Source organism: Danio rerio, chromosome 14 (genome assembly GCF_052040795.2).
Source record: "Danio rerio strain M-AB ecotype USA chromosome 14, GRCz13ab, whole genome shotgun sequence".
Classification (NCBI taxonomy): Eukaryota; Metazoa; Chordata; class Actinopteri; order Cypriniformes; family Danionidae; genus Danio; species Danio rerio.
The window spans coordinates 15,249,185-15,321,273 of NC_141034.1; positions in this window are offsets into that span (position 1 = coordinate 15,249,185).

Genomic DNA, 72,089 nt, shown 5'->3' on the forward strand with positions numbered 1-72,089 from the left:
TTCAATTCAGAATGTGATAAAACCAGATCCAGCCACTAAAATGCATCATTCTTTTTGTTTTAGACAACATTTCATGCACTGTTAAATATGTTTAAGAAAGTTGCAAGTGAAAATCTATGTCTCTGACTGAGTTTGCATTACTGCTTATTTTGACCTCTGCTGGCTCTGAAAAGCTCATTTTTAAAGTTCAATTCAGAATGTGATAAAACCAGATCCAGCCACTAAAATGCATCATTCTTTTTGTTTTAGACAACATTTCTTGCACTGTTAAATATGTTTAAGAAAGTTGCAAGTGAAAATCTATGTCTATGACTGTGTTTGCATTACTGCTTATTTTGACCTCTGCTGGCTCTGAAAAGCTCATTTTCAACGTTTAATTCAGAATGTGATAAAACCAGATCCAGCCACTAAAATGCATCATTCTTTTTGTTTTAGACAACATTTCATGCACTGTTAAATATGTTTAAGAAAGTTGCAAGTGAAAATCTATGTCTATGACTGAGTTTGCATTACTGCTTATTTTGACCTCTGCTGGCTCTGAAAAGCTCATTTTCAACGTTTAATTCAGAATGTGATAAAACCAGATCCAGCCACTAAAATGCATCATTCTTTTTGTTTTAGACAACATTTTTTGCACTGTTAAATATGTTTAAGAAAGTTGCAAGTGAAAATCTATGTCTATGACTGAGTTTGCATTACTGCTTATTTTGACCTCTGCTTGCTCTGAAAAGCTCATTTTCAACGTTCAATTCAGAATGTGATAAAACCAGATCCAGCCACTAAAATGCATCATTCTTTTTGTTTTAGACAACATTTCATGCACTGTTAAATATGTTTAAGAAAGTTGCAAGTGAAAATCTATGTCTATGACTGAGTTTGCATTACTGCTTATTTTGACCTCTGCTGGCTCTGAAAAGCTCATTTTCAACGTTCAATTCAGAATGTGATAAAACCAGATCCAGCCACTAAAAAGCATTTTATTTTTGTTTTAGACAACATTCCATGCACTGTTAAACATGTTAAAGCAAGTTGCAAGTGAAAATCTATGTCTATGACTGAGTTTGCATTACTGCTTATTTTGACCTCTGCTGGCTCTGAAAAGCTAATTTTCAACGTTCAATTCAGAATGTGATAAAACCAGATCCAGCTACTAAAATGCATCATTCTTTTTGATTTAGACAACATTTCATGCACTGTTAAACATGTTAAAGCAAGTTGCAAGTGAAAATCTATGTCTATGACTGAGTTTGCATTACTGCTTATTTTGACCTCTGCTGGCTCTGAAAAGCTCATTTTCAACGTTCAATTCAGAATTTGATAAAACCAGATCCAGCCACAAAAAAGCATTTTATTTTTGTTTTAGACAACATTCCATGCACTGTTAAACATGTTAAAGCAAGTTGCAAGTGAAAATCTATGTCTATGACTGAGTTTGCACTACTGCTTATTTTGACCTCTGCTGGCTCTGAAAAGCTCATTTTCAACGTTCAATTCAGAATGTGATAAAACCAGATACAGCCACTAAAATGCATCATTCTTTTTGTTTTAGACAACATTTCATGCACTGTTAAATATGTTTAAGAAAGTTGCAAGTGAAAATCTATGTCTATGACTGAGTTTGCATTACTGCTTATTTTGACCTCTGCTGGCTCTGAAAAGCTCATTTTCAACGTTCAATTCAGAATGTGATAAAACCAGATCCAGCTACTAAAATGCATCATTATTTTTGTTTTAGACAACATTTCATGCACTGTTAAACATGTTAAAGCAAGTTGCAAGTGAAAATCTATGTCTCTGACTGAGTTTGCATTACTGCTTATTTTGACCTCTGCTGGCTCTGAAAAGCTCATTTTCAACGTTCAATTCAGAATGTGATAAAACCAGATCCAGCCACTAAAATGCATCATTCTTTTTGTTTTAGACAACATTTCATGCACTGTTAAATATGTTTAAGAAAGTTGCAAGTGAAAATCTATGTCTATGACTGAGTTTGCATTACTGCTTATTTTGACCTCTGCTGGGGCTCTGAAAAGCTCATTTTCAACGTTCAATTCAGAACGTGATAAAACCAGATCCAGCCACTAAAATGCATCATTCTTTTTGTTTTAGACAACATTTCATGCACTGTTAAATATGTTTAAGAAAGTTGCAAGTGAAAATCTATGTCTATGACTGAGTTTGCATTACTGCTTATTTTGACCTCTGCTGGCTCTAAAAAGCTCATTTTCAACGTTCAATTCAGAATGTGATAAAACCAGATCCAGCCACTAAAATGCATCATTCTTTTTGTTTTAGACAACATTTCATGCACTGTTAAATATGTTTAAGAAAGTTGTAAGTGAAAATCTATGTCTCTGACTGAGTTTGCATTACTGCTTATTTTGACCTCTGCTGGCTCTGAAAAGCTCATTTTTAAAGTTCAATTCAGAATGTGATAAAACCAGATCCAGCCACTAAAATGCATCATTCTTTTTGTTTTAGACAACATTTCTTGCACTGTTAAATATGTTTAAGAAAGTTGCAAGTGAAAATCTATGTCTATGACTGTGTTTGCATTACTGCTTATTTTGACCTCTGCTGGCTCTGAAAAGCTCATTTTCAACGTTCAATTCAGAATTTGATAAAACCAGATCCAGCCACAAAAAAGCATTTTATTTTTGTTGTAGACAACATTCCATGCACTGTTAAACATGTTAAAGCAAGTTGCAAGTGAAAATCTATGTCTATGACTGAGTTTGCATTACTGCTTATTTTGACCTCTGCTGGCTCTGAAAAGCTCATTTTCAACGTTCAATTCAGAATGTGATAAAACCAGATCCAGCTACTAAAATGCATCATTCTTTTTGTTTTAGACAACATTTCATGCACTGTTAAATATGTTTAAGAAAGTTGCAAGTGAAAATCTATGTCTATGACTGAGTTTGCATTACTGCTTATTTTGACCTCTGCTGGCTCTGAAAAGCTCATTTTCAACGTTCAATTCAGAATGTGATAAAACCAGATCCAGCCACTAAAATGCATCATTCGTTTTGTTTTAGACAACATTTCATGCACTGTTAAATATGTTTAAGAAAGTTGCAAGTGAAAATCTATGTCTATGACTGAGTTTGCATTACTGCTTATTTTGACCTCTGCTGGCTCTGAAAAGCTCATTTTCAACGTTCAATTCAGAATGTGATAAAACCAGATCCAGCTACTAAAATGCATCATTCTTTTTGTTTTAGACAACATTTCATGCACTGTTAAATATGTTTAAGAAAGTTGCAAGTGAAAATCTATGTCTATGACTGTGTTTGCATTACTGCTTATTTTGACCTCTGCTGGCTCTGAAAAGCTCATTTTCAACGTTCAATTCAGAATTTGATAAAACCAGATCCAGCCACAAAAAAGCATTTTATTTTTGTTGTAGACAACATTCCATGCACTGTTAAACATGTTAAAGCAAGTTGCAAGTGAAAATCTATGTCTATGACTGAGTTTGCATTACTGCTTATTTTGACCTCTGCTGGCTCTGAAAAGCTCATTTTCAACGTTCAATTCAGAATGTGATAAAACCAGATCCAGCTACTAAAATGCATCATTCTTTTTGTTTTAGACAACATTTCATGCACTGTTAAACATGTTAAAGCAAGTTGCAAGTGAAAATCTATGTCTATGACTGAGTTTGCATTACTGCTTATTTTGACCTCTGCTGGCTCTGAAAAGCTAATTTTCAACGTTCAATTCAGAATTTGATAAAACCAGATCCAGCCACAAAAAAGCATTTTATTTTTGTTTTAGACAACATTCCATGCACTGTTAAACATGTTAAAGCAAGTTGCAAGTGAAAATCTATGTCTATGACTGAGTTTGCATTACTGCTTATTTTGACCTCTGCTGGCTCTGAAAAGCTCATTTTCAACGTTCAATTCAGAATGTGATAAAACCAGATCCAGCCACTAAAATGCATCATTCTTTTTGTTTTAGACAACATTTCATGCACTGTTAAATATGTTTAAGAAAGTTGCAAGTGAAAATCTATGTCTGTGACTGAGTTTGCATTACTGCTTATTTTGACCTCTGCTGGCTCTGAAAAGCTCATTTTCAACGTTCAATTCAGAATGTGATAAAACCAGATCCAGCCACTAAAAAGCATTTTCTTTTTGTTTTAGACAACATTTCATGCACTGTTAAACATGTTAAAGAAAGTTGCAAGTGAAAATCTATGTCTCTGACTGAGTTTGCATTACTGCTTATTTTGACCTCTGCTGGCTCTGAAAAGCTCATTTTCAACGTTCAATTCAGAATGTGATAAAACCAGATCCAGCCACTAAAATGCATCATTCTTTTTGTTTTAGACAACATTTCATGCACTGTTAAGTATGTTTAAGAAAGTTGCAAGTGAAAATCTATGTCTATGACTGAGTTTGCATTACTGCTTATTTTGACCTCTGCTGGCTCTGAAAAGCTCATTTTCAACGTTCAATTCAGAATGTGATAAAACCAGATCCAGCCACTAAAATGCATTATTCTTTTTGTTTTAGACAACATTTCATGCACTGTTAAATATGTTTAAGAAAGTTGCAAGTGAAAATCTATGTCTATGACTGAGTTTGCATTACTGCTTATTTTGACCTCTGCTGGCTCTGAAAAGCTCAATTTCAACGTTCAATTCAGAATGTGATAAAACCAGATCCAGCCACTAAAAAGCATTTTCTTTTTGTTTTAGACAACATTTCATGCACTGTTAAACATGTTAAAGAAAGTTGCAAGTGAAAATCTATGTCTCTGACTGAGTTTGCATTACTGCTTATTTTGACCTCTGCTGGCTCTGAAAAGCTCATTTTCAACGTTCAATTCAGAATGTGATAAAACCAGATCCAGCCACTAAAATGCATCATTCTTTTTGTTTTAGACAAGATTTCATGCACTGTTAAATATGTTTAAGAAAGTTGCAAGTGAAAATCTATGTCTATGACTGAGTTTGCATTACTGCTTATTTTGACCTCTGCTGGCTCTGAAAAGCTCATTTTCAACGTTCAATTCAGAATGTGATAAAACCAGATCCAGCCACTAAAATGCATCATTCTTTTTGTTTTAGACAACATTTCATGCACTGTTAAATATGTTTAAGAAAGTTGCAAGTGAAAATCTATGTCTATGACTGAGTTTGCATTACTGCTTATTTTGACCTCTGCTGGCTCTGAAAAGCTAATTTTCAACGTTTAATTCAGAATGTGATAAAACCAGATCCAGCCACTAAAATGCATCATTCGTTTTGTTTTAGACAACATTTCATGCACTGTTAAGTATGTTTAAGAAAGTTGCAAGTGAAAATCTATGTCTATGACTGAGTTTGCATTACTGCTTATTTTGACCTCTGCTGGCTCTGAAAAGCTCATTTTCAACGTTCAATTCAGAATGTGATAAAACCAGATCCAGCCACTAAAATGCATCATTCTTTTCGTTTTAGACAACATTTCATGCACTGTTAAATATGTTTAAGAAAGTTGCAAGTGAAAATCTATGTCTATGACTGAGTTTGCATTACTGCTTATTTTGACCTCTGCTGGCTCTGAAAAGCTCAATTTCAACGTTCAATTCAGAATGTGATAAAACCAGATCCAGCCACTAAAAAGCATTTTCTTTTTGTTTTAGACAACATTTCATGCACTGTTAAACATGTTAAAGAAAGTTGCAAGTGAAAATCTATGTCTCTGACTGAGTTTGCATTACTGCTTATTTTGACCTCTGCTGGCTCTGAAAAGCTCATTTTCAACGTTCAATTCAGAATGTGATAAAACCAGATCCAGCCACTAAAATGCATCATTCTTTTTGTTTTAGACAACATTTCATGCACTGTTAAATATGTTTAAGAAAGTTGCAAGTGAAAATCTATGTCTATGACTGAGTTTGCATTACTGCTTATTTTGACCTCTGCTGGCTCTGAAAAGCTCATTTTCAACGTTCAATTCAGAATGTGATAAAACCAGATCCAGCCACTAAAATGCATCATTCTTTTTGTTTTAGACAACATTTCATGCACTGTTAAATATGTTTAAGAAAGTTGCAAGTGAAAATCTATGTCTATGACTGAGTTTGCATTACTGCTTATTTTGACCTCTGCTGGCTCTGAAAAGCTCATTTTCAACGTTCAATTCAGAATGTGATAAAACCAGATCCAGCCACTAAAATGCATCATTCTTTTTGTTTTAGACAACATTTCATGCACTGTTAAATATGTTTAAGAAAGTTGCAAGTGAAAATCTATGTCTATGACTGAGTTTGCATTACTGCTTATTTTGACCTCTGCTGGCTCTGAAAAGCTCATTTTCAACGTTCAATTCAGAATGTGATAAAACCAGATCCAGCCACTAAAATGCATCATTCTTTTTGTTTTAGACAACATTTCATGCACTGTTAAATATGTTTAAGAAAGTTGCAAGTGAAAATCTATGTCTATGACTGAGTTTGCATTACTGCTTATTTTGACCTCTGCTGGCTCTGAAAAGCTCATTTTCAACGTTCAATTCAGAATGTGATAAAACCAGATCCAGCCACTAAAATGCATCATTCGTTTTGTTTTAAACAACATTTCATGCACTGTTAAGTATGTTTAAGAAAGTTGCAAGTGAAAATCTATGTCTATGACTGAGTTTGCATTACTGCTTATTTTGACCTCTGCTGGCTCTGAAAAGCTCATTTTCAACGTTCAATTCAGAATGTGATAAAACCAGATCCAGCCACTAAAATGCATCATTCTTTTTGTTTTAGACAACATTTCATGCACTGTTAAATATGTTTAGGAAAGTTGCAAGTGAAAATCTATGTCTATGACTGAGTTTGCATTACTGCTTATTTTGACCTCTGCTGGCTCTGAAAAGCTCAATTTCAACGTTCAATTCAGAATGTGATAAAACCAGATCCAGCCACTAAAAAGCATTTTCTTTTTGTTTTAGACAACATTTCATGCACTGTTAAACATGTTAAAGAAAGTTGCAAGTGAAAATCTATGTCTCTGACTGAGTTTGCATTACTGCTTATTTTGACCTCTGCTGGCTCTGAAAAGCTCATTTTCAACGTTCAATTCAGAATGTGATAAAACCAGATCCAGCCACTAAAATGCATCATTCTTTTTGTTTTAGACAACATTTCATGCACTGTTAAATATGTTTAAGAAAGTTGCAAGTGAAAATCTATGTCTATGACTGAGTTTGCATTACTGCTTATTTTGACCTCTGCTGGCTCTGAAAAGCTCATTTTCAACGTTCAATTCAGAATGTGATAAAACCAGATCCAGCCACTAAAATGCATCATTCTTTTTGTTTTAGACAACATTTCATGCACTGTTAAATATGTTTAAGAAAGTTGCAAGTGAAAATCTATGTCTATGACTGAGTTTGCATTACTGCTTATTTTGACCTCTGCTGGCTCTGAAAAGCTCATTTTCAACGTTCAATTCAGAATGTGATAAAACCAGATCCAGCCACTAAAAAGCATTTTCTTTTTGTTTTAGACAACATTTCATGCACTGTTAAATATGTTAAAGCAAGTTGCAAGTGAAAATCTATGTCTATGACTGAGTTTGCATTACTGCTTATTTTGACCTCTGCTGGCTCTGAAAAGCTCATTTTCAACGTTCAATTCAGAATGTGATAAAACCAGATCCAGCCACTAAAATGCATCATTCTTTTTGTTTTAGACAACATTTCATGCACTGTTAAATATGTTTAAGAAAGTTGCAAGTGAAAATCTATGTCTATGACTGAGTTTGCATTACTGCTTATTTTGACCTCTGCTGGCTCTGAAAAGCTCATTTTCAACGTTCAATTCAGAATGTGATAAAACCAGATCCAGCCACTAAAATGCATCATTCTTTTTGTTTTAGACAACATTTCATGCACTGTTAAATATGTTTAAGAAAGTTGCAAGTGAAAATCTATGTCTATGACTGAGTTTGCATTACTGCTTATTTTGACCTCTGCTGGCTCTGAAAAGCTCATTTTCAACGTTCAATTCAGAATGTGATAAAACCAGATCCAGCCACTAAAATGCATCATTCTTTTTGTTTTAGACAACATTTCATGCACTGTTAAATATGTTTAAGAAAGTTGCAAGTGAAAATCTATGTCTATGACTGAGTTTGCATTACTGCTTATTTTGACCTCTGCTGGCTTTGAAAAGCTCATTTTCAACGTTCAATTCAGAATGTGATAAAACCAGATCCAGCCACTAAAATGCATCATTCGTTTTGTTTTAGACAACATTTCATGCACTGTTAAGTATGTTTAAGAAAGTTGCAAGTGAAAATCTATGTCTATGACTGAGTTTGCATTACTGCTTATTTTGACCTCTGCTGGCTCTGAAAAGCTCATTTTCAACGTTCAATTCAGAATGTGATAAAACCAGATCCAGCCACTAAAATGCATCATTCTTTTTGTTTTAGACAACATTTCATGCACTGTTAAATATGTTTAAGAAAGTTGCAAGTGAAAATCTATGTCTATGACTGAGTTTGCATTACTGCTTATTTTGACCTCTGCTGGCTCTGAAAAGCTCAATTTCAACGTTCAATTCAGAATGTGATAAAACCAGATCCAGCCACTAAAAAGCATTTTCTTTTTGTTTTAGACAACATTTCATGCACTGTTAAACATGTTAAAGAAAGTTGCAAGTGAAAATCTATGTCTATGACTGAGTTTGCATTACTGCTTATTTTGACCTCTGCTGGCTCTGAAAAGCTCATTTTCAACGTTCAATTCAGAATGTGATAAAACCAGATCCAGCTACTAAAATGCATCATTCTTTTTGTTTTAGACAACATTTCATGCACTGTTAAATATGTTTAAGAAAGTTGCAAGTGAAAATCTATGTCTATGACTGAGTTTGCATTACTGCTTATTTTGACCTCTGCTGGCTCTGAAAAGCTCATTTTCAACGTTCAATTCAGAATGTGATAAAACCAGATCCAGCCACTAAAATGCATCATTCGTTTTGTTTTAGACAACATTTCATGCACTGTTAAATATGTTTAAGAAAGTTGCAAGTGAAAATCTATGTCTATGACTGAGTTTGCATTACTGCTTATTTTGACCTCTGCTGGCTCTGAAAAGCTCATTTTCAACGTTCAATTCAGAATGTGATAAAACCAGATCCAGCTACTAAAATGCATCATTCTTTTTGTTTTAGACAACATTTCATGCACTGTTAAATATGTTTAAGAAAGTTGCAAGTGAAAATCTATGTCTATGACTGTGTTTGCATTACTGCTTATTTTGACCTCTGCTGGCTCTGAAAAGCTCATTTTCAACGTTCAATTCAGAATTTGATAAAACCAGATCCAGCCACTAAAATGCATCATTCGTTTTGTTTTAGACAACATTTCATGCACTGTTAAACATGTTAAAGAAAGTTGCAAGTGAAAATCTATGTCTCTGACTGAGTTTGCATTACTGCTTATTTTGACCTCTGCTGGCTCTGAAAAGCTCATTTTCAACGTTCAATTCAGAATGTGATAAAACCAGATCCAGCCACTAAAATGCATCATTCTTTTTGTTTTAGACAACATTTCATGCACTGTTAAATATGTTTAAGAAAGTTGCAAGTGAAAATCTATGTCTATGACTGAGTTTGCATTACTGCTTATTTTGACCTCTGCTGGCTCTGAAAAGCTCATTTTCAACGTTCAATTCAGAATGTGATAAAACCAGATCCAGCCACTAAAATGCATCATTCTTTTTGTTTTAGACAACATTTCATGCACTGTTAAATATGTTTAAGAAAGTTGCAAGTGAAAATCTATGTCTATGACTGAGTTTGCATTACTGCTTATTTTGACCTCTGCTGGCTCTGAAAAGCTCATTTTCAACGTTCAATTCAGAATGTGATAAAACCAGATCCAGCCACTAAAAAGCATTTTCTTTTTGTTTTAGACAACATTTCATGCACTGTTAAATATGTTAAAGCAAGTTGCAAGTGAAAATCTATGTCTATGACTGAGTTTGCATTACTGCTTATTTTGACCTCTGCTGGCTCTGAAAAGCTCATTTTCAACGTTCAATTCAGAATGTGATAAAACCAGATCCAGCCACTAAAATGCATCATTCTTTTTGTTTTAGACAACATTTCATGCACTGTTAAATATGTTTAAGAAAGTTGCAAGTGAAAATCTATGTCTATGACTGAGTTTGCATTACTGCTTATTTTGACCTCTGCTGGCTCTGAAAAGCTCATTTTCAACGTTCAATTCAGAATGTGATAAAACCAGATCCAGCCACTAAAATGCATCATTCTTTTTGTTTTAGACAACATTTCATGCACTGTTAAATATGTTTAAGAAAGTTGCAAGTGAAAATCTATGTCTATGACTGAGTTTGCATTACTGCTTATTTTGACCTCTGCTGGCTCTGAAAAGCTCATTTTCAACGTTCAATTCAGAATGTGATAAAACCAGATCCAGCCACTAAAATGCATCATTCTTTTTGTTTTAGACAACATTTCATGCACTGTTAAATATGTTTAAGAAAGTTGCAAGTGAAAATCTATGTCTATGACTGAGTTTGCATTACTGCTTATTTTGACCTCTGCTGGCTTTGAAAAGCTCATTTTCAACGTTCAATTCAGAATGTGATAAAACCAGATCCAGCCACTAAAATGCATCATTCGTTTTGTTTTAGACAACATTTCATGCACTGTTAAGTATGTTTAAGAAAGTTGCAAGTGAAAATCTATGTCTATGACTGAGTTTGCATTACTGCTTATTTTGACCTCTGCTGGCTCTGAAAAGCTCATTTTCAACGTTCAATTCAGAATGTGATAAAACCAGATCCAGCCACTAAAATGCATCATTCTTTTTGTTTTAGACAACATTTCATGCACTGTTAAATATGTTTAAGAAAGTTGCAAGTGAAAATCTATGTCTATGACTGAGTTTGCATTACTGCTTATTTTGACCTCTGCTGGCTCTGAAAAGCTCAATTTCAACGTTCAATTCAGAATGTGATAAAACCAGATCCAGCCACTAAAAAGCATTTTCTTTTTGTTTTAGACAACATTTCATGCACTGTTAAACATGTTAAAGAAAGTTGCAAGTGAAAATCTATGTCTCTGACTGAGTTTGCATTACTGCTTATTTTGACCTCTGCTGGCTCTGAAAAGCTCATTTTCAACGTTCAATTCAGAATTTGATAAAACCAGATCCAGCCACAAAAAAGCATTTTATTTTTGTTGTAGACAACATTCCATGCACTGTTAAACATGTTAAAGCAAGTTGCAAGTGAAAATCTATGTCTATGACTGAGTTTGCATTACTGCTTATTTTGACCTCTGCTGGCTCTGAAAAGCTCATTTTCAACGTTCAATTCAGAATGTGATAAAACCAGATCCAGCTACTAAAATGCATCATTCTTTTTGTTTTAGACAACATTTCATGCACTGTTAAATATGTTTAAGAAAGTTGCAAGTGAAAATCTATGTCTATGACTGAGTTTGCATTACTGCTTATTTTGACCTCTGCTGGCTCTGAAAAGCTCATTTTCAACGTTCAATTCAGAATGTGATAAAACCAGATCCAGCCACTAAAATGCATCATTCGTTTTGTTTTAGACAACATTTCATGCACTGTTAAATATGTTTAAGAAAGTTGCAAGTGAAAATCTATGTCTATGACTGAGTTTGCATTACTGCTTATTTTGACCTCTGCTGGCTCTGAAAAGCTCATTTTCAACGTTCAATTCAGAATGTGATAAAACCAGATCCAGCTACTAAAATGCATCATTCTTTTTGTTTTAGACAACATTTCATGCACTGTTAAATATGTTTAAGAAAGTTGCAAGTGAAAATCTATGTCTATGACTGTGTTTGCATTACTGCTTATTTTGACCTCTGCTGGCTCTGAAAAGCTCATTTTCAACGTTCAATTCAGAATTTGATAAAACCAGATCCAGCCACAAAAAAGCATTTTATTTTTGTTGTAGACAACATTCCATGCACTGTTAAACATGTTAAAGCAAGTTGCAAGTGAAAATCTATGTCTATGACTGAGTTTGCATTACTGCTTATTTTGACCTCTGCTGGCTCTGAAAAGCTCATTTTCAACGTTCAATTCAGAATGTGATAAAACCAGATCCAGCTACTAAAATGCATCATTCTTTTTGTTTTAGACAACATTTCATGCACTGTTAAACATGTTAAAGCAAGTTGCAAGTGAAAATCTATGTCTATGACTGAGTTTGCATTACTGCTTATTTTGACCTCTGCTGGCTCTGAAAAGCTAATTTTCAACGTTCAATTCAGAATTTGATAAAACCAGATCCAGCCACAAAAAAGCATTTTATTTTTGTTTTAGACAACATTCCATGCACTGTTAAGTATGTTTAAGAAAGTTGCAAGTGAAAATCTATGTCTATGACTGAGTTTGCATTACTGCTTATTTTGACCTCTGCTGGCTCTGAAAAGCTCATTTTCAACGTTCAATTCAGAATGTGATAAAACCAGATCCAGCCACTAAAATGCATCATTCTTTTTGTTTTAGACAACATTTCATGCACTGTTAAATATGTTTAAGAAAGTTGCAAGTGAAAATCTATGTCTATGACTGAGTTTGCATTACTGCTTATTTTGACCTCTGCTGGCTCTGAAAAGCTCAATTTCAACGTTCAATTCAGAATGTGATAAAACCAGATCCAGCCACTAAAAAGCATTTTCTTTTTGTTTTAGACAACATTTCATGCACTGTTAAACATGTTAAAGAAAGTTGCAAGTGAAAATCTATGTCTCTGACTGAGTTTGCATTACTGCTTATTTTGACCTCTGCTGGCTCTGAAAAGCTCATTTTCAACGTTCAATTCAGAATTTGATAAAACCAGATCCAGCCACAAAAAAGCATTTTATTTTTGTTGTAGACAACATTCCATGCACTGTTAAACATGTTAAAGCAAGTTGCAAGTGAAAATCTATGTCTATGACTGAGTTTGCATTACTGCTTATTTTGACCTCTGCTGGCTCTGAAAAGCTCATTTTCAACGTTCAATTCAGAATGTGATAAAACCAGATCCAGCTACTAAAATGCATCATTCTTTTTGTTTTAGACAACATTTCATGCACTGTTAAATATGTTTAAGAAAGTTGCAAGTGAAAATCTATGTCTATGACTGAGTTTGCATTACTGCTTATTTTGACCTCTGCTGGCTCTGAAAAGCTCATTTTCAACGTTCAATTCAGAATGTGATAAAACCAGATCCAGCCACTAAAATGCATCATTCGTTTTGTTTTAGACAACATTTCATGCACTGTTAAATATGTTTAAGAAAGTTGCAAGTGAAAATCTATGTCTATGACTGAGTTTGCATTACTGCTTATTTTGACCTCTGCTGGCTCTGAAAAGCTCATTTTCAACGTTCAATTCAGAATGTGATAAAACCAGATCCAGCTACTAAAATGCATCATTCTTTTTGTTTTAGACAACATTTCATGCACTGTTAAATATGTTTAAGAAAGTTGCAAGTGAAAATCTATGTCTATGACTGTGTTTGCATTACTGCTTATTTTGACCTCTGCTGGCTCTGAAAAGCTCATTTTCAACGTTCAATTCAGAATTTGATAAAACCAGATCCAGCCACAAAAAAGCATTTTATTTTTGTTGTAGACAACATTCCATGCACTGTTAAACATGTTAAAGCAAGTTGCAAGTGAAAATCTATGTCTATGACTGAGTTTGCATTACTGCTTATTTTGACCTCTGCTGGCTCTGAAAAGCTCATTTTCAACGTTCAATTCAGAATGTGATAAAACCAGATCCAGCTACTAAAATGCATCATTCTTTTTGTTTTAGACAACATTTCATGCACTGTTAAACATGTTAAAGCAAGTTGCAAGTGAAAATCTATGTCTATGACTGAGTTTGCATTACTGCTTATTTTGACCTCTGCTGGCTCTGAAAAGCTAATTTTCAACGTTCAATTCAGAATTTGATAAAACCAGATCCAGCCACAAAAAAGCATTTTATTTTTGTTTTAGACAACATTCCATGCACTGTTAAACATGTTAAAGCAAGTTGCAAGTGAAAATCTATGTCTATGACTGAGTTTGCATTACTGCTTATTTTGACCTCTGCTGGCTCTGAAAAGCTCATTTTCAACGTTCAATTCAGAATGTGATAAAACCAGATCCAGCCACTAAAATGCATCATTCTTTTTGTTTTAGACAACATTTCATGCACTGTTAAATATGTTTAAGAAAGTTGCAAGTGAAAATCTATGTCTGTGACTGAGTTTGCATTACTGCTTATTTTGACCTCTGCTGGCTCTGAAAAGCTCATTTTCAACGTTCAATTCAGAATGTGATAAAACCAGATCCAGCCACTAAAAAGCATTTTCTTTTTGTTTTAGACAACATTTCATGCACTGTTAAACATGTTAAAGAAAGTTGCAAGTGAAAATCTATGTCTCTGACTGAGTTTGCATTACTGCTTATTTTGACCTCTGCTGGCTCTGAAAAGCTCATTTTCAACGTTCAATTCAGAATGTGATAAAACCAGATCCAGCCACTAAAAAGCATTTTCTTTTTGTTTTAGACAACATTTCATGCACTGTTAAACATGTTAAAGAAAGTTGCAAGTGAAAATCTATGTCTCTGACTGAGTTTGCATTACTGCTTATTTTGACCTCTGCTGGCTCTGAAAAGCTCATTTTCAACGTTCAATTCAGAATTTGATAAAACCAGATCCAGCCACAAAAAAGCATTTTATTTTTGTTGTAGACAACATTCCATGCACTGTTAAACATGTTAAAGCAAGTTGCAAGTGAAAATCTATGTCTATGACTGAGTTTGCATTACTGCTTATTTTGACCTCTGCTGGCTCTGAAAAGCTCATTTTCAACGTTCAATTCAGAATTTGATAAAACCAGATCCAGCCACAAAAAAGCATTTTATTTTTGTTGTAGACAACATTCCATGCACTGTTAAACATGTTAAAGCAAGTTGCAAGTGAAAATCTATGTCTATGACTGAGTTTGCATTACTGCTTATTTTGACCTCTGCTGGCTCTGAAAAGCTCATTTTCAACGTTCAATTCAGAATGTGATAAAACCAGATCCAGCTACTAAAATGCATCATTCTTTTTGTTTTAGACAACATTTCATGCACTGTTAAATATGTTTAAGAAAGTTGCAAGTGAAAATCTATGTCTATGACTGAGTTTGCATTACTGCTTATTTTGACCTCTGCTGGCTCTGAAAAGCTCATTTTCAACGTTCAATTCAGAATGTGATAAAACCAGATCCAGCCACTAAAATGCATCATTCGTTTTGTTTTAGACAACATTTCATGCACTGTTAAATATGTTTAAGAAAGTTGCAAGTGAAAATCTATGTCTATGACTGAGTTTGCATTACTGCTTATTTTGACCTCTGCTGGCTCTGAAAAGCTCATTTTCAACGTTCAATTCAGAATGTGATAAAACCAGATCCAGCTACTAAAATGCATCATTCTTTTTGTTTTAGACAACATTTCATGCACTGTTAAATATGTTTAAGAAAGTTGCAAGTGAAAATCTATGTCTATGACTGTGTTTGCATTACTGCTTATTTTGACCTCTGCTGGCTCTGAAAAGCTCATTTTCAACGTTCAATTCAGAATTTGATAAAACCAGATCCAGCCACAAAAAAGCATTTTATTTTTGTTGTAGACAACATTCCATGCACTGTTAAACATGTTAAAGCAAGTTGCAAGTGAAAATCTATGTCTATGACTGAGTTTGCATTACTGCTTATTTTGACCTCTGCTGGCTCTGAAAAGCTCATTTTCAACGTTCAATTCAGAATGTGATAAAACCAGATCCAGCTACTAAAATGCATCATTCTTTTTGTTTTAGACAACATTTCATGCACTGTTAAACATGTTAAAGCAAGTTGCAAGTGAAAATCTATGTCTATGACTGAGTTTGCATTACTGCTTATTTTGACCTCTGCTGGCTCTGAAAAGCTAATTTTCAACGTTCAATTCAGAATTTGATAAAACCAGATCCAGCCACAAAAAAGCATTTTATTTTTGTTTTAGACAACATTCCATGCACTGTTAAACATGTTAAAGCAAGTTGCAAGTGAAAATCTATGTCTATGACTGAGTTTGCATTACTGCTTATTTTGACCTCTGCTGGCTCTGAAAAGCTCATTTTCAACGTTCAATTCAGAATGTGATAAAACCAGATCCAGCCACTAAAATGCATCATTCTTTTTGTTTTAGACAACATTTCATGCACTGTTAAATATGTTTAAGAAAGTTGCAAGTGAAAATCTATGTCTATGACTGAGTTTGCATTACTGCTTATTTTGACCTCTGCTGGCTCTGAAAAGCTCATTTTCAACGTTCAATTCAGAATGTGATAAAACCAGATCCAGCCACTAAAATGCATCATTCTTTTTGTTTTAGACAACATTTCATGCACTGTTAAATATGTTTAAGAAAGTTGCAAGTGAAAATCTATGTCTATGACTGAGTTTGCATTACTGCTTATTTTGACCTCTGCTGGCTCTGAAAAGCTCATTTTCAACGTTCAATTCAGAATGTGATAAAACCAGATCCAGCCACTAAAAAGCATTTTCTTTTTGTTTTAGACAACATTTCATGCACTGTTAAATATGTTAAAGCAAGTTGCAAGTGAAAATCTATGTCTATGACTGAGTTTGCATTACTGCTTATTTTGACCTCTGCTGGCTCTGAAAAGCTCATTTTCAACGTTCAATTCAGAATGTGATAAAACCAGATCCAGCCACTAAAATGCATCATTCTTTTTGTTTTAGACAACATTTCATGCACTGTTAAATATGTTTAAGAAAGTTGCAAGTGAAAATCTATGTCTATGACTGAGTTTGCATTACTGCTTATTTTGACCTCTGCTGGCTCTGAAAAGCTCATTTTCAACGTTCAATTCAGAATGTGATAAAACCAGATCCAGCCACTAAAATGCATCATTCTTTTTGTTTTAGACAACATTTCATGCACTGTTAAATATGTTTAAGAAAGTTGCAAGTGAAAATCTATGTCTATGACTGAGTTTGCATTACTGCTTATTTTGACCTCTGCTGGCTCTGAAAAGCTCATTTTCAACGTTCAATTCAGAATGTGATAAAACCAGATCCAGCCACTAAAATGCATCATTCTTTTTGTTTTAGACAACATTTCATGCACTGTTAAATATGTTTAAGAAAGTTGCAAGTGAAAATCTATGTCTATGACTGAGTTTGCATTACTGCTTATTTTGACCTCTGCTGGCTTTGAAAAGCTCATTTTCAACGTTCAATTCAGAATGTGATAAAACCAGATCCAGCCACTAAAATGCATCATTCGTTTTGTTTTAGACAACATTTCATGCACTGTTAAGTATGTTTAAGAAAGTTGCAAGTGAAAATCTATGTCTATGACTGAGTTTGCATTACTGCTTATTTTGACCTCTGCTGGCTCTGAAAAGCTCATTTTCAACGTTCAATTCAGAATGTGATAAAACCAGATCCAGCCACTAAAATGCATCATTCTTTTTGTTTTAGACAACATTTCATGCACTGTTAAATATGTTTAAGAAAGTTGCAAGTGAAAATCTATGTCTATGACTGAGTTTGCATTACTGCTTATTTTGACCTCTGCTGGCTCTGAAAAGCTCAATTTCAACGTTCAATTCAGAATGTGATAAAACCAGATCCAGCCACTAAAAAGCATTTTCTTTTTGTTTTAGACAACATTTCATGCACTGTTAAACATGTTAAAGAAAGTTGCAAGTGAAAATCTATGTCTCTGACTGAGTTTGCATTACTGCTTATTTTGACCTCTGCTGGCTCTGAAAAGCTCATTTTCAACGTTCAATTCAGAATTTGATAAAACCAGATCCAGCCACAAAAAAGCATTTTATTTTTGTTGTAGACAACATTCCATGCACTGTTAAACATGTTAAAGCAAGTTGCAAGTGAAAATCTATGTCTATGACTGAGTTTGCATTACTGCTTATTTTGACCTCTGCTGGCTCTGAAAAGCTCATTTTCAACGTTCAATTCAGAATGTGATAAAACCAGATCCAGCTACTAAAATGCATCATTCTTTTTGTTTTAGACAACATTTCATGCACTGTTAAATATGTTTAAGAAAGTTGCAAGTGAAAATCTATGTCTATGACTGAGTTTGCATTACTGCTTATTTTGACCTCTGCTGGCTCTGAAAAGCTCATTTTCAACGTTCAATTCAGAATGTGATAAAACCAGATCCAGCCACTAAAATGCATCATTCGTTTTGTTTTAGACAACATTTCATGCACTGTTAAATATGTTTAAGAAAGTTGCAAGTGAAAATCTATGTCTATGACTGAGTTTGCATTACTGCTTATTTTGACCTCTGCTGGCTCTGAAAAGCTCATTTTCAACGTTCAATTCAGAATGTGATAAAACCAGATCCAGCTACTAAAATGCATCATTCTTTTTGTTTTAGACAACATTTCATGCACTGTTAAATATGTTTAAGAAAGTTGCAAGTGAAAATCTATGTCTATGACTGTGTTTGCATTACTGCTTATTTTGACCTCTGCTGGCTCTGAAAAGCTCATTTTCAACGTTCAATTCAGAATTTGATAAAACCAGATCCAGCCACAAAAAAGCATTTTATTTTTGTTGTAGACAACATTCCATGCACTGTTAAACATGTTAAAGCAAGTTGCAAGTGAAAATCTATGTCTATGACTGAGTTTGCATTACTGCTTATTTTGACCTCTGCTGGCTCTGAAAAGCTCATTTTCAACGTTCAATTCAGAATGTGATAAAACCAGATCCAGCTACTAAAATGCATCATTCTTTTTGTTTTAGACAACATTTCATGCACTGTTAAACATGTTAAAGCAAGTTGCAAGTGAAAATCTATGTCTATGACTGAGTTTGCATTACTGCTTATTTTGACCTCTGCTGGCTCTGAAAAGCTAATTTTCAACGTTCAATTCAGAATTTGATAAAACCAGATCCAGCCACAAAAAAGCATTTTATTTTTGTTTTAGACAACATTCCATGCACTGTTAAGTATGTTTAAGAAAGTTGCAAGTGAAAATCTATGTCTATGACTGAGTTTGCATTACTGCTTATTTTGACCTCTGCTGGCTCTGAAAAGCTCATTTTCAACGTTCAATTCAGAATGTGATAAAACCAGATCCAGCCACTAAAATGCATCATTCTTTTTGTTTTAGACAACATTTCATGCACTGTTAAATATGTTTAAGAAAGTTGCAAGTGAAAATCTATGTCTATGACTGAGTTTGCATTACTGCTTATTTTGACCTCTGCTGGCTCTGAAAAGCTCAATTTCAACGTTCAATTCAGAATGTGATAAAACCAGATCCAGCCACTAAAAAGCATTTTCTTTTTGTTTTAGACAACATTTCATGCACTGTTAAACATGTTAAAGAAAGTTGCAAGTGAAAATCTATGTCTCTGACTGAGTTTGCATTACTGCTTATTTTGACCTCTGCTGGCTCTGAAAAGCTCATTTTCAACGTTCAATTCAGAATTTGATAAAACCAGATCCAGCCACAAAAAAGCATTTTATTTTTGTTGTAGACAACATTCCATGCACTGTTAAACATGTTAAAGCAAGTTGCAAGTGAAAATCTATGTCTATGACTGAGTTTGCATTACTGCTTATTTTGACCTCTGCTGGCTCTGAAAAGCTCATTTTCAACGTTCAATTCAGAATGTGATAAAACCAGATCCAGCTACTAAAATGCATCATTCTTTTTGTTTTAGACAACATTTCATGCACTGTTAAATATGTTTAAGAAAGTTGCAAGTGAAAATCTATGTCTATGACTGAGTTTGCATTACTGCTTATTTTGACCTCTGCTGGCTCTGAAAAGCTCATTTTCAACGTTCAATTCAGAATGTGATAAAACCAGATCCAGCCACTAAAATGCATCATTCGTTTTGTTTTAGACAACATTTCATGCACTGTTAAATATGTTTAAGAAAGTTGCAAGTGAAAATCTATGTCTATGACTGAGTTTGCATTACTGCTTATTTTGACCTCTGCTGGCTCTGAAAAGCTCATTTTCAACGTTCAATTCAGAATGTGATAAAACCAGATCCAGCCACTAAAATGCATCATTCTTTTTGTTTTAGACAACATTTCATGCACTGTTAAATATGTTTAAGAAAGTTGCAAGTGAAAATCTATGTCTATGACTGTGTTTGCATTACTGCTTATTTTGACCTCTGCTGGCTCTGAAAAGCTCATTTTCAACGTTCAATTCAGAATTTGATAAAACCAGATCCAGCCACTAAAAAGCATTTTATTTTTGTTGTAGACAACATTTCATGCACTGTTAAACATGTTAAAGCAAGTTGCAAGTGAAAATCTATGTCTATGACTGAGTTTGCATTACTGCTTATTTTGACCTCTGCTGGCTCTGAAAAGCTCATTTTCAACGTTCAATTCAGAATGTGATAAAACCAGATCCAGCTACTAAAATGCATCATTCTTTTTGTTTTAGACAACATTTCATGCACTGTTAAACATGTTTAAGCAAGTTGCAAGTGAAAATCTATGTCTATGACTGAGTTTGCATTACTGCTTATTTTGACCTCTGCTGGCTCTGAAAAGCTAATTTTCAACGTTCAATTCAGAATTTGATAAAACCAGATCCAGCCACAAAAAAGCATTTTATTTTTGTTTTAGACAACATTTCATGCACTGTTAAACATGTTTAAGAAAGTTGCAAGTGAAAATCTATGTCTATGACTGAGTTTGCATTACTGCTTATTTTGACCTCTGCTGGCTCTGAAAAGCTCAATTTCAACGTTCAATTCAGAATGTGATAAAACCAGATCCAGCCACTAAAAAGCATCATTCTTTTTGTTTTAGACAACATTTCATGCACTGTTAAACATGTTAAAGAAAGTTGCAAGTGAAAATCTATGTCTCTGACTGAGTTTGCATTACTGCTTATTTTGACCTCTGCTGGCTCTGAAAAGCTCATTTTCAACGTTCAATTCAGAATGTGATAAAACCAGATCCAGCCACTAAAATGCATCATTCTTTTTGTTTTAGACAACATTTCATGCACTGTTAAATATGTTTAAGAAAGTTGCAAGTGAAAATCTATGTCTATGACTGAGTTTGCATTACTGCTTATTTTGACCTCTGCTGGCTCTGAAAAGCTCATTTTCAACGTTCAATTCAGAATGTGATAAAACCAGATCCAGCCACTAAAATGCATCATTCTTTTTGTTTTAGACAACATTTCATGCACTGTTAAATATGTTTAAGAAAGTTGCAAGTGAAAATCTATGTCTATGACTGAGTTTGCATTACTGCTTATTTTGACCTCTGCTGGCTCTGAAAAGCTCATTTTCAACGTTCAATTCAGAATGTGATAAAACCAGATCCAGCCACTAAAATGCATCATTCTTTTTGTTTTAGACAACATTTCATGCACTGTTAAATATGTTTAAGAAAGTTGCAAGTGAAAATCTATGTCTATGACTGAGTTTGCATTACTGCTTATTTTGACCTCTGCTGGCTCTGAAAAGCTCATTTTCAACGTTCAATTCAGAATGTGATAAAACCAGATCCAGCCACTAAAATGCATCATTCTTTTTGTTTTAGACAACATTTCATGCACTGTTAAATATGTTTAAGAAAGTTGCAAGTGAAAATCTATGTCTATGACTGAGTTTGCATTACTGCTTATTTTGACCTCTGCTGGCTCTGAAAAGCTCATTTTCAACGTTCAATTCAGAATGTGATAAAACCAGATCCAGCCACTAAAATGCATCATTCTTTTTGTTTTAGACAACATTTCATGCACTGTTAAATATGTTTAAGAAAGTTGCAAGTGAAAATCTATGTCTATGACTGAGTTTGCATTACTGCTTATTTTGACCTCTGCTGGCTCTGAAAAGCTCATTTTCAACGTTCAATTCAGAATGTGATAAAACCAGATCCAGCCACTAAAATGCATCATTCTTTTTGTTTTAGACAACATTTCATGCACTGTTAAATATGTTTAAGAAAGTTGCAAGTGAAAATCTATGTCTATGACTGAGTTTGCATTACTGCTTATTTTGACCTCTGCTGGCTCTGAAAAGCTCAATTTCAACGTTCAATTCAGAATGTGATAAAACCAGATCCAGCCACTAAAATGCATCATTCTTTTTGTTTTAGACAACATTTCATGCACTGTTAAATATGTTAAAGAAAGTTGCAAGTGAAAATCTATGTCTCTGACTGAGTTTGCATTACTGCTTATTTTGACCTCTGCTGGCTCTGAAAAGCTCATTTTCAACGTTCAATTCAGAATGTGATAAAACCAGATCCAGCCACTAAAATGCATCATTCTTTTTGTTTTAGACAACATTTCATGCACTGTTAAATATGTTTAAGAAAGTTGCAAGTGAAAATCTATGTCTATGACTGAGTTTGCATTACTGCTTATTTTGACCTCTGCTGGCTCTGAAAAGCTCATTTTCAACGTTCAATTCAGAATGTGATAAAACCAGATCCAGCCACTAAAATGCATCATTCTTTTTGTTTTAGACAACATTTCATGCACTGTTAAATATGTTTAAGAAAGTTGCAAGTGAAAATCTATGTCTATGACTGAGTTTGCATTACTGCTTATTTTGACCTCTGCTGGCTCTGAAAAGCTCATTTTCAACGTTCAATTCAGAATGTGATAAAACCAGATCCAGCCACTAAAAAGCATTTTCTTTTTGTTTTAGACAACATTTCATGCACTGTTAAATATGTTAAAGCAAGTTGCAAGTGAAAATCTATGTCTATGACTGAGTTTGCATTACTGCTTATTTTGACCTCTGCTGGCTCTGAAAAGCTCATTTTCAACGTTCAATTCAGAATGTGATAAAACCAGATCCAGCCACTAAAATGCATCATTCTTTTTGTTTTAGACAACATTTCATGCACTGTTAAATATGTTTAAGAAAGTTGCAAGTGAAAATCTATGTCTATGACTGAGTTTGCATTACTGCTTATTTTGACCTCTGCTGGCTCTGAAAAGCTCATTTTCAACGTTCAATTCAGAATGTGATAAAACCAGATCCAGCCACTAAAATGCATCATTCTTTTTGTTTTAGACAACATTTCATGCACTGTTAAATATGTTTAAGAAAGTTGCAAGTGAAAATCTATGTCTATGACTGAGTTTGCATTACTGCTTATTTTGACCTCTGCTGGCTCTGAAAAGCTCATTTTCAACGTTCAATTCAGAATGTGATAAAACCAGATCCAGCCACTAAAATGCATCATTCTTTTTGTTTTAGACAACATTTCATGCACTGTTAAATATGTTTAAGAAAGTTGCAAGTGAAAATCTATGTCTATGACTGAGTTTGCATTACTGCTTATTTTGACCTCTGCTGGCTCTGAAAAGCTCATTTTCAACGTTCAATTCAGAATGTGATAAAACCAGATCCAGCCACTAAAATGCATCATTCGTTTTGTTTTAGACAACATTTCATGCACTGTTAAGTATGTTTAAGAAAGTTGCAAGTGAAAATCTATGTCTATGACTGAGTTTGCATTACTGCTTATTTTGACCTCTGCTGGCTCTGAAAAGCTCATTTTCAACGTTCAATTCAGAATGTGATAAAACCAGATCCAGCCACTAAAATGCATCATTCTTTTTGTTTTAGACAACATTTCATGCACTGTTAAATATGTTTAAGAAAGTTGCAAGTGAAAATCTATGTCTATGACTGAGTTTGCATTACTGCTTATTTTGACCTCTGCTGGCTCTGAAAAGCTCAATTTCAACGTTCAATTCAGAATGTGATAAAACCAGATCCAGCCACTAAAAAGCATTTTCTTTTTGTTTTAGACAACATTTCTTGCACTGTTAAACATGTTAAAGAAAGTTGCAAGTGAAAATCTATGTCTCTGACTGAGTTTGCATTACTGCTTATTTTGACCTCTGCTGGCTCTGAAAAGCTCATTTTCAACGTTCAATTCAGAATGTGATAAAACCAGATCCAGCCACTAAAATGCATCATTCTTTTTGTTTTAGACAACATTTCATGCACTGTTAAATATGTTTAAGAAAGTTGCAAGTGAAAATCTATGTCTATGACTGAGTTTGCATTACTGCTTATTTTGACCTCTGCTGGGGCTCTGAAAAGCTCATTTTCAACGTTCAATTCAGAATGTGATAAAACCAGATCCAGCCACTAAAATGCATCATTCTTTTTGTTTTAGACAACATTTCATGCACTGTTAAATATGTTTAAGAAAGTTGCAAGTGAAAATCTATGTCTATGACTGAGTTTGCATTACTGCTTATTTTGACCTCTGCTGGCTCTAAAAAGCTCATTTTCAACGTTCAATTCAGAATGTGATAAAACCAGATCCAGCCACTAAAATGCATCATTCTTTTTGTTTTAGACAACATTTCATGCACTGTTAAATATGTTTAAGAAAGTTGTAAGTGAAAATCTATGTCTCTGACTGAGTTTGCATTACTGCTTATTTTGACCTCTGCTGGCTCTGAAAAGCTCATTTTTAAAGTTCAATTCAGAATGTGATAAAACCAGATCCAGCCACTAAAATGCATCATTCTTTTTGTTTTAGACAACATTTCTTGCACTGTTAAATATGTTTAAGAAAGTTGCAAGTGAAAATCTATGTCTATGACTGTGTTTGCATTACTGCTTATTTTGACCTCTGCTGGCTCTGAAAAGCTCATTTTCAACGTTCAATTCAGAATTTGATAAAACCAGATCCAGCCACAAAAAAGCATTTTATTTTTGTTGTAGACAACATTCCATGCACTGTTAAACATGTTAAAGCAAGTTGCAAGTGAAAATCTATGTCTATGACTGAGTTTGCATTACTGCTTATTTTGACCTCTGCTGGCTCTGAAAAGCTCATTTTCAACGTTCAATTCAGAATGTGATAAAACCAGATCCAGCTACTAAAATGCATCATTCTTTTTGTTTTAGACAACATTTCATGCACTGTTAAATATGTTTAAGAAAGTTGCAAGTGAAAATCTATGTCTATGACTGAGTTTGCATTACTGCTTATTTTGACCTCTGCTGGCTCTGAAAAGCTCATTTTCAACGTTCAATTCAGAATGTGATAAAACCAGATCCAGCCACTAAAATGCATCATTCGTTTTGTTTTAGACAACATTTCATGCACTGTTAAATATGTTTAAGAAAGTTGCAAGTAAAAATCTATGTCTATGACTGAGTTTGCATTACTGCTTATTTTGACCTCTGCTGGCTCTGAAAAGCTCATTTTCAACGTTCAATTCAGAATGTGATAAAACCAGATCCAGCCACTAAAATGCATCATTCTTTTTGTTTTAGACAACATTTCATGCACTGTTAAATATGTTTAAGAAAGTTGCAAGTGAAAATCTATGTCTATGACTGAGTTTGCATTACTGCTTATTTTGACCTCTGCTGGCTCTGAAAAGCTCAATTTCAACGTTCAACTCAGAATGTGATAAAACCAGATCCAGCCACTAAAAAGCATTTTCTTTTTGTTTTAGACAACATTTCATGCACTGTTAAACATGTTAAAGAAAGTTGCAAGTGAAAATCTATGTCTCTGACTGAGTTTGCATTACTGCTTATTTTGACCTCTGCTGGCTCTGAAAAGCTCATTTTCAACGTTCAATTCAGAATGTGATAAAACCAGATCCAGCCACTAAAATGCATCATTCTTTTTGTTTTAGACAACATTTCATGCACTGTTAAATATGTTTAAGAAAGTTGCAAGTGAAAATCTATGTCTATGACTGAGTTTGCATTACTGCTTATTTTGACCTCTGCTGGCTCTGAAAAGCTCATTTTCAACGTTCAATTCAGAATGTGATAAAACCAGATCCAGCCACTAAAAAGCATTTTCTTTTTGTTTTAGACAACATTTCATGCACTGTTAAATATGTTAAAGCAAGTTGCAAGTGAAAATCTATGTCTATGACTGAGTTTGCATTACTGCTTATTTTGACCTCTGCTGGCTCTGAAAAGCTCATTTTCAACGTTCAATTCAGAATGTGATAAAACCAGATCCAGCCACTAAAATGCATCATTCTTTTTGTTTTAGACAACATTTCATGCACTGTTAAATATGTTTAAGAAAGTTGCAAGTGAAAATCTATGTCTATGACTGAGTTTGCATTACTGCTTATTTTGACCTCTGCTGGCTCTGAAAAGCTCATTTTCAACGTTCAATTCAGAATGTGATAAAACCAGATCCAGCTACTAAAATGCATCATTCTTTTTGTTTTAGACAACATTTCATGCACTGTTAAACATGTTAAAGCAAGTTGCAAGTGAAAATCTATGTCTCTGACTGAGTTTGCATTACTGCTTATTTTGACCTCTGCTGGCTCTGAAAAGCTCATTTTCAACGTTCAATTCAGAATGTGATAAAACCAGATCCAGCCACTAAAATGCATCATTCTTTTTGTTTTAGACAACATTTCATGCACTGTTAAATATGTTTAAGAAAGTTGCAAGTGAAAATCTATGTCTATGACTGAGTTTGCATTACTGCTTATTTTGACCTCTGCTGGGGCTCTGAAAAGCTCATTTTCAACGTTCAATTCAGAATGTGATAAAACCAGATCCAGCCACTAAAATGCATCATTCTTTTTGTTTTAGACAACATTTCATGCACTGTTAAATATGTTTAAGAAAGTTGCAAGTGAAAATCTATGTCTATGACTGAGTTTGCATTACTGCTTATTTTGACCTCTGCTGGCTCTAAAAAGCTCATTTTCAACGTTCAATTCAGAATGTGATAAAACCAGATCCAGCCACTAAAATGCATCATTCTTTTTGTTTTAGACAACATTTCATGCACTGTTAAATATGTTTAAGAAAGTTGCAAGTGAAAATCTATGTCTCTGACTGAGTTTGCATTACTGCTTATTTTGACCTCTGCTGGCTCTGAAAAGCTCATTTTTAAAGTTCAATTCAGAATGTGATAAAACCAGATCCAGCCACTAAAATGCATCATTCTTTTTGTTTTAGACAACATTTCTTGCACTGTTAAATATGTTTAAGAAAGTTGCAAGTGAAAATCTATGTCTATGACTGTGTTTGCATTACTGCTTATTTTGACCTCTGCTGGCTCTGAAAAGCTCATTTTCAACGTTCAATTCAGAATTTGATAAAACCAGATCCAGCCACAAAAAAGCATTTTATTTTTGTTGTAGACAACATTCCATGCACTGTTAAACATGTTAAAGCAAGTTGCAAGTGAAAATCTATGTCTATGACTGAGTTTGCATTACTGCTTATTTTGACCTCTGCTGGCTCTGAAAAGCTCATTTTTAACGTTCAATTCAGAATGTGATAAAACCAGATCCAGCTACTAAAATGCATCATTCTTTTTGTTTTAGACAACATTTCATGCACTGTTAAATATGTTTAAGAAAGTTGCAAGTGAAAATCTATGTCTATGACTGAGTTTGCATTACTGCTTATTTTGACCTCTGCTGGCTCTGAAAAGCTCATTTTCAACGTTCAATTCAGAATGTGATAAAACCAGATCCAGCCACTAAAATGCATCATTCGTTTTGTTTTAGACAACATTTCATGCACTGTTAAATATGTTTAAGAAAGTTGCAAGTAAAAATCTATGTCTATGACTGAGTTTGCATTACTGCTTATTTTGACCTCTGCTGGCTCTGAAAAGCTCATTTTCAACGTTCAATTCAGAATGTGATAAAACCAGATCCAGCCACTAAAATGCATCATTCTTTTTGTTTTAGACAACATTTCATGCACTGTTAAATATGTTTAAGAAAGTTGCAAGTGAAAATCTATGTCTATGACTGAGTTTGCATTACTGCTTATTTTGACCTCTGCTGGCTCTGAAAAGCTCAATTTCAACGTTCAACTCAGAATGTGATAAAACCAGATCCAGCCACTAAAAAGCATTTTCTTTTTGTTTTAGACAACATTTCATGCACTGTTAAACATGTTAAAGAAAGTTGCAAGTGAAAATCTATGTCTCTGACTGAGTTTGCATTACTGCTTATTTTGACCTCTGCTGGCTCTGAAAAGCTCATTTTCAACGTTCAATTCAGAATGTGATAAAACCAGATCCAGCCACTAAAATGCATCATTCTTTTTGTTTTAGACAACATTTCATGCACTGTTAAATATGTTTAAGAAAGTTGCAAGTGAAAATCTATGTCTATGACTGAGTTTGCATTACTGCTTATTTTGACCTCTGCTGGCTCTGAAAAGCTCATTTTCAACGTTCAATTCAGAATGTGATAAAACCAGATCCAGCCACTAAAATGCATCATTCTTTTTGTTTTAGACAACATTTCATGCACTGTTAAATATGTTTAAGAAAGTTGCAAGTGAAAATCTATGTCTATGACTGAGTTTGCATTACTGCTTATTTTGACCTCTGCTGGCTCTGAAAAGCTCATTTTCAACGTTCAATTCAGAATGTGATAAAACCAGATCCAGCCACTAAAATGCATCATTCTTTTTGTTTTAGACAACATTTCATGCACTGTTAAATATGTTTAAGAAAGTTGCAAGTGAAAATCTATGTCTATGACTGAGTTTGCATTACTGCTTATTTTGACCTCTGCTGGCTCTGAAAAGCTCATTTTCAACGTTCAATTCAGAATGTGATAAAACCAGATCCAGCCACTAAAAAGCATTTTCTTTTTGTTTTAGACAACATTTCATGCACTGTTAAATATGTTAAAGCAAGTTGCAAGTGAAAATCTATGTCTATGACTGAGTTTGCATTACTGCTTATTTTGACCTCTGCTGGCTCTGAAAAGCTCATTTTCAACGTTCAATTCAGAATGTGATAAAACCAGATCCAGCCACTAAAATGCATCATTCTTTTTGTTTTAGACAACATTTCATGCACTGTTAAATATGTTTAAGAAAGTTGCAAGTGAAAATCTATGTCTATGACTGAGTTTGCATTACTGCTTATTTTGACCTCTGCTGGCTCTGAAAAGCTCATTTTCAACGTTCAATTCAGAATGTGATAAAACCAGATCCAGCTACTAAAATGCATCATTCTTTTTGTTTTAGACAACATTTCATGCACTGTTAAACATGTTAAAGCAAGTTGCAAGTGAAAATCTATGTCTCTGACTGAGTTTGCATTACTGCTTATTTTGACCTCTGCTGGCTCTGAAAAGCTCATTTTCAACGTTCAATTCAGAATGTGATAAAACCAGATCCAGCCACTAAAATGCATCATTCTTTTTGTTTTAGACAACATTTCATGCACTGTTAAATATGTTTAAGAAAGTTGCAAGTGAAAATCTATGTCTATGACTGAGTTTGCATTACTGCTTATTTTGACCTCTCCTGGGGCTCTGAAAAGCTCATTTTCAACGTTCAATTCAGAATGTGATAAAACCAGATCCAGCCACTAAAATGCATCATTCTTTTTGTTTTAGACAACATTTCATGCACTGTTAAATATGTTTAAGAAAGTTGCAAGTGAAAATCTATGTCTATGACTGAGTTTGCATTACTGCTTATTTTGACCTCTGCTGGCTCTGAAAAGCTCATTTTCAACGTTCAATTCAGAATGTGATAAAACCAGATCCAGCCACTAAAATGCATCATTCTTTTTGTTTTAGACAACATTTCATGCACTGTTAAATATGTTTAAGAAAGTTGCAAGTGAAAATCTATGTCTCTGACTGAGTTTGCATTACTGCTTATTTTGACCTCTGCTGGCTCTGAAAAGCTCATTTTTAAAGTTCAATTCAGAATGTGATAAAACCAGATCCAGCCACTAAAATGCATCATTCTTTTTGTTTTAGACAACATTTCTTGCACTGTTAAATATGTTTAAGAAAGTTGCAAGTGAAAATCTATGTCTATGACTGTGTTTGCATTACTGCTTATTTTGACCTCTGCTGGCTCTGAAAAGCTCATTTTCAACGTTCAATTCAGAATTTGATAAAACCAGATCCAGCCACAAAAAAGCATTTTATTTTTGTTGTAGACAACATTCCATGCACTGTTAAACATGTTAAAGCAAGTTGCAAGTGAAAATCTATGTCTATGACTGAGTTTGCATTACTGCTTATTTTGACCTCTGCTGGCTCTGAAAAGCTCATTTTCAACGTTCAATTCAGAATGTGATAAAACCAGATCCAGCTACTAAAATGCATCATTCTTTTTGTTTTAGACAACATTTCATGCACTGTTAAACATGTTAAAGCAAGTTGCAAGTGAAAATCTATGTCTATGACTGAGTTTGCATTACTGCTTATTTTGACCTCTGCTGGCTCTGAAAAGCTAATTTTCAACGTTCAATTCAGAATTTGATAAAACCAGATCCAGCCACAAAAAAGCATTTTATTTTTGTTTTAGACAACATTCCATGCACTGTTAAACATGTTAAAGCAAGTTGCAAGTGAAAATCTATGTCTATGACTGAGTTTGCATTACTGCTTATTTTGACCTCTGCTGGCTCTGAAAAGCTCATTTTCAACGTTCAATTCAGAATGTGATAAAACCAGATCCAGCCACTAAAATGCATCATTCTTTTTGTTTTAGACAACATTTCATGCACTGTTAAATATGTTTAAGAAAGTTGCAAGTGAAAATCTATGTCTGTGACTGAGTTTGCATTACTGCTTATTTTGACCTCTGCTGGCTCTGAAAAGCTCATTTTCAACGTTCAATTCAGAATGTGATAAAACCAGATCCAGCCACTAAAAAGCATTTTCTTTTTGTTTTAGACAACATTTCATGCACTGTTAAACATGTTAAAGAAAGTTGCAAGTGAAAATCTATGTCTCTGACTGAGTTTGCATTACTGCTTATTTTGACCTCTGCTGGCTCTGAAAAGCTCATTTTCAACGTTCAATTCAGAATGTGATAAAACCAGATCCAGCCACTAAAATGCATCATTCTTTTTGTTTTAGACAACATTTCATGCACTGTTAAATATGTTTAAGAAAGTTGCAAGTGAAAATCTATGTCTATGACTGAGTTTGCATTACTGCTTATTTTGACCTCTGCTGGCTCTGAAAAGCTCATTTTCAACGTTCAATTCAGAATGTGATAAAACCAGATCCAGCCACTAAAATGCATCATTCTTTTTGTTTTAGACAACATTTCATGCACTGTTAAATATGTTTAAGAAAGTTGCAAGTGAAAATCTATGTCTATGACTGAGTTTGCATTACTGCTTATTTTGACCTCTGCTGGCTCTGAAAAGCTCATTTTCAACGTTCAATTCAGAATGTGATAAAACCAGATCCAGCCACTAAAATGCATCATTCTTTTTGTTTTAGACAACATTTCATGCACTGTTAAATATGTTTAAGAAAGTTGCAAGTGAAAATCTATGTCTATGACTGAGTTTGCATTACTGCTTATTTTGACCTCTGCTGGCTCTGAAAAGCTCAATTTCAACGTTCAATTCAGAATGTGATAAAACCAGATCCAGCCACTAAAAAGCATTTTCTTTTTGTTTTAGACAACATTTCATGCACTGTTAAACATGTTAAAGAAAGTTGCAAGTGAAAATCTATGTCTCTGACTGAGTTTGCATTACTGCTTATTTTGACCTCTGCTGGCTCTGAAAAGCTCATTTTCAACGTTCAATTCAGAATGTGATAAAACCAGATCCAGCCACTAAAATGCATCATTCTTTTTGTTTTAGACAACATTTCATGCACTGTTAAATATGTTTAAGAAAGTTGCAAGTGAAAATCTATGTCTATGACTGAGTTTGCATTACTGCTTATTTTGACCTCTGCTGGCTCTGAAAAGCTCATTTTCAACGTTCAATTCAGAATGTGATAAAACCAGATCCAGCCACTAAAATGCATCATTCTTTTTGTTTTAGACAACATTTCATGCACTGTTAAATATGTTTAAGAAAGTTGCAAGTGAAAATCTATGTCTATGACTGAGTTTGCATTACTGCTTATTTTGACCTCTGCTGGCTCTGAAAAGCTCATTTTCAACGTTCAATTCAGAATGTGATAAAACCAGATCCAGCCACTAAAATGCATCATTCTTTTTGTTTTAGACAACATTTCATGCACTGTTAAATATGTTTAAGAAAGTTGCAAGTGAAAATCTATGTCTATGACTGAGTTTGCATTACTGCTTATTTTGACCTCTGCTGGCTCTGAAAAGCTCATTTTCAACGTTCAATTCAGAATGTGATAAAACCAGATCCAGCCACTAAAAAGCATTTTCTTTTTGTTTTAGACAACATTTCATGCACTGTTAAATATGTTAAAGCAAGTTGCAAGTGAAAATCTATGTCTATGACTGAGTTTGCATTACTGCTTATTTTGACCTCTGCTGGCTCTGAAAAGCTCATTTTCAACGTTCAATTCAGAATGTGATAAAACCAGATCCAGCCACTAAAATGCATCATTCTTTTTGTTTTAGACAACATTTCATGCACTGTTAAATATGTTTAAGAAAGTTGCAAGTGAAAATCTATGTCTATGACTGAGTTTGCATTACTGCTTATTTTGACCTCTGCTGGCTCTGAAAAGCTCATTTTCAACGTTCAATTCAGAATGTGATAAAACCAGATCCAGCTACTAAAATGCATCATTCTTTTTGTTTTAGACAACATTTCATGCACTGTTAAACATGTTAAAGCAAGTTGCAAGTGAAAATCTATGTCTCTGACTGAGTTTGCATTACTGCTTATTTTGACCTCTGCTGGCTCTGAAAAGCTCATTTTCAACGTTCAATTCAGAATGTGATAAAACCAGATCCAGCCACTAAAATGCATCATTCTTTTTGTTTTAGACAACATTTCATGCACTGTTAAATATGTTTAAGAAAGTTGCAAGTGAAAATCTATGTCTATGACTGAGTTTGCATTACTGCTTATTTTGACCTCTGCTGGGGCTCTGAAAAGCTCATTTTCAACGTTCAATTCAGAATGTGATAAAACCAGATCCAGCCACTAAAATGCATCATTTTTTTTTGTTTTAGACAACATTTCATGCACTGTTAAATATGTTTAAGAAAGTTGCAAGTGAAAATCTATGTCTCTGACTGAAGTTGCATTACTGCTTATTTTGACCTCTGCTGGCTCTGAAAAGCTCATTTTTAAAGTTCAATTTAGAATGTGATAAAACCAGATCCAGCCACTAAAATGCATCATTCTTTTTGTTTTAGACAACATTTCTTGCACTGTTAAATTTGTTTAAGAAAGTTGCAAGTGAAAATCTATGTCTATGACTGTGTTTGCATTACTGCTTATTTTGACCTCTGCTGGCTCTGAAAAGCTCATTTTCAACGTTTAATTCAGAATGTGATAAAACCAGATCCAGCCACTAAAATGCATCATTCTTTTTGTTTTAGACAACATTTCATGCACTGTTAAATATGTTTAAGAAAGTTGCAAGTGAAAATCTATGTCTATGACTGAGTTTGCATTACTGCTTATTTTGACCTCTGCTGGCTCTGAAAAGCTCATTTTCAACGTTCAATTCAGAATGTGATAAAACCAGATCCAGCCACTAAAATGCATCATTCTTTTTGTTTTAGACAACATTTTTTGCACTGTTAAATATGTTTAAGAAAGTTGCAAGTGAAAATCTATGTCTATGACTGAGTTTGCATTACTGCTTATTTTGACCTCTGCTTGCTCTGAAAAGCTCATTTTCAACGTTCAATTCAGAATGTGATAAAACCAGATCCAGCCACTAAAATGCATCATTCTTTTTGTTTTAGACAACATTTCATGCACTGTTAAATATGTTTAAGAAAGTTGCAAGTGAAAATCTATGTCTATGACTGAGTTTGCATTACTGCTTATTTTGACCTCTGCTGGCTCTGAAAAGCTCATTTTCAACGTTCAATTCAGAATGTGATAAAACCAGATCCAGCCACTAAAAAGCATTTGGTCTCACTTTATATTAAGTGTCCTTAACTACTATGTACTTGCATCAAAAAATAAATACAATGTACTTACTGTGTTCATAATGTATTTGAAGACACTTGTGGTCCTCTTGAGTTGGGATAAGGGTTGGGTTATGGACAGGTTTGGTGGTATGGGTAGGTTTAAGAGGGGGTTAAAGTGTAAGGGATGGTCAGCAGTGTATTTACTAATGTAAATACAGAAGTTAATTACAGATGTAATTACATTCAGGTATTTAATCAAGCATAAGTACACAATAAAAACATGTATTTACACAATAAGTCCATTGTAACAAACTATTAATTCCTGTGTAAGTACAAATTAGTAAAGGCCACTTAATATAAAGTGGGACCAAGCATTTTATTTTTGTTTTAGACAACATTCCATGCACTGTTAAACATGTTAAAGCAAGTTGCAAGTGAAAATCTATGTCTATGACTGAGTTTTCATTACTGCTTATTTTGACCTCTGCTGGCTCTGAAAAGCTAATTTTCAACGTTCAATTCAGAATGTGATAAAACCAGATCCAGCTACTAAAATGCATCATTCTTTTTGATTTAGACAACATTTCATGCACTGTTAAACATGTTAAAGCAAGTTGCAAGTGAAAATCTATGTCTATGACTGAGTTTGCATTACTGCTTATTTTGACCTCTGCTGGCTCTGAAAAGCTCATTTTCAACGTTCAAATCAGAATTTGATAAAACCAGATCCAGCCACAAAAAAGCATTTTATTTTTGTTTTAGACAACATTCCATGCACTGTTAAACATGTTAAAGCAAGTTGCAAGTGAAAATCTATGTCTATGACTGAGTTTGCACTACTGCTTATTTTGACCTCTGCTGGCTCTGAAAAGCTCATTTTCAACGTTCAATTCAGAATGTGATAAAACCAGATACAGCCACTAAAATGCATCATTCTTTTTGTTTTAGACAACATTTCATGCACTGTTAAATATGTTTAAGAAAGTTGCAAGTGAAAATCTATGTCTATGACTGAGTTTGCATTACTGCTTATTTTGACCTCTGCTGGCTCTGAAAAGCTCATTTTCAACGTTCAATTCAGAATGTGATAAAACCAGATCCAGCTACTAAAATGCATCATTCTTTTTGTTTTAGACAACATTTCATGCACTGTTAAACATGTTAAAGCAAGTTGCAAGTGAAAATCTATGTCTCTGACTGAGTTTGCATTACTGCTTATTTTGACCTCTGCTGGCTCTGAAAAGCTCATTTTCAACGTTCAATTCAGAATGTGATAAAACCAGATCCAGCCACTAAAATGCATCATTCTTTTTGTTTTAGACAACATTTCATGCACTGTTAAATATGTTTAAGAAAGTTGCAAGTGAAAATCTATGTCTATGACTGAGTTTGCATTACTGCTTATTTTGACCTCTGCTGGGGCTCTGAAAAGCTCATTTTCAACGTTCAATTCAGAACGTGATAAAACCAGATCCAGCCACTAAAATGCATCATTCTTTTTGTTTTAGACAACATTTCATGCACTGTTAAATATGTTTAAGAAAGTTGCAAGTGAAAATCTATGTCTATGACTGAGTTTGCATTACTGCTTATTTTGACCTCTGCTGGCTCTAAAAAGCTCATTTTCAACGTTCAATTCAGAATGTGATAAAACCAGATCCAGCCACTAAAATGCATCATTCTTTTTGTTTTAGACAACATTTCATGCACTGTTAAATATGTTTAAGAAAGTTGTAAGTGAAAATCTATGTCTCTGACTGAGTTTGCATTACTGCTTATTTTGACCTCTGCTGGCTCTGAAAAGCTCATTTTTAAAGTTCAATTCAGAATGTGATAAAACCAGATCCAGCCACTAAAATGCATCATTCTTTTTGTTTTAGACAACATTTCTTGCACTGTTAAATATGTTTAAGAAAGTTGCAAGTGAAAATCTATGTCTATGACTGTGTTTGCATTACTGCTTATTTTGACCTCTGCTGGCTCTGAAAAGCTCATTTTCAACGTTCAATTCAGAATTTGATAAAACCAGATCCAGCCACAAAAAAGCATTTTATTTTTGTTGTAGACAACATTCCATGCACTGTTAAACATGTTAAAGCAAGTTGCAAGTGAAAATCTATGTCTATGACTGAGTTTGCATTACTGCTTATTTTGACCTCTGCTGGCTCTGAAAAGCTCATTTTCAACGTTCAATTCAGAATGTGATAAAACCAGATCCAGCTACTAAAATGCATCATTCTTTTTGTTTTAGACAACATTTCATGCACTGTTAAATATGTTTAAGAAAGTTGCAAGTGAAAATCTATGTCTATGACTGAGTTTGCATTACTGCTTATTTTGACCTCTGCTGGCTCTGAAAAGCTCATTTTCAACGTTCAATTCAGAATGTGATAAAACCAGATCCAGCCACTAAAATGCATCATTCGTTTTGTTTTAGACAACATTTCATGCACTGTTAAATATGTTTAAGAAAGTTGCAAGTGAAAATCTATGTCTATGACTGAGTTTGCATTACTGCTTATTTTGACCTCTGCTGGCTCTGAAAAGCTCATTTTCAACGTTCAATTCAGAATGTGATAAAACCAGATCCAGCTACTAAAATGCATCATTCTTTTTGTTTTAGACAACATTTCATGCACTGTTAAATATGTTTAAGAAAGTTGCAAGTGAAAATCTATGTCTATGACTGTGTTTGCATTACTGCTTATTTTGACCTCTGCTGGCTCTGAAAAGCTCATTTTCAACGTTCAATTCAGAATTTGATAAAACCAGATCCAGCCACAAAAAAGCATTTTATTTTTGTTGTAGACAACATTCCATGCACTGTTAAACATGTTAAAGCAAGTTGCAAGTGAAAATCTATGTCTATGACTGAGTTTGCATTACTGCTTATTTTGACCTCTGCTGGCTCTGAAAAGCTCATTTTCAACGTTCAATTCAGAATGTGATAAAACCAGATCCAGCTACTAAAATGCATCATTCTTTTTGTTTTAGACAACATTCCATGCACTGTTAAACATGTTAAAGCAAGTTGCAAGTGAAAATCTATGTCTATGACTGAGTTTGCATTACTGCTTATTTTGACCTCTGCTGGCTCTGAAAAGCTAATTTTCAACGTTCAATTCAGAATTTGATAAAACCAGATCCAGCCACAAAAAAGCATTTTATTTTTGTTTTAGACAACATTCCATGCACTGTTAAACATGTTAAAGCAAGTTGCAAGTGAAAATCTATGTCTATGACTGAGTTTGCATTACTGCTTATTTTGACCTCTGCTGGCTCTGAAAAGCTCATTTTCAACGTTCAATTCAGAATGTGATAAAACCAGATCCAGCCACTAAAATGCATCATTCTTTTTGTTTTAGACAACATTTCATGCACTGTTAAATATGTTTAAGAAAGTTGCAAGTGAAAATCTATGTCTGTGACTGAGTTTGCATTACTGCTTAGTTTGACCTCTGCTGGCTCTGAAAAGCTCATTTTCAACGTTCAATTCAGAATGTGATAAAACCAGATCCAGCCACTAAAAAGCATTTTCTTTTTGTTTTAGACAACATTTCATGCACTGTTAAACATGTTAAAGAAAGTTGCAAGTGAAAATCTATGTCTCTGACTGAGTTTGCATTACTGCTTATTTTGACCTCTGCTGGCTCTGAAAAGCTCATTTTCAACGTTCAATTCAGAATGTGATAAAACCAGATCCAGCCACTAAAATGCATCATTCTTTTTGTTTTAGACAACATTTCATGCACTGTTAAATATGTTTAAGAAAGTTGCAAGTGAAAATCTATGTCTATGACTGAGTTTGCATTACTGCTTATTTTGACCTCTGCTGGCTCTGAAAAGCTCATTTTCAACGTTCAATTCAGAATGTGATAAAACCAGATCCAGCCACTAAAATGCATCATTCTTTTTGTTTTAGACAACATTTCATGCACTGTTAAATATGTTTAAGAAAGTTGCAAGTGAAAATCTATGTCTATGACTGAGTTTGCATTACTGCTTATTTTGACCTCTGCTGGCTCTGAAAAGCTCATTTTCAACGTTCAATTCAGAATGTGATAAAACCAGATCCAGCCACTAAAATGCATCATTCTTTTTGTTTTAGACAACATTTCATGCACTGTTAAATATGTTTAAGAAAGTTGCAAGTGAAAATCTATGTCTATGACTGAGTTTGCATTACTGCTTATTTTGACCTCTGCTGGCTCTGAAAAGCTCATTTTCAACGTTCAATTCAGAATGTGATAAAACCAGATCCAGCCACTAAAAAGCATTTTCTTTTTGTTTTAGACAACATTTCATGCACTGTTAAATATGTTAAAGCAAGTTGCAAGTGAAAATCTATGTCTATGACTGAGTTTGCATTACTGCTTATTTTGACCTCTGCTGGCTCTGAAAAGCTCATTTTCAACGTTCAATTCAGAATGTGATAAAACCAGATCCAGCCACTAAAATGCATCATTCTTTTTGTTTTAGACAACATTTCATGCACTGTTAAATATGTTTAAGAAAGTTGCAAGTGAAAATCTATGTCTATGACTGAGTTTGCATTACTGCTTATTTTGACCTCTGCTGGCTCTGAAAAGCTCATTTTCAACGTTCAATTCAGAATGTGATAAAACCAGATCCAGCTACTAAAATGCATCATTCTTTTTGTTTTAGACAACATTTCATGCACTGTTAAACATGTTAAAGCAAGTTGCAAGTGAAAATCTATGTCTCTGACTGAGTTTGCATTACTGCTTATTTTGACCTCTGCTGGCTCTGAAAAGCTCATTTTCAACGTTCAATTCAGAATGTGATAAAACCAGATCCAGCCACTAAAATGCATCATTCTTTTTGTTTTAGACAACATTTCATGCACTGTTAAATATGTTTAAGAAAGTTGCAAGTGAAAATCTATGTCTATGACTGAGTTTGCATTACTGCTTATTTTGACCTCTGCTGGGGCTCTGAAAAGCTCATTTTCAACGTTCAATTCAGAATGTGATAAAACCAGATCCAGCCACTAAAATGCATCATTCTTTTTGTTTTAGACAACATTTCATGCACTGTTAAATATGTTTAAGAAAGTTGCAAGTGAAAATCTATGTCTATGACTGAGTTTGCATTACTGCTTATTTTGACCTCTGCTGGCTCTGAAAAGCTCATTTTCAACGTTCAATTCAGAATGTGATAAAACCAGATCCAGCCACTAAAATGCATCATTCTTTTTGTTTTAGACAACATTTCATGCACTGTTAAATATGTTTAAGAAAGTTGCAAGTGAAAATCTATGTCTCTGACTGAGTTTGCATTACTGCTTATTTTGACCTCTGCTGGCTCTGAAAAGCTCATTTTTAAAGTTCAATTCAGAATGTGATAAAACCAGATCCAGCCACTAAAATGCATCATTCTTTTTGTTTTAGACAACATTTCTTGCACTGTTAAATATGTTTAAGAAAGTTGCAAGTGAAAATCTATGTCTATGACTGTGTTTGCATTACTGCTTATTTTGACCTCTGCTGGCTCTGAAAAGCTCATTTTCAACGTTTAATTCAGAATGTGATAAAACCAGATCCAGCCACTAAAATGCATCATTCTTTTTGTTTTAGACAACATTTCATGCACTGTTAAATATGTTTAAGAAAGTTGTAAGTGAAAATCTATGTCTCTGACTGAGTTTGCATTACTGCTTATTTTGACCTCTGCTGGCTCTGAAAAGCTCATTTTTAAAGTTCAATTCAGAATGTGATAAAACCAGATCCAGCCACTAAAATGCATCATTCTTTTTGTTTTAGACAACATTTCTTGCACTGTTAAATATGTTTAAGAAAGTTGCAAGTGAAAATCTATGTCTATGACTGTGTTTGCATTACTGCTTATTTTGACCTCTGCTGGCTCTGAAAAGCTCATTTTCAACGTTCAATTCAGAATTTGATAAAACCAGATCCAGCCACAAAAAAGCATTTTATTTTTGTTGTAGACAACATTCCATGCACTGTTAAACATGTTAAAGCAAGTTGCAAGTGAAAATCTATGTCTATGACTGAGTTTGCATTACTGCTTATTTTGACCTCTGCTGGCTCTGAAAAGCTCATTTTCAACGTTCAATTCAGAATGTGATAAAACCAGATCCAGCTACTAAAATGCATCATTCTTTTTGTTTTAGACAACATTTCATGCACTGTTAAATATGTTTAAGAAAGTTGCAAGTGAAAATCTATGTCTATGACTGAGTTTGCATTACTGCTTATTTTGACCTCTGCTGGCTCTGAAAAGCTCATTTTCAACGTTCAATTCAGAATGTGATAAAACCAGATCCAGCCACTAAAATGCATCATTCGTTTTGTTTTAGACAACATTTCATGCACTGTTAAATATGTTTAAGAAAGTTGCAAGTGAAAATCTATGTCTATGACTGAGTTTGCATTACTGCTTATTTTGACCTCTGCTGGCTCTGAAAAGCTCATTTTCAACGTTCAATTCAGAATGTGATAAAACCAGATCCAGCTACTAAAATGCATCATTCTTTTTGTTTTAGACAACATTTCATGCACTGTTAAATATGTTTAAGAAAGTTGCAAGTGAAAATCTATGTCTATGACTGTGTTTGCATTACTGCTTATTTTGACCTCTGCTGGCTCTGAAAAGCTCATTTTCAACGTTCAATTCAGAATTTGATAAAACCAGATCCAGCCACAAAAAAGCATTTTATTTTTGTTGTAGACAACATTCCATGCACTGTTAAACATGTTAAAGCAAGTTGCAAGTGAAAATCTATGTCTATGACTGAGTTTGCATTACTGCTTATTTTGACCTCTGCTGGCTCTGAAAAGCTCATTTTCAACGTTCAATTCAGAATGTGATAAAACCAGATCCAGCTACTAAAATGCATCAATCTTTTTGTTTTAGACAACATTTCATGCACTGTTAAACATGTTAAAGCAAGTTGCAAGTGAAAATCTATGTCTATGACTGAGTTTGCATTACTGCTTATTTTGACCTCTGCTGGCTCTGAAAAGCTAATTTTCAACGTTCAATTCAGAATTTGATAAAACCAGATCCAGCCACAAAAAAGCATTTTATTTTTGTTTTAGACAACATTCCATGCACTGTTAAACATGTTAAAGCAAGTTGCAAGTGAAAATCTATGTCTATGACTGAGTTTGCATTACTGCTTATTTTGACCTCTGCTGGCTCTGAAAAGCTCATTTTCAACGTTCAATTCAGAATGTGATAAAACCAGATCCAGCCACTAAAATGCATCATTCTTTTTGTTTTAGACAACATTTCATGCACTGTTAAATATGTTTAAGAAAGTTGCAAGTGAAAATCTATGTCTGTGACTGAGTTTGCATTACTGCTTAGTTTGACCTCTGCTGGCTCTGAAAAGCTCATTTTCAACGTTCAATTCAGAATGTGATAAAACCAGATCCAGCCACTAAAAAGCATTTTCTTTTTGTTTTAGACAACATTTCATGCACTGTTAAACATGTTAAAGAAAGTTGCAAGTGAAAATCTATGTCTCTGACTGAGTTTGCATTACTGCTTATTTTGACCTCTGCTGGCTCTGAAAAGCTCATTTTCAACGTTCAATTCAGAATGTGATAAAACCAGATCCAGCCACTAAAATGCATCATTCTTTTTGTTTTAGACAACATTTCATGCACTGTTAAATATGTTTAAGAAAGTTGCAAGTGAAAATCTATGTCTATGACTGAGTTTGCATTACTGCTTATTTTGACCTCTGCTGGCTCTGAAAAGCTCATTTTCAACGTTCAATTCAGAATGTGATAAAACCAGATCCAGCCACTAAAATGCATCATTCTTTTTGTTTTAGACAACATTTCATGCACTGTTAAATATGTTTAAGAAAGTTGCAAGTGAAAATCTATGTCTATGACTGAGTTTGCATTACTGCTTATTTTGACCTCTGCTGGCTCTGAAAAGCTCATTTTCAACGTTCAATTCAGAATGTGATAAAACCAGATCCAGCCACTAAAATGCATCATTCTTTTTGTTTTAGACAACATTTCATGCACTGTTAAATATGTTTAAGAAAGTTGCAAGTGAAAATCTATGTCTATGACTGAGTTTGCATTACTGCTTATTTTGACCTCTGCTGGCTCTGAAAAGCTCATTTTCAACGTTCAATTCAGAATGTGATAAAACCAGATCCAGCCACTAAAAAGCATTTTCTTTTTGTTTTAGACAACATTTCATGCACTGTTAAATATGTTAAAGCAAGTTGCAAGTGAAAATCTATGTCTATGACTGAGTTTGCATTACTGCTTATTTTGACCTCTGCTGGCTCTGAAAAGCTCATTTTCAACGTTCAATTCAGAATGTGATAAAACCAGATCCAGCCACTAAAATGCATCATTCTTTTTGTTTTAGACAACATTTCATGCACTGTTAAATATGTTTAAGAAAGTTGCAAGTGAAAATCTATGTCTATGACTGAGTTTGCATTACTGCTTATTTTGACCTCTGCTGGCTCTGAAAAGCTCATTTTCAACGTTCAATTCAGAATGTGATAAAACCAGATCCAGCTACTAAAATGCATCATTCTTTTTGTTTTAGACAACATTTCATGCACTGTTAAACATGTTAAAGCAAGTTGCAAGTGAAAATCTATGTCTCTGACTGAGTTTGCATTACTGCTTATTTTGACCTCTGCTGGCTCTGAAAAGCTCATTTTCAACGTTCAATTCAGAATGTGATAAAACCAGATCCAGCCACTAAAATGCATCATTCTTTTTGTTTTAGACAACATTTCATGCACTGTTAAATATGTTTAAGAAAGTTGCAAGTGAAAATCTATGTCTATGACTGAGTTTGCATTACTGCTTATTTTGACCTCTGCTGGGGCTCTGAAAAGCTCATTTTCAACGTTCAATTCAGAATGTGATAAAACCAGATCCAGCCACTAAAATGCATCATTCTTTTTGTTTTAGACAACATTTCATGCACTGTTAAATATGTTTAAGAAAGTTGCAAGTGAAAATCTATGTCTATGACTGAGTTTGCATTACTGCTTATTTTGACCTCTGCTGGCTCTGAAAAGCTCATTTTCAACGTTCAATTCAGAATGTGATAAAACCAGATCCAGCCACTAAAATGCATCATTCTTTTTGTTTTAGACAACATTTCATGCACTGTTAAATATGTTTAAGAAAGTTGCAAGTGAAAATCTATGTCTCTGACTGAGTTTGCATTACTGCTTATTTTGACCTCTGCTGGCTCTGAAAAGCTCATTTTTAAAGTTCAATTCAGAATGTGATAAAACCAGATCCAGCCACTAAAATGCATCATTCTTTTTGTTTTAGACAACATTTCTTGCACTGTTAAATATGTTTAAGAAAGTTGCAAGTGAAAATCTATGTCTATGACTGTGTTTGCATTACTGCTTATTTTGACCTCTGCTGGCTCTGAAAAGCTCATTTTCAACGTTTAATTCAGAATGTGATAAAACCAGATCCAGCCACTAAAATGCATCATTCTTTTTGTTTTAGACAACATTTCATGCACTGTTAAATATGTTTAAGAAAGTTGTAAGTGAAAATCTATGTCTCTGACTGAGTTTGCATTACTGCTTATTTTGACCTCTGCTGGCTCTGAAAAGCTCATTTTTAAAGTTCAATTCAGAATGTGATAAAACCAGATCCAGCCACTAAAATGCATCATTCTTTTTGTTTTAGACAACATTTCTTGCACTGTTAAATATGTTTAAGAAAGTTGCAAGTGAAAATCTATGTCTATGACTGTGTTTGCATTACTGCTTATTTTGACCTCTGCTGGCTCTGAAAAGCTCATTTTCAACGTTCAATTCAGAATTTGATAAAACCAGATCCAGCCACAAAAAAGCATTTTATTTTTGTTGTAGACAACATTCCATGCACTGTTAAACATGTTAAAGCAAGTTGCAAGTGAAAATCTATGTCTATGACTGAGTTTGCATTACTGCTTATTTTGACCTCTGCTGGCTCTGAAAAGCTCATTTTCAACGTTCAATTCAGAATGTGATAAAACCAGATCCAGCTACTAAAATGCATCATTCTTTTTGTTTTAGACAACATTTCATGCACTGTTAAATATGTTTAAGAAAGTTGCAAGTGAAAATCTATGTCTATGACTGAGTTTGCATTACTGCTTATTTTGACCTCTGCTGGCTCTGAAAAGCTCATTTTCAACGTTCAATTCAGAATGTGATAAAACCAGATCCAGCCACTAAAATGCATCATTCGTTTTGTTTTAGACAACATTTCATGCACTGTTAAATATGTTTAAGAAAGTTGCAAGTGAAAATCTATGTCTATGACTGAGTTTGCATTACTGCTTATTTTGACCTCTGCTGGCTCTGAAAAGCTCATTTTCAACGTTCAATTCAGAATGTGATAAAACCAGATCCAGCTACTAAAATGCATCATTCTTTTTGTTTTAGACAACATTTCATGCACTGTTAAATATGTTTAAGAAAGTTGCAAGTGAAAATCTATGTCTATGACTGTGTTTGCATTACTGCTTATTTTGACCTCTGCTGGCTCTGAAAAGCTCATTTTCAACGTTCAATTCAGAATTTGATAAAACCAGATCCAGCCACAAAAAAGCATTTTATTTTTGTTGTAGACAACATTCCATGCACTGTTAAACATGTTAAAGCAAGTTGCAAGTGAAAATCTATGTCTATGACTGAGTTTGCATTACTGCTTATTTTGACCTCTACTGGCTCTGAAAAGCTCATTTTCAACGTTCAATTCAGAATGTGATAAAACCAGATCCAGCCACTAAAATGCATCATTCTTTTTGTTTTAGACAACATTTCATGCACTGTTAAATATGTTTAAGAAAGTTGCAAGTGAAAATCTATGTCTGTGACTGAGTTTGCATTACTGCTTAGTTTGACCTCTGCTGGCTCTGAAAAGCTCATTTTCAACGTTCAATTCAGAATGTGATAAAACCAGATCCAGCCACTAAAAAGCATTTTCTTTTTGTTTTAGACAACATTTCATGCACTGTTAAACATGTTAAAGAAAGTTGCAAGTGAAAATCTATGTCTCTGACTGAGTTTGCATTACTGCTTATTTTGACCTCTGCTGGCTCTGAAAAGCTCATTTTCAACGTTCAATTCAGAATGTGATAAAACCAGATCCAGCCACTAAAATGCATCATTCTTTTTGTTTTAGACAACATTTCATGCACTGTTAAATATGTTTAAGAAAGTTGCAAGTGAAAATCTATGTCTATGACTGAGTTTGCATTACTGCTTATTTTGACCTCTGCTGGCTCTGAAAAGCTCATTTTCAACGTTCAATTCAGAATGTGATAAAACCAGATCCAGCCACTAAAATGCATCATTCTTTTTGTTTTAGACAACATTTCATGCACTGTTAAATATGTTTAAGAAAGTTGCAAGTGAAAATCTATGTCTATGACTGAGTTTGCATTACTGCTTATTTTGACCTCTGCTGGCTCTGAAAAGCTCATTTTCAACGTTCAATTCAGAATGTGATAAAACCAGATCCAGCCACTAAAATGCATCATTCTTTTTGTTTTAGACAACATTTCATGCACTGTTAAATATGTTTAAGAAAGTTGCAAGTGAAAATCTATGTCTATGACTGAGTTTGCATTACTGCTTATTTTGACCTCTGCTGGCTCTGAAAAGCTCATTTTCAACGTTCAATTCAGAATGTGATAAAACCAGATCCAGCCACTAAAAAGCATTTTCTTTTTGTTTTAGACAACATTTCATGCACTGTTAAATATGTTAAAGCAAGTTGCAAGTGAAAATCTATGTCTATGACTGAGTTTGCATTACTGCTTATTTTGACCTCTGCTGGCTCTGAAAAGCTCATTTTCAACGTTCAATTCAGAATGTGATAAAACCAGATCCAGCCACTAAAATGCATCATTCTTTTTGTTTTAGACAACATTTCATGCACTGTTAAATATGTTTAAGAAAGTTGCAAGTGAAAATCTATGTCTATGACTGAGTTTGCATTACTGCTTATTTTGACCTCTGCTGGCTCTGAAAAGCTCATTTTCAACGTTCAATTCAGAATGTGATAAAACCAGATCCAGCCACTAAAATGCATCATTCGTTTTGTTTTAGACAACATTTCATGCACTGTTAAATATGTTTAAGAAAGTTGCAAGTGAAAATCTATGTCTATGACTGAGTTTGCATTACTGCTTATTTTGACCTCTGCTGGCTCTGAAAAGCTCATTTTCAACGTTCAATTCAGAATGTGATAAAACCAGATCCAGCTACTAAAATGCATCATTCTTTTTGTTTTAGACAACATTTCATGCACTGTTAAATATGTTTAAGAAAGTTGCAAGTGAAAATCTATGTCTATGACTGTGTTTGCAATACTGCTTATTTTGACCTCTGCTGGCTCTGAAAAGCTCATTTTCAACGTTCAATTCAGAATTTGATAAAACCAGATCCAGCCACAAAAAAGCATTTTATTTTTGTTGTAGACAACATTCCATGCACTGTTAAACATGTTAAAGCAAGTTGCAAGTGAAAATCTATGTCTATGACTGAGTTTGCATTACTGCTTATTTTGACCTCTGCTGGCTCTGAAAAGCTCATTTTCAACGTTCAATTCAGAATGTGATAAAACCAGATCCAGCTACTAAAATGCATCATTCTTTTTGTTTTAGACAACATTTCATGCACTGTTAAACATGTTAAAGCAAGTTGCAAGTGAAAATCTATGTCTATGACTGAGTTTGCATTACTGCTTATTTTGACCTCTGCTGGCTCTGAAAAGCTAATTTTCAACGTTCAATTCAGAATTTGATAAAACCAGATCCAGCCACAAAAAAGCATTTTATTTTTGTTTTAGACAACATTCCATGCACTGTTAAACATGTTAAAGCAAGTTGCAAGTGAAAATCTATGTCTATGACTGAGTTTGCATTACTGCTTATTTTGACCTCTGCTGGCTCTGAAAAGCTCATTTTCAACGTTCAATTCAGAATGTGATAAAACCAGATCCAGCCACTAAAATGCATCATTCTTTTTGTTTTAGACAACATTTCATGCACTGTTAAATATGTTTAAGAAAGTTGCAAGTGAAACTCTATGTCTGTGACTGAGTTTGCATTACTGCTTATTTTGACCTCTGCTGGCTCTGAAAAGCTCATTTTCAACGTTCAATTCAGAATGTGATAAAACCAGATCCAGCCACTAAAAAGCATTTTCTTTTTGTTTTAGACAACATTTCATGCACTGTTAAACATGTTAAAGAAAGTTGCAAGTGAAAATCTATGTCTCTGACTGAGTTTGCATTACTGCTTATTTTGACCTCTGCTGGCTCTGAAAAGCTCATTTTCAACGTTCAATTCAGAATGTGATAAAACCAGATACAGCCACTAAAATGCATCATTCTTTTTGTTTTAGACAACATTTCATGCACTGTTAAATATGTTTAAGAAAGTTGCAAGTGAAAATCTATGTCTATGACTGAGTTTGCATTACTGCTTATTTTGACCTCTGCTGGCTCTGAAAAGCTCATTTTCAACGTTCAATTCAGAATGTGATAAAACCAGATCCAGCCACTAAAAAGCATTTTCTTTTTGTTTTAGACAACATTTCATGCACTGTTAAACATGTTAAAGAAAGTTGCAAGTGAAAATCTATGTCTCTGACTGAGTTTGCATTACTGCTTATTTTGACCTCTGCTGGCTCTGAAAAGCTCATTTTCAACGTTCAATTCAGAATGTGATAAAACCAGATCCAGCCACTAAAATGCATCATTCTTTTTGTTTTAGACAACATTTCATGCACTGTTAAATATGTTTAAGAAAGTTGCAAGTGAAAATCTATGTCTATGACTGAGTTTGCATTACTGCTTATTTTGACCTCTGCTGGCTCTGAAAAGCTCATTTTCAACGTTCAATTCAGAATGTGATAAAACCAGATCCAGCCACTAAAATGCATCATTCTTTTTGTTTTAGACAACATTTCATGCACTGTTAAATATGTTTAAGAAAGTTGCAAGTGAAAATCTATGTCTATGACTGAGTTTGCATTACTGCTTATTTTGACCTCTGCTGGCTCTGAAAAGCTCATTTTCAACGTTCAATTCAGAATGTGATAAAACCAGATCCAGCCACTAAAATGCATCATTCTTTTTGTTTTAGACAACATTTCATGCACTGTTAAATATGTTTAAGAAAGTTGCAAGTGAAAATCTATGTCTATGACTGAGTTTGCATTACTGCTTATTTTGACCTCTGCTGGCTCTGAAAAGCTCATTTTCAACGTTCAATTCAGAATGTGATAAAACCAGATCCAGCCACTAAAAAGCATTTTCTTTTTGTTTTAGACAACATTTCATGCACTGTTAAATATGTTAAAGCAAGTTGCAAGTGAAAATCTATGTCTATGACTGAGTTTGCATTACTGCTTATTTTGACCTCTGCTGGCTCTGAAAAGCTCATTTTCAACCTTCAATTCAGAATGTGATAAAACCAGATCCAGCCACTAAAATGCATCATTCTTTTTGTTTTAGACAACATTTCATGCACTGTTAAATATGTTTAAGAAAGTTGCAAGTGAAAATCTATGTCTATGACTGAGTTTGCATTACTGCTTATTTTGACCTCTGCTGGCTCTGAAAAGCTCATTTTCAACGTTCAATTCAGAATGTGATAAAACCAGATCCAGCTACTAAAATGCATCATTCTTTTTGTTTTAGACAACATTTCATGCACTGTTAAACATGTTAAAGCAAGTTGCAAGTGAAAATCTATGTCTCTGACTGAGTTTGCATTACTGCTTATTTTGACCTCTGCTGGCTCTGAAAAGCTCATTTTCAACGTTCAATTCAGAATGTGATAAAACCAGATCCAGCCACTAAAATGCATCATTCTTTTTGTTTTAGACAACATTTCATGCACTGTTAAATATGTTTAAGAAAGTTGCAAGTGAAAATCTATGTCTATGACTGAGTTTGCATTACTGCTTATTTTGACCTCTGCTGGGGCTCTGAAAAGCTCATTTTCAACGTTCAATTCAGAATGTGATAAAACCAGATCCAGCCACTAAAATGCATCATTCTTTTTGTTTTAGACAACATTTCATGCACTGTTAAATATGTTTAAGAAAGTTGCAAGTGAAAATCTATGTCTCTGACTGAGTTTGCATTACTGCTTATTTTGACCTCTGCTGGCTCTGAAAAGCTCATTTTTAAAGTTCAATTCAGAATGTGATAAAACCAGATCCAGCCACTAAAATGCATCATTCTTTTTGTTTTAGACAACATTTCTTGCACTGTTAAATATGTTTAAGAAAGTTGCAAGTGAAAATCTATGTCTATGACTGTGTTTGCATTACTGCTTATTTTGACCTCTGCTGGCTCTGAAAAGCTCATTTTCAACGTTTAATTCAGAATGTGATAAAACCAGATCCAGCCACTAAAATGCATCATTCTTTTTGTTTTAGACAACATTTCATGCACTGTTAAATATGTTTAAGAAAGTTGCAAGTGAAAATCTATGTCTATGACTGAGTTTGCATTACTGCTTATTTTGACCTCTGCTGGCTCTGAAAAGCTCATTTTCAACGTTCAATTCAGAATGTGATAAAACCAGATCCAGCCACTAAAATGCATCATTCTTTTTGTTTTAGACAACATTTTTTGCACTGTTAAATATGTTTAAGAAAGTTGCAAGTGAAAATCTATGTCTATGACTGAGTTTGCATTACTGCTTATTTTGACCTCTGCTTGCTCTGAAAAGCTCATTTTCAACGTTCAATTCAGAATGTGATAAAACCAGATCCAGCCACTAAAATGCATCATTCTTTTTGTTTTAGACAACATTTCATGCACTGTTAAATATGTTTAAGAAAGTTGCAAGTGAAAATCTATGTCTATGACTGAGTTTGCATTACTGCTTATTTTGACCTCTGCTGGCTCTGAAAAGCTCATTTTCAACGTTCAATTCAGAATGTGATAAAACCAGATCCAGCCACTAAAAAGCATTTTATTTTTGTTTTAGACAACATTCCATGCACTGTTAAACATGTTAAAGCAAGTTGCAAGTGAAAATCTATGTCTATGACTGAGTTTGCATTACTGCTTATTTTGACCTCTGCTGGCTCTGAAAAGCTAATTTTCAACGTTCAATTCAGAATGTGATAAAACCAGATCCAGCTACTAAAATGCATCATTCTTTTTGATTTAGACAACATTTCATGCACTGTTAAACATGTTAAAGCAAGTTGCAAGTGAAAATCTATGTCTATGACTGAGTTTGCATTACTGCTTATTTTGACCTCTGCTGGCTCTGAAAAGCTCATTTTCAACGTTCAATTCAGAATTTGATAAAACCAGATCCAGCCACAAAAAAGCATTTTATTTTTGTTTTAGACAACATTCCATGCACTGTTAAACATGTTAAAGCAAGTTGCAAGTGAAAATCTATGTCTATGACTGAGTTTGCACTACTGCTTATTTTGACCTCTGCTGGCTCTGAAAAGCTCATTTTCAACGTTCAATTCAGAATGTGATAAAACCAGATACAGCCACTAAATTGCATCATTCTTTTTGTTTTAGACAACATTTCATGCACTGTTAAATATGTTTAAGAAAGTTGCAAGTGAAAATCTATGTCTATGACTGAGTTTGCATTACTGCTTATTTTGACCTCTGCTGGCTCTGAAAAGCTCATTTTCAACGTTCAATTCAGAATGTGATAAAACCAGATCCCGCCACTAAAAAGCATTTTCTTTTTGTTTTAGACAACATTCCATGCACTGTTAAACATGTTAAAGCAAGTTGCAAGTGAAAATCTATGTCTATGACTGAGTTTGCATTACTGCTTATTTTGACCTCTGCTGGCTCTGAAAAGCTCATTTTCAACGTTCAATTCAGAATGTGATAAAACCAGATCCAGCTACTAAAATGCATCATTCTTTTTGTTTTAGACAACATTTCATGCACTGTTAAACATGTTAAAGCAAGTTGCAAGTGAAAATCTATGTCTATGACTGAGTTTGCATTACTGCTTATTTTGACCTCTGCTGGCTCTGAAAAGCTCATTTTCAACGTTCAATTCAGAATGTGATAAAACCAGATCCAGCCACAAAAAAGCATTTTATTTTTGTTTTACACAACATTCCATGCACTGTTAAACATGTTAAAGCAAGTTGCAAGTGAAAATCTATGTCTATGACTGAGTTTGCATTACTGCTTATTTTGACCTCTGCTGGCTCTGAAAAGCTCATTTTCAACGTTCAATTCAGAATGTGATAAAACCAGATCCAGGCACTAAAATGCATCATTCTTTTTGTTTTAGACAACATTTCATGCACTGTTAAACATGTTAAAGCAAGTTGCAAGTGAAAATCTATGTCTATGACTGAGTTTGCATTACTGCTTATTTTGACCTCTGCTGGCTCTGAAAAGCTCATTTTCAACGTTCAATTCAGAATGTGATAAAACCAGATCCAGCTACTAAAATGCATCATTCTTTTTGTTTTAGACAACATTTCATGCACTGTTAAACATGTTAAAGCAAGTTGCAAGTGAAAATCTATGTCTATGACTGAGTTTGCATTACTGCTTATTTTGACCTCTGCTGGCTCTGAAAAGCTCATTTTCAACGTTCAATTCAGAATTTGATAAAACCAGATCCAGCCACAAAAAAGCATTTATTTTTTGTTTTAGACAACATTCCATGCACTGTTAAACATGTTAAAGCAAGTTGCAAGTGAAAATCTATGTCTATGACTGAGTTTGCATTACTGCTTATTTTGACCTCTGCTGGCTCTGAAAAGCTCATTTTCAACGTTCAATTCAGAATGTGATAAAACCAGATCCAGCCACTAAAATGCATCATTCTTTTTGTTTTAGACAACATTTCATGCACTGTTAAATATGTTTAAGAAAGTTGCAAGTGAAAATCTATGTCTATGACTGAGTTTGCATTACTGCTTATTTTGACCTCTGCTGGGGCTCTGAAAAGCTCATTTACAACGTTCAATTCAGAATGTGATAAAACCAGATCCAGCCACTAAAATGCATCATTCTTTTTGTTTTAGACAACATTTCATGCACTGTTAAATATGTTTAAGAAAGTTGCAAGTGAAAATCTATGTCTATGACTGAGTTTGCATTACTGCTTATTTTGACCTCTGCTGGCTCTGAAAAGCTCATTTTCAACGTTCAATTCAGAATGTGATAAAACCAGATCCAGCCACTAAAATGCATCATTCTTTTTGTTTTAGACAACATTTCATGCACTGTTAAATATGTTTAAGAAAGTTGCAAGTGAAAATCTATGTCTCTGACTGAGTTTGCATTACTGCTTATTTTGACCTCTGCTGGCTCTGAAAAGCTAATTTTTAAAGTTCAATTCAGAATGTGATAAAACCAGATCCAGCCACTAAAATGCATCATTCTTTTTGTTTTAGACAACATTTCTTGCACTGTTAAATATGTTTAAGAAAGTTGCAAGTGAAAATCTATGTCTATGACTGAGTTTGCATTACTGCTTATTTTGACCTCTGCTGGCTCTGTAAAGCTCATTTTCAACATTCAATTCAGAATGTGATAAAACCAGATCCAGCCACTAAAATGCATCATTCTTTTTGTTTTAGACAACATTTCATGCACTGTTAAATATGTTTAAGAAAGTTGCAAGTGAAAATCTATGTCTATGACTGAGTTTGCATTACTGCTTATTTTGACCTCTGCTGGCTCTGAAAAGCTCATTTTCAACGTTCAATTCAGAATTTGATAAAACCAGATCCAGCCACTAAAAAGCATTTTCTTTTTGTTTTAGACAACATTTCATGCACTGTTAAATATGTTAAAGCAGGTTGCAATTGAAAATCTATGTCTATGACTGAGTTTGCATTACTGCTTATTTTGACCTCTGCTGGCTCTGAAAAGCTCATTTTCAACGTTCAATTCAGAATGTGATAAAACCAGATCCAGCCACTAAAATGCATCATTCTTTTTGTTTTAGACAACATTTCATGCACTGTTAAATATGTTTAAGAAAGTTGCAAGTGAAAATCTATGTCTATGACTGAGTTTGCATTACTGCTTATTTTGACCTCTGCTGGCTCTGAAAAGCTCATTTTCAACGTTCAATTCAGAATGTGATAAAACCAGATCCAGCTACTAAAATGCATCATTCTTTTTGTTTTAGACAACATTTCATGCACTGTTAAACATGTTAAAGCAAGTTGCAAGTGAAAATCTATGTCTCTGACTGAGTTTGCATTACTGCTTATTTTGACCTCTGCTGGCTCTGAAAAGTTCATTTTCAACGTTCAATTCAGAATGTGATAAAACCAGATCCAGCCACTAAAATGCATCATTCTTTTTGTTTTAGACAACATTCCATGCACTGTTAAATATGTTTAAGAAAGTTGCAAGTGAAAATCTATGTCTATGACTGAGTTTGCATTACTGCTTATTTTGACCTCTGCTGGGGCTCTGAAAAGCTCATTTTCAACGTTCAATTCAGAATGTGATAAAACCAGATCCAGCCACTAAAATGCATCATTCTTTTTGTTTTAGACAACATTTCATGCACTGTTAAATATGTTTAAGAAAGTTGCAAGTGAAAATCTATGTCTATGACTGAGTTTGCATTACTGCTTATTTTGAACTCTGCTGGCTCTGAAAAGCTCATTTTTAATGTTCAATTCAGAATGTGATAAAACCAGTTCCAGCCACTAAAATGCATCATTCTTTTTGTTTTAGACAACATTTCATGCACTGTTAAATATGTTTAAGAAAGTTGCAAGTGAAAATCTATGTCTCTGACTGAGTTTGCATTACTGCTTATTTTGACCTCTGCTGGCTCTGAAAAGCTCATTTTCAACGTTCAATTCAGAATGTGATAAAACCAGATCCAGCCACTAAAATGCATCATTCTTTTTGTTTTAGACAACATTTCATGCACTGTTAAACATGTTAAAGCAAGTTGCAAGTGAAAATCTATGTCTATGACTGAGTTTGCATTACTGCTTATTTTGACCTCTGCTGGCTCTGAAAAGCTCATTTTCAACGTTCAATTCAGAATGTGATAAAACCAGATCCAGCTACTAAAATGCATCATTCTTTTTGTTTTAGACAACATTTCATGCACTGTTAAACATGTTAAAGCAAGTTGCAAGTGAAAATCTATGTCTATGACTGAGTTTGCATTACTGCTTATTTTGACCTCTGCTGGCTCTGAAAAGCTCATTTTCAACGTTCAATTCAGAATTTGATAAAACCAGATCCAGCCACAAAAAAGCATTTATTTTTTGTTTTAGACAACATTCCATGCACTGTTAAACATGTTAAAGCAAGTTGCAAGTGAAAATCTATGTCTATGACTGAGTTTGCATTACTGCTTATTTTGACCTCTGCTGGCTCTGAAAAGCTCATTTTCAACGTTCAATTCAGAATGTGATAAAACCAGATCCAGCCACTAAAATGCATCATTCTTTTTGTTTTAGACAACATTTCATGCACTGTTAAATATGTTTAAGAAAGTTGCAAGTGAAAATCTATGTCTATGACTGAGTTTGCATTACTGCTTATTTTGACCTCTGCTGGGGCTCTGAAAAGCTCATTTACAACGTTCAATTCAGAATGTGATAAAACCAGATCCAGCCACTAAAATGCATCATTCTTTTTGTTTTAGACAACATTTCATGCACTGTTAAATATGTTTAAGAAAGTTGCAAGTGAAAATCTATGTCTATGACTGAGTTTGCATTACTGCTTATTTTGACCTCTGCTGGCTCTGAAAAGCTCATTTTCAACGTTCAATTCAGAATGTGATAAAACCAGATCCAGCCACTAAAATGCATCATTCTTTTTGTTTTAGACAACATTTCATGCACTGTTAAATATGTTTAAGAAAGTTGCAAGTGAAAATCTATGTCTCTGACTGAGTTTGCATTACTGCTTATTTTGACCTCTGCTGGCTCTGAAAAGCTAATTTTTAAAGTTCAATTCAGAATGTGATAAAACCAGATCCAGCCACTAAAATGCATCATTCTTTTTGTTTTAGACAACATTTCTTGCACTGTTAAATATGTTTAAGAAAGTTGCAAGTGAAAATCTATGTCTATGACTGAGTTTGCATTACTGCTTATTTTGACCTCTGCTGGCTCTGTAAAGCTCATTTTCAACATTCAATTCAGAATGTGATAAAACCAGATCCAGCCACTAAAATGCATCATTCTTTTTGTTTTAGACAACATTTCATGCACTGTTAAATATGTTTAAGAAAGTTGCAAGTGAAAATCTATGTCTATGACTGAGTTTGCATTACTGCTTATTTTGACCTCTGCTGGCTCTGAAAAGCTCATTTTCAACGTTCAATTCAGAATTTGATAAAACCAGATCCAGCCACTAAAAAGCATTTTCTTTTTGTTTTAGACAACATTTCATGCACTGTTAAATATGTTAAAGCAGGTTGCAATTGAAAATCTATGTCTATGACTGAGTTTGCATTACTGCTTATTTTGACCTCTGCTGGCTCTGAAAAGCTCATTTTCAACGTTCAATTCAGAATGTGATAAAACCAGATCCAGCCACTAAAATGCATCATTCTTTTTGTTTTAGACAACATTTCATGCACTGTTAAATATGTTTAAGAAAGTTGCAAGTGAAAATCTATGTCTATGACTGAGTTTGCATTACTGCTTATTTTGACCTCTGCTGGCTCTGAAAAGCTCATTTTCAACGTTCAATTCAGAATGTGATAAAACCAGATCCAGCTACTAAAATGCATCATTCTTTTTGTTTTAGACAACATTTCATGCACTGTTAAACATGTTAAAGCAAGTTGCAAGTGAAAATCTATGTCTCTGACTGAGTTTGCATTACTGCTTATTTTGACCTCTGCTGGCTCTGAAAAGTTCATTTTCAACGTTCAATTCAGAATGTGATAAAACCAGATCCAGCCACTAAAATGCATCATTCTTTTTGTTTTAGACAACATTCCATGCACTGTTAAATATGTTTAAGAAAGTTGCAAGTGAAAATCTATGTCTATGACTGAGTTTGCATTACTGCTTATTTTGACCTCTGCTGGGGCTCTGAAAAGCTCATTTTCAACGTTCAATTCAGAATGTGATAAAACCAGATCCAGCCACTAAAATGCATCATTCTTTTTGTTTTAGACAACATTTCATGCACTGTTAAATATGTTTAAGAAAGTTGCAAGTGAAAATCTATGTCTATGACTGAGTTTGCATTACTGCTTATTTTGAACTCTGCTGGCTCTGAAAAGCTCATTTTTAATGTTCAATTCAGAATGTGATAAAACCAGTTCCAGCCACTAAAATGCATCATTCTTTTTGTTTTAGACAACATTTCATGCACTGTTAAATATGTTTAAGAAAGTTGCAAGTGAAAATCTATGTCTCTGACTGAGTTTGCATTACTGCTTATTTTGACCTCTGCTGGCTCTGAAAAGCTCATTTTCAACGTTCAATTCAGAATGTGATAAAACCAGATCCAGCCACTAAAATGCATCGTTCTTTTTGTTTTAGACAACATTTTTTGCACTGTTAAATATGTTTAAGAAAGTTGCAAGTGAAAATCTATGTCTATGACTGAGTTTGCATTACTGCTTATTTTGACCTCTGCTGGCTCTGAAAAGCTCATTTTCAACGTTCAATTCAGAATTTGATAAAACCAGATCCAGCCACTAAAAAGCATTTTTTTTTGTTTTAGACAACATTTTATGCACTGTTAAACATGTTAAAGCAAGTTGCAAGTGAAAATCTATGTCTATGACTGAGTTTGCATTACTGCTTATTTTGACCTCTGCTGGCTCTGAAAAGCTCATTTTCAACGTTCAATTCAGAATGTGATAAAACCAGATCCAGCTACTAAAATGCATCATTCTTTTTGTTTTAGACAACATTTCATGCACTGTTAAACATGTTAAAGCAAGTTGCAAGTGAAAATCTATGTCTCTGACTGAGTTTGCATTACTGCTTATTTGGACCTCTGCTGGCTCTGAAAAGCTCATTTTCAACGTTCAATTCAGAATGTGATAAAACCAGATCCAGCCACTAAAATGCATCATTCTTTTTTTTTTAGACAACATTTCATGCACTTTTAAATATGTTTAAGAAAGTTGCAAGTGAAAATCTATGTCTATGACTGAGTTTGCATTACTGCTTATTTTGACCTCTGCTGGCTCTGAAAAGCTCATTTTCAACGTTCAATTCAGAATTTGATAAAACCAGATCCAGCCACAAAAAAGCATTTTATTTTTGTTTTAGACAACATTCCATGCACTGTTAAACGTGTTAAAGCAAGTTGCAAGTGAAAATCTATGTCTATGACTGAGTTTGCATTACTGCTTATTTTGACCTCTGCTGGCTCTGAAAAGCTCATTTTCAACGTTCAATTCAGAATGTGATAAAACCAGATCCAGCCACTAAAATGCATCATTCTTTTTGTTTTAGACAACATTTCATGCACTGTTAAATATGTTTAAGAAAGTTGCAAGTGAAAATCTATGTCTCTGACTGAGTTTGCATTACTGCTTATTTTGACTTCTGCTGGCTCTGAAAAGCTCATTTTTAAATTTCAATTCAGAATGTGATATAACCAGATCCAGCCACTAAAATGCATCATTCTTTTTGTTTTAGACAACATTTCTTGCACTGTTAAATATGTTTAAGAAAGTTGCAAGTGAAAATCTATGTCTATGAGTGAGTTTGCATTACTGCTTATTTTGACCTCTGCTGGCTCTGAAAAGCTCATTTTCAACGTTCAATTCAGAATGTGATAAAACCAGATCCAGCCACTAAAATGCATCATTCTTTTTGTTTTAGACAACATTTCATGCACTGTTAAATATGTTTAAGAAAGTTGCAAGTGAAAATCTATGTCTCTGACTGAGTTTGCATTACTGCTTATTTTGACCTCTGCTGGCTCTGAAAAGCTCATTTTCAACGTTCAATTCAGAATGTGATAAAACCAGATCCAGCTACTAAAATGCATCATTCTTTTTGTTTTAGACAACATTTCATGCACTGTTAAACATGTTAAAGCAAGTTGCAAGTGAAAATCTATGTCTCTGACTGAGTTTGCATTACTGCTTATTTTGACCTCTGCTGGCTCTGAAAAGCTCATTTTCAACGTTCAATTCAGAATGTGATAAAACCAGATCCAGCCACTAAAATGCATCATTCTTTTTGTTTTAGACAACATTTCATATACTTTTAAATATGTTTAAGAAAGTTGCAAGTGAAAATCTATGTCTATGACTGAGTTTGCATTACTGCTTATTTTGACCTCTGCTGGCTCTGAAAAGCTCATTTTCAACGTTCAATTCAGAATTTGATAAAACCAGATCCAGCCACAAAAAAGCATTTTATTTTTGTTTTAGACAACATTCCATGCACTGTTAAGCATGTTAAAGCAAGTTGCAAGTGAAAATCTATGTCTATGACTGAGTTTGCATTACTGCTTATTTTGACCTCTGCTGGCTCTGAAAAGCTCATTTTCAACGTTCAATTCAGAATGTGATAAAACCAGATCCAGCCACTAAAATGCATTATTCTTTTTGTTTTAGACAACATTTCATGCACTGTTAAATATGTTTAAGAAAGTTGCAAGTGAAAATCTATGTCTATGACTGAGTTTGCATTACTGCTTATTTTGACCTCTGCTGGCTCTGAAAAGCTCATTTTCAACGTTCAATTCAGAATGTGATAAAACCAGATCCAGCCACTAAAAAGCATTTTCTTTTTGTTTTAGACAACATTTCATGCACTGTTAAACATGTTAAAGAAAGTTGCAAGTGAAAATCTATGTCTCTGACTGAGTTTGCATTACTGCTTATTTTGACCTCTGCTGGCTCTGAAAAGCTCATTTTCAACGTTCAATTCAGAATGTGATAAAACCAGATCCAGCCACTAAAATGCATTATTCTTTTTGTTTTAGACAACATTTCATGCACTGTTAAATATGTTTAAGAAAGTTGCAAGTGAAAATCTATGTCTATGACTGAGTTTGCATTACTGCTTATTTTGACCTCTGCTGGCTCTGAAAAGCTCATTTTCAACGTTCAATTCAGAATGTGATAAAACCAGATCCAGCCACTAAAAAGCATTTTCTTTTTGTTTTAGACAACATTTCATGCACTGTTAAACATGTTAAAGAAAGTTGCAAGTGAAAATCTATGTCTCTGACTGAGTTTGCATTACTGCTTATTTTGACCTCTGCTGGCTCTGAAAAGCTCATTTTCAACGTTCAATTCAGAATGTGATAAAACCAGATCCAGCCACTAAAATGCATCATTCTTTTTGTTTTAGACAACATTTCATGCACTGTTAAATATGTTTAAGAAAGTTGCAAGTGAAAATCTATGTCTATGACTGAGTTTGCATTACTGCTTATTTTGACCTCTGCTGGCTCTGAAAAGCTCATTTTCAACGTTCAATTCAGAATGTGATAAAACCAGATCCAGCCACTAAAATGCATCATTCTTTTTGTTTTAGACAACATTTCATGCACTGTTAAATATGTTTAAGAAAGTTGCAAGTGAAAATCTATGTCTATGACTGAGTTTGCATTACTGCTTATTTTGACCTCTGCTGGCTCTGAAAAGCTCATTTTCAACGTTCAATTCAGAATGTGATAAAACCAGATCCAGCCACTAAAATGCATCATTCTTTTTGTTTTAGACAACATTTCATGCACTGTTAAATATGTTTAAGAAAGTTGCAAGTGAAAATCTATGTCTATGACTGAGTTTGCATTACTGCTTATTTTGACCTCTGCTGGCTCTGAAAAGCTCATTTTCAACGTTCAATTCAGAATGTGATAAAACCAGATCCAGCCACTAAAATGCATCATTCTTTTTGTTTTAGACAACATTTCATGCACTGTTAAATATGTTTAAGAAAGTTGCAAGTGAAAATCTATGTCTATGACTGAGTTTGCATTACTGCTTATTTTGACCTCTGCTGGCTCTGAAAAGCTCAATTTCAACGTTCAATTCAGAATGTGATAAAACCAGATCCAGCCACTAAAAAGCATTTTCTTTTTGTTTTAGACAACATTTCATGCACTGTTAAACATGTTAAAGAAAGTTGCAAGTGAAAATCTATGTCTCTGACTGAGTTTGCATTACTGCTTATTTTGACCTCTGCTGGCTCTGAAAAGCTCATTTTCAACGTTCAATTCAGAATGTGATAAAACCAGATCCAGCCACTAAAATGCATCATTCTTTTTGTTTCAGACAACATTTCATGCACTGTTAAATATGTTTAAGAAAGTTGCAAGTGAAAATCTATGTCTATGACTGAGTTTGCATTACTGCTTATTTTGACCTCTGCTGGCTCTGAAAAGCTCATTTTCAACGTTCAATTCAGAATGTGATAAAACCAGAACCAGCCACTAAAATGCATTATTCTTTTTGTTTTAGACAACATTTCATGCACTGTTAAATATGTTTAAGAAAGTTGCAAGTGAAAATCTATGTCTATGACTGAGTTTGCATTACTGCTTATTTTGACCTCTGCTGGCTCTGAAAAGCTCATTTTCAACGTTCAATTCAGAATGTGATAAAACCAGATCCAGCCACTAAAATTCATCATTCTTTTTGTTTTAGACAACATTTCATGCACTGTTAAATATGTTTAAGAAAGTTGCAAGTGAAAATCTATGTCTATGACTGAGTTTGCATTACTGCTTATTTTGACCTCTGCTGGCTCTGAAAAGCTCATTTTCAACGTTCAATTCAGAATGTGATAAAACCAGATCCAGCCACTAAAAAGCATTTTCTTTTTGTTTTAGACAACATTTCATGCACTGTTAAATATGTTAAAGCAAGTTGCAAGTGAAAATCTATGTCTATGACTGAGTTTGCATTACTGCTTATTTTGACCTCTGCTGGCTCTGAAAAGCTCATTTTCAACGTTCAATTCAGAATGTGATAAAACCAGATCCAGCCACTAAAATGCATCATTCTTTTTGTTTTAGACAACATTTCATGCACTGTTAAATATGTTTAAGAAAGTTGCAAGTGAAAATCTATGTCTATGACTGAGTTTGCATTACTGCTTATTTTGACCTCTGCTGGCTCTGAAAAGCTCATTTTCAACGTTCAATTCAGAATGTGATAAAACCAGATCCAGCTACTAAAATGCATCATTCTTTTTGTTTTAGACAACATTTCATGCACTGTTAAACATGTTAAAGCAAGTTGCAAGTGAAAATCTATGTCTCTGACTGAGTTTGCATTACTGCTTATTTTGACCTCTGCTGGCTCTGAAAAGCTCATTTTCAACGTTCAATTCAGAATGTGATAAAACCAGATCCAGCCACTAAAATGCATCATTCTTTTTGTTTTAGACAACATTTCATGCACTGTTAAATATGTTTAAGAAAGTTGCAAGTGAAAATCTATGTCTATGACTGAGTTTGCATTACTGCTTATTTTGACCTCTGCTGGGGCTCTGAAAAGCTCATTTTCAACGTTCAATTCAGAATGTGATAAAACCAGATCCAGCCACTAAAATGCATCATTCTTTTTGTTTTAGACAACATTTCATGCACTGTTAAATATGTTTAAGAAAGTTGCAAGTGAAAATCTATGTCTATGACTGAGTTTGCATTACTGCTTATTTTGACCTCTGCTGGCTCTGAAAAGCTCATTTTCAACGTTCAATTCAGAATGTGATAAAACCAGATCCAGCCACTAAAATGCATCATTCTTTTTGTTTTAGACAACATTTCATGCACTGTTAAATATGTTTAAGAAAGTTGCAAGTGAAAATCTATGTCTCTGACTGAGTTTGCATTACTGCTTATTTTGACCTCTGCTGGCTCTGAAAAGCTAATTTTTAAAGTTCAATTCAGAATGTGATAAAACCAGATCCAGCCACTAAAATGCATCATTCTTTTTGTTTTAGACAACATTTCTTGCACTGTTAAATATGTTTAAGAAAGTTGCAAGTGAAAATCTATGTCTATGACTGAGTTTGCATTACTGCTTATTTTGACCTCTGCTGGCTCTGTAAAGCTCATTTTCAACATTCAATTCAGAATGTGATAAAACCAGATCCAGCCACTAAAATGCATCATTCTTTTTGTTTTAGACAACATTTCATGCACTGTTAAATATGTTTAAGAAAGTTGCAAGTGAAAATCTATGTCTATGACTGAGTTTGCATTACTGCTTATTTTGACCTCTGCTGGCTCTGAAAAGCTCATTTTCAACGTTCAATTCAGAATTTGTTAAAACCAGATCCAGCCACTAAAAAGCATTTTCTTTTTGTTTTAGACAACATTTCATGCACTGTTAAATATGTTAAAGCAGGTTGCAAGTGAAAATCTATGTCTATGACTGAGTTTGCATTACTGCTTATTTTGACCTCTGCTGGCTCTGAAAAGCTCATTTTCAACGTTCAATTCAGAATGTTATAAAACCAGATCCAGCCACTAAAATGCATCATTCTTTTTGTTTTAGACAACATTTCATGCACTGTTAAATATGTTTAAGAAAGTTGCAAGTGAAAATCTATGTCTATGACTGAGTTTGCATTACTGCTTATTTTGACCTCTGCTGGCTCTGAAAAGCTCATTTTCAACGTTCAATTCAGAATGTGATAAAACCAGATCCAGCTACTAAAATGCATCATTCTTTTTGTTTTAGACAACATTTCATGCACTGTTAAACATGTTAAAGCAAGTTGCAAGTGAAAATCTATGTCTCTGACTGAGTTTGCATTACTGCTTATTTTGACCTCTGCTGGCTCTGAAAAGTTCATTTTCAACGTTCAATTCAGAATGTGATAAAACCAGATCCAGCCACTAAAATGCATCATTCTTTTTGTTTTAGACAACATTTCATGCACTGTTAAATATGTTTAAGAAAGTTGCAAGTGAAAATCTATGTCTATGACTGAGTTTGCATTACTGCTTATTTTGACCTCTGCTGGGGCTCTGAAAAGCTCATTTTCAACGTTCAATTCAGAATGTGATAAAACCAGATCCAGCCACTAAAATGCATCATTCTTTTTGTTTTAGACAACATTTCATGCACTGTTAAATATGTTTAAGAAAGTTGCAAGTGAAAATCTATGTCTATGACTGAGTTTGCATTACTGCTTATTTTGAACTCTGCTGGCTCTGAAAAGCTCATTTTTAATGTTCAATTCAGAATGTGATAAAACCAGTTCCAGCCACTAAAATGCATCATTCTTTTTGTTTTAGACAACATTTCATGCACTGTTAAATATGTTTAAGAAAGTTGCAAGTGAAAATCTATGTCTCTGACTGAGTTTGCATTACTGCTTATTTTGACCTCTGCTGGCTCTGAAAAGCTCATTTTCAACGTTCAATTCAGAATGTGATAAAACCAGATCCAGCCACTAAAATGCATCGTTCTTTTTGTTTTAGACAACATTTTTTGCACTGTTAAATATGTTTAAGAAAGTTGCAAGTGAAAATCTATGTCTATGACTGAGTTTGCATTACTGCTTATTTTGACCTCTGCTGGCTCTGAAAAGCTCATTTTCAACGTTCAATTCAGAATTTGATAAAACCAGATCCAGCCACTAAAAAGCATTTTTTTTTGTTTTAGACAACATTTTATGCACTGTTAAACATGTTAAAGCAAGTTGCAAGTGAAAATCTATGTCTATGACTGAGTTTGCATTACTGCTTATTTTGACCTCTGCTGGCTCTGAAAAGCTCATTTTCAACGTTCAATTCAGAATGTGATAAAACCAGATCCAGCCACTAAAAAGCATTTTCTTTTTGTTTTAGACAACATTTCATGCACTGTTAAACATGTTAAAGAAAGTTGCAAGTGAAAATCTATGTCTCTGACTGAGTTTGCATTACTGCTTATTTTGACCTCTGCTGGCTCTGAAAAGCTCATTTTCAACGTTCAATTCAGAATGTGATAAAACCAGATCCAGCCACTAAAATGCATCATTCTTTTTGTTTTAGACAACATTTCATGCACTGTTAAATATGTTTAAGAAAGTTGCAAGTGAAAATCTATGTCTATGACTGAGTTTGCATTACTGCTTATTTTGACCTCTGCTGGCTCTGAAAAGCTCATTTTCAACGTTCAATTCAGAATGTGATAAAACCAGATCCAGCCACTAAAAAGCATTTTCTTTTTGTTTTAGACAACATTTCATGCACTGTTAAACATGTTAAAGAAAGTTGCAAGTGAAAATCTATGTCTATGACTGAGTTTGCATTACTGCTTATTTTGACCTCTGCTGGCTCTGAAAAGCTCATTTTCAACGTTCAATTCAGAATGTGATAAAACCAGATCCAGCCACTAAAATGCATCATTCTTTTTGTTTTAGACAACATTTCATGCACTGTTAAATATGTTTAAGAAAGTTGCAAGTGAAAATCTATGTCTATGACTGAGTTTGCATTACTGCTTATTTTGACCTCTGCTGGCTCTGAAAAGCTCATTTTCAACGTTCAATTCAGAATGTGATAAAACCAGATCCAGCCACTAAAATGCATCATTCTTTTTGTTTTAGACAACATTTCATGCACTGTTAAATATGTTTAAGAAAGTTGCAAGTGAAAATCTATGTCTCTGACTGAGTTTGCATTACTGCTTATTTTGACCTCTGCTGGCTCTGAAAAGCTCATTTTCAACGTTCAATTCAGAATGTGATAAAACCAGATCCAGCTACTAAAATGCATCATTCTTTTTGTTTTAGACAACATTTCATGCACTGTTAAACATGTTAAAGCAAGTTGCAAGTGAAAATCTATGTCTCTGACTGAGTTTGCATTACTGCTTATTTTGACCTCTGCTGGCTCTGAAAAGCTCATTTTCAACGTTCAATTCAGAATGTGATAAAACCAGATCCAGCCACTAAAATGCATCATTCTTTTTGTTTTAGACAACATTTCATATACTTTTAAATATGTTTAAGAAAGTTGCAAGTGAAAATCTATGTCTATGACTGAGTTTGCATTACTGCTTATTTTGACCTCTGCTGGCTCTGAAAAGCTCATTTTCAACGTTCAATTCAGAATTTGATAAAACCAGATCCAGCCACAAAAAAGCATTTTATTTTTGTTTTAGACAACATTCCATGCACTGTTAAACATGTTAAAGCAAGTTGCAAGTGAAAATCTATGTCTATGACTGAGTTTGCATTACTGCTTATTTTGACCTCTGCTGGCTCTGAAAAGCTCATTTTCAACGTTCAATTCAGAATGTGATAAAACCAGATACAGCCACTAAAATGCATCATTCTTTTTGTTTTAGACAACATTTCATGCACTGTTAAATATGTTTAAGAAAGTTGCAAGTGAAAATCTATGTCTATGACTGAGTTTGCATTACTGCTTATTTTGACCTCTGCTGGCTCTGAAAAGCTCATTTTCAACGTTCAATTCAGAATTTGATAAAACCAGATCCAGCCACTAAAAAGCATTTTTTTTTGTTTTAGACAACATTTTATGCACTGTTAAACATGTTAAAGCAAGTTGCAAGTGAAAATCTATGTCTATGACTGAGTTTGCATTACTGCTTATTTTGACCTCTGCTGGCTCTGAAAAGCTCATTTTCAACGTTCAATTCAGAATGTGATAAAACCAGATCCAGCCACTAAAAAGCATTTTCTTTTTGTTTTAGACAACATTTCATGCACTGTTAAACATGTTAAAGAAAGTTGCAAGTGAAAATCTATGTCTCTGACTGAGTTTGCATTACTGCTTATTTTGACCTCTGCTGGCTCTGAAAAGCTCATTTTCAACGTTCAATTCAGAATGTGATAAAACCAGATCCAGCCACTAAAATGCATCATTCTTTTTGTTTTAGACAACATTTCATGCACTGTTAAATATGTTTAAGAAAGTTGCAAGTGAAAATCTATGTCTATGACTGAGTTTGCATTACTGCTTATTTTGACCTCTGCTGGCTCTGAAAAGCTCATTTTCAACGTTCAATTCAGAATGTGATAAAACCAGATCCAGCCACTAAAAAGCATTTTCTTTTTGTTTTAGACAACATTTCATGCACTGTTAAACATGTTAAAGAAAGTTGCAAGTGAAAATCTATGTCTATGACTGAGTTTGCATTACTGCTTATTTTGACCTCTGCTGGCTCTGAAAAGCTCATTTTCAACGTTCAATTCAGAATGTGATAAAACCAGATCCAGCCACTAAAATGCATCATTCTTTTTGTTTTAGACAACATTTCATGCACTGTTAAATATGTTTAAGAAAGTTGCAAGTGAAAATCTATGTCTATGACTGAGTTTGCATTACTGCTTATTTTGACCTCTGCTGGCTCTGAAAAGCTCATTTTCAACGTTCAATTCAGAATGTGATAAAACCAGATCCAGCCACTAAAATGCATCATTCTTTTTGTTTTAGACAACATTTCATGCACTGTTAAATATGTTTAAGAAAGTTGCAAGTGAAAATCTATGTCTCTGACTGAGTTTGCATTACTGCTTATTTTGACCTCTGCTGGCTCTGAAAAGCTCATTTTCAACGTTCAATTCAGAATGTGATAAAACCAGATCCAGCTACTAAAATGCATCATTCTTTTTGTTTTAGACAACATTTCATGCACTGTTAAACATGTTAAAGCAAGTTGCAAGTGAAAATCTATGTCTCTGACTGAGTTTGCATTACTGCTTATTTTGACCTCTGCTGGCTCTGAAAAGCTCATTTTCAACGTTCAATTCAGAATGTGATAAAACCAGATCCAGCCACTAAAATGCATCATTCTTTTTGTTTTAGACAACATTTCATATACTTTTAAATATGTTTAAGAAAGTTGCAAGTGAAAATCTATGTCTATGACTGAGTTTGCATTACTGCTTATTTTGACCTCTGCTGGCTCTGAAAAGCTCATTTTCAACGTTCAATTCAGAATTTGATAAAACCAGATCCAGCCACAAAAAAGCATTTTATTTTTGTTTTAGACAACATTCCATGCACTGTTAAACATGTTAAAGCAAGTTGCAAGTGAAAATCTATGTCTATGACTGAGTTTGCATTACTGCTTATTTTGACCTCTGCTGGCTCTGAAAAGCTCATTTTCAACGTTCAATTCAGAATGTGATAAAACCAGATACAGCCACTAAAATGCATCATTCTTTTTGTTTTAGACAACATTTCATGCACTGTTAAATATGTTTAAGAAAGTTGCAAGTGAAAATCTATGTCTATGACTGAGTTTGCATTACTGCTTATTTTGACCTCTGCTGGCTCTGAAAAGCTCATTTTCAACGTTCAATTCAGAATGTGATAAAACCAGATCCAGCCACTAAAAAGCATTTTCTTTTTGTTTTAGACAACATTTCATGCACTGTTAAACATGTTAAAGAAAGTTGCAAGTGAAAATCTATGTCTCTGACTGAGTTTGCATTACTGCTTATTTTGACCTCTGCTGGCTCTGAAAAGCTCATTTTCAACGTTCAATTCAGAATGTGATAAAACCAGATCCAGCCACTAAAATGCATCATTCTTTTTGTTTTAGACAACATTTCATGCACTGTTAAATATGTTTAAGAAAGTTGCAAGTGAAAATCTATGTCTATGACTGAGTTTGCATTACTGCTTATTTTGACCTCTGCTGGCTCTGAAAAGCTCATTTTCAACGTTCAATTCAGAATGTGATAAAACCAGATCCAGCCACTAAAAAGCATTTTCTTTTTGTTTTAGACAACATTTCATGCACTGTTAAACATGTTAAAGAAAGTTGCAAGTGAAAATCTATGTCTCTGACTGAGTTTGCATTACTGCTTATTTTGACCTCTGCTGGCTCTGAAAAGCTCATTTTCAACGTTCAATTCAGAATGTGATAAAACCAGATCCAGCCACTAAAATGCATCATTCTTTTTGTTTTAGACAACATTTCATGCACTGTTAAATATGTTTAAGAAAGTTGCAAGTGAAAATCTATGTCTATGACTGAGTTTGCATTACTGCTTATTTTGACCTCTGCTGGCTCTGAAAAGCTCAGTTTCAACGTTCAATTCAGAATGTGATAAAACCAGATCCAGCCACTAAAATGCATCATTCTTTTTGTTTTAGACAACATTTCATGCACTGTTAAATATGTTTAAGAAAGTTGCAAGTGAAAATCAATGTCTATGACTGAGTTTGCATTACTGCTTATTTTGACCTCTGCTGGCTCTGAAAAGCTCATTTTCAACGTTCAATTCAGAATGTGATAAAACCAGATCCAGCCACTAAAATGCATTTTCTTTTTGTTTTAGACAACATTTCATGCACTGTTAAATATGTTAAAGCAAGTTGCAAGTGAAAATCTATGTCTATGACTGAGTTTGCATTACTGCTTATTTTGACCTCTGCTGGCTCTGAAAAGCTCATTTTCAACGTTCAATTCAGAATTTGATAAAACCAGATCCAGCCACTAAAAAGCATTTTCTTTTTGTTTTAGACAACATTTCATGCACTGTTAAACATGTTAAAGAAAGTTGCAAGTGAAAATCTATGTCTCTGACTGAGTTTGCATTACTGCTTATTTTGACCTCTGCTGGCTCTGAAAAGCTCATTTTCAACGTTTAATTCAGAATGTGATAAAACCAGATCCAGCCACTAAAATGCATCATTCTTTTTGTTTTAGACAACATTTCATGCACTGTTAAATATGTTTAAGAAAGTTGCAAGTGAAAATCTATGTCTATGACTGAGTTTGCATTACTGCTTATTTTGACCTCTGCTGGCTCTGAAAAGCTCATTTTCAACGTTCAATTCAGAATGTGATAAAACCAGATCCAGCCACTAAAAAGCATTTTCTTTTTGTTTTAGACAACATTTCATGCACTGTTAAACATGTTAAAGAAAGTTGCAAGTGAAAATCTATGTCTCTGACTGAGTTTGCATTACTGCTTATTTTGACCTCTGCTGGCTCTGAAAAGCTCATTTTCAACGTTCAATTCAGAATGTGATAAAACCAGATCCAGCCACTAAAATGCATCATTCTTTTTGTTTTAGACAACATTTCATGCACTGTTAAATATGTTTAAGAAAGTTGCAAGTGAAAATCTATGTCTATGACTGAGTTTGCATTACTGCTTATTTTGACCTCTGCTGGCTCTGAAAAGCTCATTTTCAACGTTCAATTCAGAATGTGATAAAACCAGATCCAGCCACTAAAATGCATCATTCTTTTTGTTTTAGACAACATTTCATGCACTGTTAAATATGTTTAAGAAAGTTGCAAGTGAAAATCAATGTCTATGACTGAGTTTGCATTACTGCTTATTTTGACCTCTGCTGGCTCTGAAAAGCTCATTTTCAACGTTCAATTCAGAATGTGATAAAACCAGATCCAGCCACTAAAAAGCATTTTCTTTTTGTTTTAGACAACATTTCATGCACTGTTAAATATGTTAAAGCAAGTTGCAAGTGAAAATCTATGTCTATGACTGAGTTTGCATTACTGCTTATTTTGACCTCTGCTGGCTCTGAAAAGCTCATTTTCAACGTTCAATTCAGAATGTGATAAAACCAGATCCAGCCACTAAAAAGCATTTTCTTTTTGTTTTAGACAACATTTCATGCACTGTTAAACATGTTAAAGAAAGTTGCAAGTGAAAATCTATGTCTATGACTGAGTTTGCATTACTGCTTACTTTGACCTCTGCTGGGGCTCTGAAAAGCTCATTTTCAACGTTCAATTCAGAATGTGATAAAACCAGATCCAGCCACTAAAATGCATCATTCTTTTTGTTTTAGACAACATTTCATGCACTGTTAAATATGTTTAAGAAAGTTGCAAGTGAAAATCTATGTCTATGACTGAGTTTGCATTACTGCTTATTTTGAACTCTGCTGGCTCTGAAAAGCTCATTTTTAATGTTCAATTCAGAATGTGATAAAACCAGTTCCAGCCACTAAAATGCATCATTCTTTTTGTTTTAGACAACATTTCATGCACTGTTAAATATGTTTAAGAAAGTTGCAAGTGAAAATCTATGTCTCTGACTGAGTTTGCATTACTGCTTATTTTGACCTCTGCTGGCTCTGAAAAGCTCATTTTCAACGTTCAATTCAGAATGTGATAAAACCAGATCCAGCCACTAAAATGCATCGTTCTTTTTGTTTTAGACAACATTTTTTGCACTGTTAAATATGTTTAAGAAAGTTGCAAGTGAAAATCTATGTCTATGACTGAGTTTGCATTACTGCTTATTTTGACCTCTGCTGGCTCTGAAAAGCTCATTTTCAACGTTCAATTCAGAATTTGATAAAACCAGATCCAGCCACTAAAAAGCATTTTTTTTTGTTTTAGACAACATTTTATGCACTGTTAAACATGTTAAAGCAAGTTGCAAGTGAAAATCTATGTCTATGACTGAGTTTGCATTACTGCTTATTTTGACCTCTGCTGGCTCTGAAAAGCTCATTTTCAACGTTCAATTCAGAATGTGATAAAACCAGATCCAGCTACTAAAATGCATCATTCTTTTTGTTTTAGACAACATTTCATGCCATGTTAAACATGTTAAAGCAAGTTGCAAGTGAAAATCTATGTCTCTGACTGAGTTTGCATTACTGCTTATTTTGACCTCTGCTGGCTCTGAAAAGCTCATTTTCAACGTTCAATTCAGAATGTGATAAAACCAGATCCAGCCACTAAAATGCATCATTCTTTTTGTTTTAGACAACATTTCATGCACTTTTAAATATGTTTAAGAAAGTTGCAAGTGAAAATCTATGTCTATGACTGAGTTTGCATTACTGCTTATTTTGACCTCTGCTGGCTCTGAAAAGCTCATTTTCAACGTTCAATTCAGAATTTGATAAAACCAGATCCAGCCACAAAAAAGCATTTTATTTTTGTTTTAGACAACATTCCATGCACTGTTAAACATGTTAAAGCAAGTTGCAAGTGAAAATCTATGTCTATGACTGAGTTTGCATTACTGCTTATTTTGACCTCTGCTGGCTCTGAAAAGCTCATTTTCAACGTTCAATTCAGAATGTGATAAAACCAGATCCAGCCACTAAAATGCATCATTCTTTTTGTTTTAGACAACATTTCATGCACTGTTAAATATGTTTAAGAAAGTTGCAAGTGAAAATCAATGTCTATGACTGAGTTTGCATTACTGCTTATTTTGACCTCTGCTGGCTCTGAAAAGCTCATTTTCAACGTTCAATTCAGAATGTGATAAAACCAGATCCAGCCACTAAAAAGCATTTTCTTTTTGTTTTAGACAACATTTCATGCACTGTTAAATATGTTAAAGCAAGTTGCAAGTGAAAATCTATGTCTCTGACTGAGTTTGCATTACTGCTTATTTTGACCTCTGCTGGCTCTGAAAAGCTCATTTTCAACGTTCAATTCAGAATGTGATAAAACCAGATCCAGCCACTAAAATGCATCATTCTTTTTGTTTTAGACAACATTTCATGCACTTTTAAATATGTTTAAGAAAGTTGCAAGTGAAAATCTATGTCTATGACTGAGTTTGCATTACTGCTTATTTTGACCTCTGCTGGCTCTGAAAAGCTCATTTTCAACGTTCAATTCAGAATGTGATAAAACCAGATCCAGCCACTAAAAAGCATTTTCTTTTTGTTTTAGACAACATTTCATGCACTGTTAAACATGTTAAAGAAAGTTGCAAGTGAAAATCTATGTCTCTGACTGAGTTTGCATTACTGCTTATTTTGACCTCTGCTGGCTCTGAAAAGCTCATTTTCAACGTTCAATTCAGAATGTGATAAAACCAGATCCAGCCACTAAAATGCATCATTCTTTTTGTTTTAGACAACATTTCATGCACTGTTAAATATGTTTAAGAAAGTTGCAAGTGAAAATCTATGTCTATGACTGAGTTTGCATTACTGCTTATTTTGACCTCTGCTGGCTCTGAAAAGCTCATTTTCAACGTTCAATTCAGAATGTGATAAAACCAGATCCAGCCACTAAAATGCATCATTCTTTTTGTTTTAGACAACATTTCATGCACTGTTAAATATGTTTAAGAAAGTTGCAAGTGAAAATCAATGTCTATGACTGAGTTTGCATTACTGCTTATTTTGACCTCTGCTGGCTCTGAAAAGCTCATTTTCAACGTTCAATTCAGAATGTGATAAAACCAGATCCAGCCACTAAAAAGCATTTTCTTTTTGTTTTAGACAACATTTCATGCACTGTTAAATATGTTAAAGCAAGTTGCAAGTGAAAATCTATGTCTATGACTGAGTTTGCATTACTGCTTATTTTGACCTCTGCTGGCTCTGAAAAGCTCAT